At 40.6% G+C, this 72,089-nt stretch overlaps 2 long non-coding RNA genes across 2 annotated transcripts; both read right to left on the bottom strand.

Annotated features, from left to right (window-relative positions):
• Positions 1-4,527: 4,527 nt before the first annotated feature.
• LOC108717553 lies at positions 4,528-8,619 on the bottom strand. Its single transcript, XR_001935857.2, has 3 exons — positions 8,408-8,619; positions 6,003-6,122; positions 4,528-5,796 (listed from the first exon to the last, which is right to left on the bottom strand). It is a non-coding gene; the product is annotated as an uncharacterized LOC108717553 (long non-coding RNA).
• A 25,984-nt stretch (positions 8,620-34,603) lies between these two features.
• LOC108717913 lies at positions 34,604-48,404 on the bottom strand. The gene is made up of 5 exons (XR_001935926.2): positions 48,208-48,404; positions 46,907-46,984; positions 39,517-39,629; positions 38,538-38,688; positions 34,604-34,892 (listed from the first exon to the last, which is right to left on the bottom strand). It is a non-coding gene; the product is annotated as an uncharacterized LOC108717913 (long non-coding RNA).
• Positions 48,405-72,089: the final 23,685 nt, after the last annotated feature.

The raw sequence follows: 72,089 nt of genomic DNA, 5'->3' as shown, positions 1-72,089 counted from the left end.
GGAAGTCACCAGTTTTCTGAACATAAGTCTGAAAATTAAAATACAATTTTCTCCAGGTTTTGCATTGTTGCATCTAGATAAAAATAGGCTTTCTTCAATTTCTAATATAGATTTTATGTCCCAAGAGAATAAAATATTGACAAATTTATTTTTGCAGCCTCCAGGAAGGCATTATTTAATTTTTGACTACAAAAGGAGACCCCCTCATTATCAGATATATTTTTTCTTATATGAACCAGCTTTGTTGGCAGGAAGCTTTATAAGTAAAAACAAAAAGAAATAATTCTAAGAGTCTTTTAGACTTATATGGTCTCCTTACTTTAGGATCTGTGACTCCAGCACTAGAAGTCAAATATCTCAGTTCCTTCAATTGTAATTAGATTGCAGGTTTGTATTTGACATTTCAGAGGACAATTTACACTTTCTTTCTTTCTTTCTTCCTTTCTTCCTTTCTTTCATTTTATGATTGTCTTTGTATCCACTGGTTTAGTTAGCTTTAGTTAGTTCTTGTTAATTTATTTTATATATTTCTTCATTGTAAGTTCTACATTTTGAATATTGTGTCATTGTACTAATTGCAGCACATTTTCTTTTTCTGCATTCTACTTGTTGCCATATTATCTTTATGGTTTATTGTGAAAATAAAATAAAATATTTTAAACTCAAAACTTTCATAACCTGTCAAATTTTATAAAATGGACATGGTAATTGCGGGTGTGGACATAAAATGGTCATGGTCAAAAAAATTCTCACGCTACATGCAGCAGATCTTTTAGTCCCTCTTTGCATTTTTCAAATGTTGGGAGGTATGGTACACTGCGACCTACATCATTTTATGACACAATGTGGTCCCCCAGCAGCTTCAAGGCACAGTCTGGCAGCTAAACATTTCATTGGTCCCCAGAATTTCATTTAACAGGAGCCCCAGTATTTCAGCGCACAGATTAGAACCATCAAGTCTTTACAGACACAGTGTGGCCCCAACATTTCATACTTCACCAACATTTTGTTTACCCCCAAGTTCCGGCCCTGAGTTAAATGATAAATCAAATGTAGGAAAGGCCCTGAAAGCATGAGGTAAGCAAAGAATTACGTGTCCTCTGTTTCCTCTTAGTCTGTTAATAATGTATTAATCTGTTAATAATGCAATTAATAATGTATACTGTTTGCATCATTTCTCCAGGGCTCCTTCTGTTACCTATAACTGCTGAAATAACCCTTCTGTGTGCAGCTACATAGAATATACTATTGTACCATGCTTCATGCAGCTTTGGGTTATGCTTATAATTGCTAAAGCTTTGTACATTCCGTATGATGAATTACAAAACAGATGTAGGGCTCACAGTGGGCAAAGTAGAATTTTCAACACACAATTCGCCATGTTTTATTTACCAACATTGCAGTTTTACCCACAATTCCATGCAAATCTAGGACAACAGCAATTGCATTTGATTCACTTTTTGATTTGTAAAGAGTTGATAATGTATCACAAACAAGGGCCTTAAACCTTAAGCGATAAGTAATCATCAGCAATCCCAAATATTAATTATGGACAATATTTGTAGAAAATTTTGCAGCAGAGCTAAACAAAAAAACCTAACCCATAAAACACGGTACCATTCAGAGGAGAAGGTTTTCACTTATAAAGATTATTACAAAAGCTATAAAGGACATATACCCTTAAAGGAGAACTAAAGCATAACTAAAGAAGTAGGCTAGAAATGTTGTACATTATGTTTTGGGATTCTGTACCAGCCTAAGGCAACCACAGCCATTTAACAGTGAAGATCTGTGTCTCTGAAGTTTCTCCAGTAGTTCCCCATCTTCTTTTCTGCTGATTCACTGCACATGCTCTGTGCTGCTGTCACTTACTGAGCTTAGGGACACACTCACAATATAAGGCTGATTAGTAATGAATACATTAAATACCTTAAAACCTTAAAATCATGTGACTTTAGGTCAAATTGTTTTTCTGTGTGTTTCCCCCCTACCCATCTTGGTGTTATTTTACATATGTAAATTAGGGTTCAGATTTGAATTTGACTGTATTCAAAAAAAAAAAAAAGTGGATTTCGTGCATCCCTAACCAGTAGTGCAAGCCAAAATTGTTACCATAAAATGTAAACAAAAACATTAAAGAAATGTTGCCACCAATATGGATTTATGCAGCTTAGCTATGATCAAATACAACGTACAGTTGTTTACAGAGAAAAATCAGGTTTTCACAACTTCGGGACACAGTTTTGTGGCACTGGACCAAAATATAGCACTGGGTGCAGCTTGACATTATAGTAACAATATTACAATTATGTAAATGAAAATCCTCCTTACCACTTGTATCCTTTATAAGTTGTTTTTGTTTCTAAATCTTTATGTTCAACATATACACACATACCTCCCAACTGTCCCGTTTTCTGTGGGTTTTCCCGATTTTGACAGCTCAGCCTGCAGTCCCGGATTTTTATTAAAAAGTCCAGAGTTTCTCTTTGATCTCCTGCACTGACACCAGAAAAATATACAAAGTTTCTGAAACTTAAATAAAGAAGAACTTTTTGGCAGAGAGGCAAAAGCACCTGCACTTAGATACATTTGTAACAATTTAAGATAGGCAAATATAACTATTTAAGATAAGTAGGTCTCTTCGGACGATTGTGACTCACATCTTAAAGGTCAATTTCACCTTTATTAGTAAAATTGTTATAACACATAAAACATGACTCAGAGAAATGTGTTCAAACTTTCATAACCTGTCAAATCTTGCAAAACTGACATGGTAATTGGGTGTGGCCATAAAATTATGTGGTGCCGTTTGTCCCAAATACATTCTGTATACAAAACTATCCCTAATACACATAATTAGGGGCACATTTACTATTGGTCAAATATTGAGGGTTAATTAACCCTCGATATTCGACCCTCAAAGTAAAATCCTTCGAATATTAGACAGTATTAATTATACAATGTCCCTAATTAGTGATTGGCGCACCTGTGCCGCAAAATTTGTGAAACGGTGAAAAATTTGCGAAACACAATGGGCGTCAAAGTAATTTTGATGCGTGTCAATTTTGAAGCGAGCTATATTTTTATACATGCAGCTATTTGGTCCAAATTCATTAAAGTCAATGGGCGTCTGAATAATTTTGACACGGAACAATTTTTATGCGTGCTACAATTTTGACGCGTGCAAATTTTTTTTTTTGATGCAGCAGATTTTTTGCCAGCGAATTCATTTGCTTGCTGCAAAATGTGGTAATTCGCCGCGAATTCGTGTCTGGGCAAATTTATTTACCCAGTAGGGCAAGATGGTATGTGGGATTTTTGCTGCTACTGTGGGAGAATGTGTATAGTAAGGGAAGATGGTCTTCGGGATTGTTGCTGTAACTGTGGTTTAGTAAGGCAAAATGGTCTCTGGGATTGTTGCTGTTACTTTGGGATAGTGTGTATAGTAGGGCAAGATGATCTCTGGGATTGTTGCTGTTACTGTGGCATAGTGTTTAGTAAGGCAAGATGATCAAGATCAATAGTAGAGCACAATGGTCTCAGGGATTGTTGCTGTAACTGTGGGTTAGTGTGTATTTTAAGGCAAGATGGTCTCCGGGATTGTTGCTGTAACCAGGCCTGGACTGGGAGTCTAAATAGGCCCTGTCATTCCAAGTACACAGAGGCCCAAACAGCCCTCTACCAGCCCAAACAGCCCCCTACATGGTAACTTTCTATTGAACCATACAGCAGCCCCTCTGGCATTTGCCAGAACCCACAGATTGCCAGTCCGGGCCTGGCTGTAACTGTGGGATAGCGTGTATAAGAAGGTAAGATGGTCTCAGGAATATGTATTTTAACTGTGTTATAATGTGTTTTGTAAGGGTAGATGGAATAATGAAAGGAACTGTATGTATGGGATACTGTGTATAGGAAGGCAATTTGACTGTTTGTTGTAACAACTGTATCTGTGGGATATTGTCTGACTGGACTTCCCCCGGGGCCCTGTGGGTTCTGATGGTGTCCCAGTTCTCGGGATTTTACTTTAAAGGGTAATTCACCTGTAAATTACTTTTTAGTTGTAGTAGACAGTGATATTCTGTTGAAATTGTTGCAATTGGTCTTCAAGTTTGAAATCACTCAACATATTATTTTGCCATTACTCTACTAGCCCCAATGAAAACCCAGATTTACTTGTTCAATGTAGTTCTATATATACTGCTTCATGCATTACAATAGAATAAACCCATACCAATGGTTTATAAATATTGATGATAGACAAGTCACTTCATGCCAACATACATTCTACAGTTCTGTAAATATATATATTATAAATGGTCTCTTTTACGCGGAATTTGCTATCAATGTTGCGAACCTTTATGATTCCTTCGGATAGTCTATTTACCCTTATTTGCTAGAAAGCCTCCTAATACATACACTGCATACATCTTAACAGATCAGTGTGTGGTTAAATGGTTAAATTAACCTCTCGCGGAGGTTTAACCCAGAATGGGTTGGCACATCAATTAAGATCATACTATTTCTTAGTGTCTTTTTTATTGACATACACAAACACACAGACTGAAATAATATATGAAACAGCTGATTAGATTTTTGCTGAAACATGGTCTTGAAACATGAAATGAAAATGCTGGAAAAAAAACAGTTAAAAATAATACAGTGACCCCTCCATCGTATCCAAAATGGCCTGTGATTCTGCTTCGGCAGAGTGACAAATGGTTGCTTCTAATGGGCCTATTCATATTAACAGCAGAATAATGGAATTAATAAAATGGAAGACTGCTCAGCATTAAAAAGAGCATTTCTATGGCTTCCTATTAAGTCCAAGGGGTGGTCATGTTTAAGCCACTTTTAGTATGCTATAGAATGGGCAATGCTAAGCAACTTTTCAATTTGTTTTAATTATTTTTTTTTTTTTTATAGATTTATAGTTATTTGCCTTTTTCTTCTGACTCTTTGCAGCTTTCAAATGGGCGTCGCTGACACCCCTTTAAAAAAAACAAATGTTCTGTAAGGCTACAAATGTATTGTTGTTTCTACTTGGTATTCCTCGTCTTTCTTTCTCAGCCCCTCTCCTATTCATATTTCAATGTCTTATTCAAATCAATGCATGGTTGCTAGGGGAATTTGCATCCTAGCAACCAGATTGCTTAAAATGCCAATTGAAGAGATGTCGATTAAAAAGCCAAATAATGCAAAACTCCAAATAATAAAAAATGAAAACCAATTGCAAATTGTCTCAGAACATTGCTCTCTACTAAAAGTTATTTCAAATGTGAACCACCCCTTTAAGGGATATTCTAAAACCCTCTGTTTATCTCCTTATACTTTCTTTGCTGTTGGAAAAAAATAATTAGGCTTTTCCCATTCTCTGTGCTATGAAATTGGATAACTTTTGCAGGACATACACACAGTGGTCTTATTATGGGTGTGTGTGTTTTTGTTGTCCATGTGCTGTTTAATGTATTAAGAAAAATCTCTAAATGTATAGAATAAACATGCCATGCTGTGGCTTGTTTGCTGTAGATGTTGGGGTACAAGAATTCCGACAAGCATTTAAATACATGCGCATAATCCCACGAACATAATCCCACGAACATTAGTCTGCAGGTCTAAAAATCCATCATGTATATACATTTGTATTTGTGTAATTGTAAAAGGATATATGTATAGTGTAAAAAAGTTTTGTTTTCAGTTATTTCGTTTTTTGTTCAGCAGCTCTCAGGTTTGGTATTTCAGCAGCTGTTACTAGGATCTGATTTTCCCTAGCAACCAGGCACCGGTTTGGATGAGAGACTGGAATATGAATAGGAGAGGGATGAAATAGTAAATTATGTAATACATAGCAACAATAACAATTGAAAAATAAAGATGGAAGTAGGTAGAAGAGGAAGGGAAATAACTCAAAAACTAGATAGAATAAATAATAAAGACCTATTGCAAGGTTGCTAGGAATAGGACATTCTATAACACACTAAAAGAACCACCCCTTTAATAATTACCGTAGGTTCTTTTTTTTTCAGATGGGGAAATCTTTCTGGGTGCCACATCATTCTGATGTCAAGAATAAGGGCAGGACTCCACGGACGATTCCGCCACACTGCACAAAAACACAGGCGTCACTTTGGATGTGACGGAAATAAGGTAATTAATGCTATTGTCGGATTGTGTCGCATTGTTGTCCTGCCCTAAGAGGAGTTGGGTCAATCCCCATCCTGCTGACATCTCTCTCTTGCCCTAGACCCACCTTGGGAAGGAGGTGAGTATCAAGCCCTGCAGTTAAGTTAAAACCCATCTCTTACTAACCATGTCCCGTTTCTCAAATATTCATTATAATTCCTGTATACACTTTGCGGTTTCATATATATATATATATATATATATATATATATATATATATATATATATATATATATATATATATATATATATATATATATATATATATATATATATATATATATATATATATATAAAAATATATATATATATAAAAATATATATATAAATATATATATATTGTAAGATATGTGTGCAAAAAGGGCACAATATTGTGTGTATTTCACCAGCATTAGGCTGGTGAAATGAAAACTCCACGGAAAAGTCTGTGTGCCTGCAGCAAGTAATGCTGTTTAATTCTGTTCTGGCTTAGGAAAAACTGGATTGTGGGTCCCTGGAGTGAATGGAAGAGAGCAGGGTGGGCTTCCAGTCCTTGTTCCATTAGGTGTTTTGCAGCTGCTTAAGATAGAGGTAGTTAGCTAATTAAGTTGTAGTTAAAAGGAGGTGTGAGAGTATGCATTAAGAGCTTCTGCCTAGAGACCTCCTTGAGTGGAGGAGGGTGAGGGGCCATGTGAGAACCTCCTTGAGTGGAGAGAAGGATTTTTTGAATAGCTGGGATAGAGTGGGATTCCCCCTGTGTTGGAGAGAACATGGTTGCCACCTGACCGGTAAGAATGATGGCTGATCCCAATGTTATTAATATGGAAGAAAGATAAATATATAAGAAGGCCGGTATTTTTTTCCAGAAAAGGTGGCAACCCTAGCTCCCAAGCTCCAAAAAGACTAGAGAGGAAGAGAGAAAACCCTCCCAGGAGACTGATATATATATATATATATATATATATATCAGGGCCGGGCTGGGAGTTAAAACCAGCCCTGGCAAAAAAATCTAAGCAGCCCACGTGTGAGCAGAATATACAGGTATAAATGGCAACAAATGTTATACATAAAACACTATATTCAATAAAATGCACAAGGTTTGCTCAGAAAAAAGTAACCCATGGCATCCAAGCCCAAGTTCGAATGCAGTTATGGGATCTTGTAAAGCTCTGTGGCAGATACGTTTTTTCTATAAGTGGAATTTCTCTGAATATAACAAGGTCACCATAAAGCATAAGTTCACTAAAAACCAAGAGAGTTTGAAACCACATAAAAGCATTGTGAGTATTGGTATGATAATTACCTGCTGCATTCTTTGAACCATTAAAGGGGTGGTTCACCTTTAAGTTAACTGTTAGTATGTTATAGACCGGCTAATTCTAAGCAACTTTTCAATTGACCTTCATTTTTTCTTTTGTATAGCTTTTGAATTATTTCCCTTCTTCTGACTGTTTTACAGCTTTTAAATGGGGGTCACTGACCCCATCTAAAAACAAATGCTCTGTAAGGCTACAAATGTATTGTTATTGCTACTTTTTATTACTCATCTTTCTATTCAGGCCTCTTCTATTCATATTCCAGTCTCTTATTCAAATCAGTGTGTGGTTGCTAGGGTAATTTGGACCATAGCAACCAGATTACTGAAACCAGAGAGCTGTTGAATAAAAAGCTAAATAACACAAAAAACACAAAATAAAAAATTAAAACCAATTACAACTGGTCTCAGAATATCACTTTCTACATCATGCTAACAGTTAATTTAAAGATGAACAACCCTTTAAGCCTCTACCATCACCCTGCATAGGTGGTTATATAAATAGTAGACATTATTGTAAACATTCTTTAAAACGTGGCCTATCAAGTGCATCAGGCACTCAGACGCTGCTATAACATGATTACAGACAAAGTCGAAAGAACTAAAAATTTCCATCGATAAAAAAGGAGACTGTGAAATGTGTGTCAGATATGAGAACTTAAAAACAGTACCTGTAATGGTAAGTATACATTATTGGTCCTATGAAGACTCTCAACAACAGGAACTTAAATAAACTGGCATAAACATAGGAAACATCTTGCCTAATAATGTAGTTTGTGAGAGAGAACACAAGAGTTGTGTTTTGTGCTCCCCTGAATCCTATGCCTGCCCCGCCCCTCTTCTCGGCAGGTTCAGTCTGGTAGAGTTTTGATACATTGTTTAAGAAGAACGGCAGCTGCTGCACTTAGCTCTTCTGAACCTCCGTGATTATACCTGCCAGTCTTGAAACAAGTGCTGCTTCCACCAAATGCGGGCAGCCTTCTGCTACTGCTTCCTGCTCTATGCTCCATGATGAACACATGCGCTGTCAGCCTCCAGACCCTCGCAGGTAGCTGCTTTCCTTTTTTATTGGTTAGTGAGGCTAGGGGCGGGCTGAAATGTATCGGCACCTTCAGCAGCCTATTTGCACAGCAGAAAGGTCCCAGCAGCCCATTTACTTTAGGAAGAGCGTGGCCCTTCGGGCAATTGCCCGATCTCACAGATGGCCAGTCCGGGCCTGATATATATATATATATATATAAAAGATGTGGCCGAATACCGAACCAAATCCTAATTTGCATATTCAAATTAGGGGTGCCCACATGATGGCAGCATTATCAGTTTCACTTCACAGCACTGGCAATAGCCTTTCTCTATATCTTTATGGATATCTAATACACAAGAATCATGAACTCTAATCTGCAGTTTTATGTCTTATTGTGATCATGTGACAGCTAGTATCCATATATTATCCAACTGGGCTGTACCTTTTATGTGAATGGTTAGCAGTGTAGACAATCCTCTGGACAATTTGTGGTATGACAGAACGTAATAGTTCTCGAATGATTGTCGCCTACTATCCGGCCAATTCTTCTACCGTCCTTGTATTGTCCGATGTTTAAAACCCACGGTCACTGTGTGGATCACATGCAAGATACTGTATCGCTTTATTTCTGGGAAAGCAGTCCCAGACGGAGAATTTTGTGTTTGATATTCTTCTGAGTGGATCTCATACACTGGTAAAGTGCATACACTTCTGACTGTTGAGGTATTTGGTATTATACTCTCTTATGGCATTAAAGACACGACCCAGCTATACTATATGAAATTGTAGAAGAAGATTCTAGTTTTCTTGGGACTACTCCAACTCTCTCTTGCTCCCTACTGGGTGATGAAGCTTTGGTTCAGATGTATCCTGATGGCATCAGACACAGGCAGACAAGAGAGTAAATAAGTGGAAAACACTAGGCAAAAAGATCATTATGAAATGTGCTGTAAATCAATGTCAGGTAGTGATTGCTCTGCCTGGAGGAGAGCTGTGTACGTTCAGATGGATCCTTTTGGGCAGTTAAACAAGTGCACAGAAAGAAAAGAAATGTCAGCTGATGTGGTATGTAGAAGTCAGCCTAACGCACCCCATGGAGAATAGCGCTCCCGATCCTCGGCTAGGGGGGGCTTGTTGATAACACCGTTGTTCGTTCATCAATCAGGCATTGCCCGCACATCCAGAGGCTCTGTGTATTGTAGAGATGACAGGATGAGCTTGGAGAACATGGCTCTATTGGTTTCCTCAACATAGGCCTTCAGAATGGTGTATTGCCTAGAACCAGACCCAGTTACTGGTGATCTTTCTGATCTTATCTTTGGTCTTGACCTGTCAAACTCTTCAGAGTTCTATTACAGGGACAGGAGGTGGTTCTAGCAATGTCCATTGTGGCAAATCCATTACGGAAAAGGACCTTGGAGTCCTTGTACATGATAAACTTGGCTGTAGCAAGCAATGCCAGTCCGCAGCATCAAGGGCAAATAAGGGATTAAAAGGGACATAGAGTCACGGGAGGAGGGGGTCATTCTACTACTGCATAGAGCACTTGTAAGGCCCCTTCTAGAATATGTGTACAGTTTTGGTCTCCATCGCTCAATCAGGACATTATTGTATTAGAGATGGTACAGAGAAGGGCAACTAAGCTGGTAAAAGGTATGGAAAATCTTAGCTATGAGGAAAGACTGGCCAAATGTTCATGCTGGAGAAGGGGCGCTTAAGGGGTGATATGATAACTATGTATAAATATATAAGGGGATCATATAATAATCTCTCTAATGCTTTATTTACAAGCAGGTCTTTCCAGCTGAGACAAGGTCACCCATTCCGATTAGAAGAAAAGAGGTTCCGCCTAAATATTCGGAAGGGTTTTTTTTACAGTGAGAGCTGTGAAGATGTGGCATTCTTTCCCTGAATCAGTTGTACAGGCTGATACATTAGATAGCTTTAAGAAGGGGTTGGATAGCTTTTTAGCAAGAGAAAGAATACATGGTTATGGAAGATAGCTCATCGTACAAGTTGATCCAGGGACTAGTCCGATTGCCATTTTGGAGTCAGGAAGGAATTTTTTCCCCTCTGAGGCAAATTGGAGAGGCTTCAGATGGGTTTTTTGCCTTCCTCTGGATCAACTGGCAGTTAGGCAGATTAATAAAAGAAAAAAAAAGGTTGAACTTGATGGACGTGTGTCTTTTTTCAACCTTACTTGCTATGTTACTATGTAATGTCATGTTGCTCCTGGTTGAGCTACTTTTTTCAGTCATGCTTCCACCTCACCCCACTTTCCTATGAGACCCTGGTATGCCTCTAGCTTTGCTCTGAACAGTGTCCTGAAGGAACTGTTGCTATTTCTACAAACACACTGGGGATCTTGGCACTAGAGAAATTGGGAGCAATGATTAACCAGGTGACTTTTCCATTTCAGTATACTCCACACAAGTTTGTCATTCATCCAGAAAGTAACTTATCATTATTAAAAATGATCATAATGCTTATACCGATGCTACAAAAGCCCAAAGCAAACCACAGATGGTAGAGAAAATGGTAGAGACAGCAGGAGAGAATGAAATAGAACTGGCAGCAGAGATGGCAGCTGAATTCCTGAATGAGAATCTGCCAGAGTCCATCTTTGGCTCTCCCAAGGCTAGCAATGGCATCAGTCCTTTGTGTCATGAATGTAATACTGAAAGGAAAGAATGACCCACAAAGTTGCACCACCCCATTTAGCATTCCATAATTCCCAAGAACAAAAGATAAAACTTAAACTTTATTGGTGTATGTTAAAATAAGCCAAGGTGAGAACAAAAATTTGTGGAAAGGCCACCTAGGCCCGGGCCTAGGGTGGCAGGATTTTAGGGGGGCGGCATGCTGCCCAACCACACCCACATTGATTCAATATCACTGGGGATGCGCTGGAGATACAATCATTTTTTTAAATTTCCGTGCACCAAACCCCATTGCTCCAGTCCAGATGATAAAAATTTGCATGAATAAATGGTAGGGACAGGGGCAACGAACGGCAGTGGGCCTAGGGGCGCCCACTATGTAAATCCAGCCCTGGTAGGAGCACATTATTAGCTTAATCTTGCAGTATAACGCGGATGCTTATAAATTAATCATAATCGATATTGATTGGATTATATGAGAAGCATCCTCACCGGCATTAACTACAATAACCATGTACGTTAGTATAATGCAGACATAGCATATTATGATCACCCACACTTCCCCCAGGGGTTTGTGCACTAATGAGTGTGAGAATATTCAAACGTGAGAGTTACAGCCCCTGTCTGTTTAAACTAAGGTGTCTGTGTTTCTTCCCCTCGCATATGGGTCAGTAATATTGTAATGCCAATACCCAATCAACCCAGAGCCACCCGTGATATAACCCATGTATCTGTTGAAGTGTGAGAGTTGCATCCCCTTTTTAGTTTTAACTAAGTCGTTGGCGTTTCTTTCCATCCCATATAGGTCAAAAATGCTATATTGGTCTTAATGAGGACAGGGAGTTGTCCTTGTTCTTTTGATACTAATCGCACACAATAATCTCCTTTGTGAATGAAAAGAGACAATAGAGACTTTTTTCGGGAATTATTTCTCTCAAAGATTTCCTTTTTAGGGTTAAATGACCTCAGCCTGTGGTGAAATGAGTATATGTTGTTTTTTGTCTGATGTTTTTAGTTAAGTTTTTAATCTTTTCTTTATGTCACTATTTTTACAGATCCTATGGGACAATATTGATGGAAATTATTCTTTGAAATTAATTTCTTCATGTACAGATGGTAACTTTCGCAAATATGGCATGAAGATTTCACAATATGAGTATTATGGGCACTGTCACTTTAAATATATCACATTTGTATATATGTTTGATGTAGATATTTATGATTATTAATGTATTTTTGCATTTACTAAGATGTTCATGAATAGGGCCATCGTATGAATTATGGGGTAGGATTCGATATGATATGACACATGATTTAGAGCACGTAGTCACTTTAATATATACATATGATTGGCCAATGAATTATAACATATGATTAACTGTACACTATTTTCATTTAAAACTCCACTTATGGATATGGTCATCAGATGTGTTATGGGATAAGAAATGACAGGATATGTCACATGACTTTAAGTGCATGTTTTTTAATGTTGGTCACATGATTTTTTAATATGATATTAATTGAACACTGCCCGCACTTTAATATTGCACTATAGCACTTTCAAGCCATATGAACTATGTTTTTATAAAGTATATTGAATGATTTTGTCCTGGTCTGTTAACCCTCTGGATCGCTGTATTATGGTATCTGTTTGGGATGATGTAAACAATAGCGTTACATGTAGCAGTAGTTGCTTAGCAACGAGGTAAACAGATACGCAGGCTTCCTGTTTGAATATGCGCAGTATCAATGAGAATATAGCGCCACGTCACCAAGTCAGATGATTCATCGGCGGAAGTGACGTAGGCGGAAGTGGCGTCACATACCCGGAAGTATAGGAAGCGCGCGAACGAAGCGTCCAGTTAGTGATTGAATAGGGTATTTATACCTCTACCAAACTCGGTAAGCATCAGAATCCCCTTGACAAAGGCCTTGGTGCTGAAACGTTGGGGCCATTCTCATTTTTCTGGTAGGTGTATCCGCTCCTTGCTGATATCTTGCTTGCTATGTACAACTAATGGGTGGTTGATATTCTATGCTATTTTTAACATTGTATAAATTATGCCATGTGTTGTATGGCGTTGTTCATGTAAAATGCTTTTCTTTGCATAAAAGTAAAAACTATTTTTTCGAACCACTCTCTCTCTAAATTGTATTTGTTTTGAGTGTGCAAACATGCAGATATAAATTATTGATATAGGTTACCTGCAGTAGGGGTAACATTTGTTTCTGTACCTCTTACTACTTTTTGAAAGTTCTGGTGTGCCCTCCATTCATTATTAACACAAAAATGCTATAGTACCATTACCCAAAACGCCCATAAACTACCCGCGAGTTCCCCCGTGTGACTTTGGTATCGGCTGATTAAGGTATAGTGTCTCCCTGCCTAATTGAGCTAAAAAAGAAATCAGCGCCTGACACACGCTTTGCTCACTCAGTGAGCTTTGTCACTGGAGGAAAGACAATAAAAATAATAATAAATATAATAATAATAATAATAAAAAATAATAATAATAAAAAAAAAAAATATTAAAACCAATTGCAGATTGTCTCAGAATATCATTCTCTACATCATACTAAAAGTTAATTTCAAGCTGAACAACTACCTTTAAGTAGACGTTACAAAGGACAACAAACAATGAACAAAAAAATATTGCACTACATCACCCTAAATATTCGTTGGCAGCAACTCACATGCATTAAAAACTATTATTCTAAATATATTTGAGAATGATTTTGCTTGCTATATGTGTGCTGCCTCAGCAGTTAAAGTTATCAGGGTTAGAAAATATATGTTTAATTGCTTATGTTTGTATACATACCCATTGTTATGCTGCCACCTGCTGACCAAGGCTGTATTGCAAGCTCTGTATTTCCTTGTTTGTAAACCCTCCTCCTATTCCTTCCTTATGTGTGATGTCAGTTCCTCCCATCATCCTCTTGTGTTCCTGCCTTCCATGAGTGAGGAGCTACAGCTCAGAGGTTAGGAAGGAAATATTCTTTTTGACCTGCAGCACTTATTCATCCACTGCTACATTGTTTATCCACCTCAAATAAAGCAGCTTTGTGGACTACAAGTGTCTGGTGAGTTCAGCTATCTGGCAAAGATTGTCCTCAGTGGTTGTTACAGCTCCATACAGGCCCAGCAGGGAGGTCTCACGGGGATTCAGCCATTATTACAGCAATTGGAGTCAGAATAGTCAAAAAGAATAAAATTCTATAACCTGATGTCACAATGTATGTTCCATCAAGTCTCCACTCACTGGCAAGTCATTTATATTCAGGCAAGTCATTTATATTCAATCTGCAGCCACGTTTAATGCAGTCTAACAACTCCCTGCAAGCACAAGATTAATGCAGTCTAACAACTCCCTGCAAGCACATGGTTATACAAGCACATGCTGTTCCCAGTGAATGTTCAGGACTGTTTTATGCAACTGGATTGTGTTATTGTGCTGCTCAAGCTGCTGTATACACTGCTCTCAGGGTCCTGCTATAACACTGCTGCAGTCTGCCCCACACCGCTGTAACTTTCTTAAAGAGACAGTAACCATTTTCAGCAAAAGTGCAAAATGTCTCAGCAAGGCTCTGTGCATTCATTTTCAGCTGAAGCTAAGCAAGTGCACCATGCACCAGAGCTCACAGACATCCAGGGAGGAAACCCCATATATACTGCAGAGCAAAGCGTCAGGCCCAAGCGCATAATAAAACCATCTCAAAAATCCAGAGAAAATTATGAGATTACAAGGGATGAGTTTTCAAGCAATTTATCAGAACTATGGGATAGAACTGTGCAATGCATGTCTGTTCTTTCACATTCTAACAATGACGCAGCCGATTTAAGAGACTGTATAAATCGCTTATCTGCTAACTATGAACGTTATCAGCGGCTGTCTGCTAAATATACTACCTTCTTAAAGGACACTAATATAGAGGAATCCTCAGCAGAGCTAACCAGATCTGAAGCCTTAGACCAAGAAAGAGTCCTTATGGTGCAAAGCACTAAGGATAAGTCAGAGCTCAAGATTACACACCTGCAAGAGACTAGGTCTCACAGATCCACATCATCACGGCTCACATCAAGATCTTCCAAGACCTCTCATTCTAGGAAATCCACACTAAGTGACAAGCTTATAGAAGCCCGTGCTAATGCATAAGCAGTTAAGGTGCAAATTTCCTATGCTAAAAGAGAGGTTAAACTTAAAGCAGAGATGCAAGCAGAAGCTGCACACCAGCAATCAGAGGCAGCAGCAGAAGTTGCAAAGCAGCAAGCAGAAGTTGCACGCCAGCAATCAGAGGCAGCAGCAGAAGTTGCAAAGCAGCAAGCAGAAGTTGCACGCCACCAAGCAGAAGCAGAAGCTGCACGCCAGCAAGCAGAAGCAGCAGCAGAAGTTGCAAGGAAGCAAGCAGAAGCTGCACAAAAAAGGGCAGAAATGGAAGCCGAATTAGAAATTCTTCAAATGGAAAAGGAAAAAGCAGCAGCTATTGCAAGGTTAAAGGTCTTTGAGCAAGCACTGGGAGAATGGCATGAACCAGACTGCCCTATCCCAGCAGAGTCTGAAGATCCTATTGAATGCACAAGTAAATATCTGATGCATCTAATGACAACCAATCAATCTTACAAAATCCAAGGATAACTCCTGCAACTCATAACACAGGTCAGTCTCTTTTACCTGTTACTACTAACACTGCTGTACCTTACAGTACCCAAACCATGGAGCTGCCACTGCTGACACAGCGACAGACCAACCACACAGACGTAGTCACTCAGCATGAGATGATATCCCCTACCATCTCTCAAGTGAATTCCAATGACAAACCTCAGTTTAAACTAGAGCCAGCAAGTGCCTTAGAGACCAAACCACTGCTGAATGCTTACGCCTCTTCATTTTATCCTGGTTCATCTCACCTTTATACACCGGGAAGCTTATACAACCCCCAGGTTCCACAAGTTACCCAGGCACCAAAGAGTGAGAGATCAGACCTGTCTGACTTTGCCAGGTATATGATACGTCGTGAGCTCATTAACGTTAGTCTCTCAAGGTTTGATGGCTGTCCTGAGAATTATAGAGCCTGGAGATCTACGTTTAAAGCTGCAATTGGTGACCTCATCGTGTTAAGAGACTAAGAGCTGTGCATGTTGACTACCCAGATGCAGGTCTTGCTGCTGCTTGGGGAAGACTTGAACAAACCTATGGTAGCTCTGAAGCCATAGAAAGTGCCTTGTTTAAGAGACTACAATCTTTCCCAAAAATAACCAACAAAGACAATCACAAGCTGCAAGAACTCAGTGACCTTCTGATGGAGCTGGAGTTAGCTGACAAAACTCTTTAGCTGACAAAACTTCTTCTGGGAAAACCGAGGATCCTAACCGTCAGTGTCCAATTCACAAGAAACCACATCCACTTAAGAAATGTCGTGGGTTCAGGGCAAAGTCTTTACAGGAGCGCAAGGAGCTTCTCCAAAAGTTTGGGGTCTGCTATAAGTGCTGTGCCTCCTCAGATCATTTTGCTAAGGACTGTAAGACTGTTATTAAGTGCACTTAGTGCAGCAGTGACAAGCATATTGCGGCAATGCATCCAACACCTCTTCCTGATAGTCCACAGTCTCCAACTCCCATCTCAAATCATGGCGGGGAGGAACAAGGATGTGTTCCTGCTTCAACAAAGATTTCAACTTCATGTACCGAAGTCTGCGGAGAAGGCTATAGTCCCAAATGCTGTGCCAAGGTATGCCTAGTCCAGGTATATCCTGAAGGTCGACCAGAGAAAGCAATAAAGACTTATGCTATGCTTGATGACCAAAGCAACAGATCTTTGGCAAGACCGCAGTTCTTTGAGATTTTCAACATCAAGGGAGATGCAGAACCCTATACCCTCAATACCTGTGCTGGTCATATAGAGACTCTCGGCAGGAGGGCTAATGGGTACATTATCTCCTCAATTACAGGTAACATTCATCTGCCTTTACCTACACTAATTGAATGTGGTGAGATACATAATAACAGGGAAGAGATTCCCACACCAGAAACTGCATGCCACCAACCCCACTTAAGGCACCTCACCAGTCAGATTCCTGCCATTGAAAAGGATGCTGAAATCCTGCTCTTGTTGGGAAGAGACATTCTTAGAGTCCATAAGGTACGGCAACAGTGCAATGGTCCTCATGATGCTCCCTATGCGCAAAGACTTGACCTAGGCTGGGTAATAGTGGGCGATGTTTGTCTAGACAAAATGCATAGGCCATCTGAAGTTGACTCCTTTAAAACTCATGTATTGCAAAGTGGACAAGCAACTCACTTCACACCATGCCCACATCATTTCGAGTTAAAGGAGAATCCGAGGTATATGATCCCAATATCCAGTGTCACTCCCATCTTCTGTGATGACAACTTTGGGGATACAGTGTTTCATACTACAAGTGATGATAACAAAATTGCACCTTCCATTGAGGACAAGGAGTTCATAAAAATTATGGACACTGAATTCTTTAAAGACAACTGTAACAGTTGGGTTGCACCCTTGCCATTCCGCTCTACAAGAACCAAACTTCCAAACAATCATGAGCAAGCCATGTCCAGATTTGCCTCACTGCGGAGAACCCTTAAAAGCAAGCCTGAAATGAAAGAACATTTTATTGCCTTTATGAAGAAAATATTTGACAATGATCATGCTGAACCAGCCCCACCACTACAAGAACACGATGAATGCTGGTACCTACCTTCCTTTGGCGTGTATCACCCACGCAAACCAAAACAAATCAGGGTGGTATTCGACTCCAGTGCCAAATATCAAGGTACTTCTCTCAATGATGTTCTTCTCACTGGTCCTAACCTAACTAACAACCTTGTAGGAGTACTTATGAGGTTCAGAAGGGAGCCAGTTGCAATCACAGCCGATATCCAGCAGATGTTCCATTGTTCTATCGTACGAGAGGACCACAGAAACTTTCTCAGATTCCTCTGGCACCGCAACAATGACATCAACAGCGAAGTAATGAAAGTGCATGTCTTCGGTAACAGTCCATCACCTGCTGTTGCTACATATGGTCTAAGAAGGACTGCTCGTGAAGGTAAATGTGAGTATGGTGCAGATGCTCAACACTTTGTGGAAAGAGACTTCTACGTGGATGACGGCCTTAAATCTTTACCAACAGACCAAGAGGCTATTGACCTACTCAGAAGGACACAATGTATGCTTTCTGAGGCTAACCTCAGACTCCACAAGATTGCTTCAAACAGTACAGCTGTAATGAAGCCTTCCATTCTGATGATCATGCCACAGAATTTAAAGACTTAAATTTGCGAACAGATGAGCCACCCATTCAGAGAAGATGGGACTTTTTGCATGACACATTTGGCTTCTAGGTTACCGTGGCAGATAAGCCATTTACCAGACGTGGTGTCTTATCAATAGTGAACAGCCTGTATGACCCACTGGGGTTTGTAGCACCCATCACCATACAAGGTAAATCCTTGCTAAGACAGCTATCAGAGACTGTTAATGACTGGGACACTCCCTTACCAACTGATAAGCAATCAAAATGGGAGTCATGGAAGCATTCTTTAAAGGCCCTGGAAGAGCTTCACATACCTAGGCGCTATACTTCAAATTCTCTTGCTGCCAACCAGGAGAGAGAGAGCCATGTTTTCTCAGATGCATCTACTGAGGCCATAGCGGTTGTGGTCTACCTCAAGGATCACTCAGAATCTACAACTTCTGCAGATATCTTCAGTATCTTGGATCCAGAGAGAGACTTTGAGATTCATCCTGAAGTTTCAACCCTTGTCACAAAAATTGTAAGGATGGTGCCACAAAGACTTTCAATTGGCCCATTACTTAACTTGTACTCATCTTACCCTTTGGGATTGAACTCTTATTGCATCAGTACTTAAAACAGAGACTCCCACGGATTTTAACAGGAGAACCTACTAAGGACATTGGGTTATTTTACAATGCCATGTTTATTGGATTGCATGCTTGTTTTTCTCTTTGTTTTTCAGATCACAGGAAAGATCTTCAAGCAAAACTGTTCAACGTTTATTTTTGCATTTTCATAACTGCCATTATGTTTATTATTATATAGTGGTATCTAAAAATACCAGACGGGGAGTGTGCTGCCTCAGCAGTTAATGTTATCAGGGGTAGAAAATATATGTTTAATTGCTTATGTTTATATGCATACCCATTGTTATGCTGCCACCTGCTGACCAAGGCTGTATTGCAAGCTCTGTATTTCCTCATTTGTAAACCCTCCTCCTATTCCTTCCTTATGTGTGATGTCAGTTCCTCCCATCATCCTCTTGTGTTCCTGCCTTCCATGAGTGAGGAGCTACAGCTCAGAGGTTAGGAAGGAAATATTCTTTTTGACCTGCAGCACTTATTCATCCACTGCTACATTGTTTATCCACCTCAAATAAAGCAGCTTTGTGGACTACAAGTGTCTGGTGAGTTCAGCTATCTGGCAAAGATTGTCCTCAGTGGTTGTTACAGCTCCATACAGGCCCAGCAGGGAGGTCTCATGGGGATTCAGCCATTATTACAGCAATTGGAGTCAGAATAATATGCATAGCAGTATATTCTAATACGGTACAATCAGTCATGATTAAAGGTGATTACAGTAATGATTTTTTCCATTAACGTATATGGAAGCAAAATTCCGTTCAACTGACTAACTGGAAGTTACTTGACAGAAGCTCTGCCCAATTCATTACACAGTAACCCCATATAAATGTCAGAGGGTCAGTAGGGATGCACGAATCCACTATTTTTGATTCGGCCGAATATTGCGCGAAAGATTCGGCTGAATACTGAACCAAATCAGAATCCTATTTTGCATATGAAAATTAGGGGTGGGAAGGGGAGAACACTTTTTACGTCCTTGTTTTGTGACAAAAAGTCATGCAATTTCCCTCCCCGACCCTAATTTGCATATTCAAATTAGGATTCGGATTTGGTTCAGCAGGGCAGAAGTATTCGGCCGAATCCGAATCTTGCTGAAAAAGCCTGAATCCCGAACCGAATCCTGGATTTGGTGCATCCCTACGTTAAATAAAATCTGAAGTTCTGTACCAGTCTCTATTTCAACACTGATGGGTATGGAATCTGTTATCCAGAAACTTCATTTTATCCAAATAATCCAAATTTTTTAAAAGTATTTCCTTTTTCTCTGTAATAATAAAACAGTAGCTTGTACTTGATCCCAACTAAGATGTCATTAATTCTTAATGGAAGTAAAACAGTCTTATTGCATTTAATTACAAATTACAGAGAGATCAGTTATCCAGAAAACCCCAGGTCCCAAGCATTCTGGATAACAGGTCCCATACCTGCATGTAGAAAACTTTAACCATTTCTCTGCCCTACACTGTGTGGTTTAAATTGGCCAGCAGTAAAGAAAATTACTGGCGAGTGATTATTCCCTCGTGGTTCAGTATGCTTGCATCCCATACCGTTGCAAGACTTCATTCCATTTTATAATGTGCAGTTTCAGATGTCCAACATATTGTGAGCACCGGTTTATCTGAAATGTAAAAACACTGTTAATCATTTTAAAGGGGAGGACAGCAAGGCAACCCGTAATGTTTATGTTTTTTGTGTCTATTTTTTTATATAAAGTCTTTGGGTCTTATTGTACAATGGTAACCTGGAAGACTTTTTTTCAACTATGATTTACTGTTTACATGCAGTTTAAGGAATAAATTTATATTGGGCTAGTTGTAATTGTAATAAGGAGATGCTCTTTTACAGTATCTCATATATGGAGTAGGTACAGTGGAATGCAGGGAGAAGAGAGCTCTGTCTGAACATAGTCAGAGGCTGTGCAATGGGACGGTGTCACCAACAGGGCAGTAATGAATGTTTGTAAAGTAAAAACATGGTTAGTATCAGGAGCAACAGTGGCTGTCAGCACCTCTCTATTTTATAGTCATACATGTAGAGCTGGTTATGGAAAGCATCTCTGCCGCTGCTCTTGTCCCTTGTTCCTTTTCAGTCGGCCGCTTAATGTAAAATAATATTGTGATTGGGGCAGCACCTTTAAAGATTAAAGTACAGGACAAGCTCAGGGTTTTATAGCTGCCATGAAAGACTACGGTATATGAGAAAAAAAAAAGAAAGAACTGCGCCAGGGAGCTTGCAGTCTAGAGATAATGATTATCGGTGGCTACAAATTATTGTGCTGCGACCTGGGAAAGTAGAAACCCTGTCAATGGATTTCATAGCAGCCTATTTTAAAATTTACCTTCGAAATAAAAGAATACAGGTATAGGATCTGTTATCCAGAATTCTCGGGACCTGGGCCTTTCCAGATAACGGATCTTTCTGTAATTTGGATCTTCATGTCTTACTAAAAAATGTTGTAAACATTAAATAAGCCCAATAGGATGGTTTTGCCTCCAATAAGGATTAATTATATCTTAGTTTGGATCAAGTACAAGCTACTGTTTTATTATTACAGAGAAAAAGGGGAATCATTTTTAAAAAGTGGATTATTCGATTATAATGGAGTCTATGGCAGACGGTCTTTCCTTAATTCAGAGCTTTCTGGATAATTGGTTTCCAGATAACAGATCCCATACCTGTAATAGCAACATTTCCTATTACAGTGCTGTCTATTGTATGTTATGGCTTACTTTTTTACTTAGTTCCTCTCCTATTCATATTCTAGTCATTAAGGCAACATGTGTTGCTAGGTTTAGTAACCCTAGCAACCAGAGACTGGGCCAGATTTTTAATAGCTGTTCCCCAACACAGCCACCTCTGCTGCACCCAATTCATCCCACTTGATATCCACTTCACCTTAACAGCAAACTGCCCCCCTGTACCTTATTCTACTAATACAAAGAAGGGTGCTACACTCAGAGATTTGACAACTGTATGAATTTCCAACCCAGTCCCAAATGCTGAATTGATTATTCAAAAAGCTTATGCTCTAGTGATAAAACAGCCAGCTACAGTTATTAGACTGGAAATCCCATGCTCGTTAAGCCTGCAGTTAGGTTATAATTGGTAGAAATGCACACTGTGCATTAAGAGCAAGATTTACTGCCTATAACAAAGTCCCAGTGGAGTCAAAACGAGTAAAGGTCCCCATAGACGCGACGATTCTTCTTGCCGAACGACCAATTTTAGGGAAGCCCGACCAATCCTTCAAAATTATCGTGCGGTTAGTGGGATTCGAATGATCGTACATCTTACGATTTTTCGGCCGACATCTGTCAGGAAATTGATCGCCCAAGTCAAAAAATCTTTGTCGGTCCCAGTGCAATCTATCTACTGTATGTTTGCAGGGCCAAGCAGGCAGCTCCCCTTTGTTTTCCTGGCAAATTGGTCTTTTTAGTTGAAAGTCTCACGATCAGGATCTGATCTTTTAAAAATCTCAACATCTATGGCCAGCTTTAGGCTCTAGTGGAACAGCAGCATCTAAGGATAAACAAAGCTACTTGTTCTTTTACAAAGAGATGTGAAAATTATTTTTCATAATCGCTGGAAAGGCAGCTCATTACAAGCAGCTTTTTATAGATTACCATGGGTATAAATATATAAACATCGCATGTTAATAAGGGGACTTTATTTAAAGGGCTACTAAACCTAAATATAATCTACAGTCTGGTCATTTCCCTATGGGACCATACTGTAAATTATATCCTTATAAACGGCGCGTTCTGGCGTCAGAACGTGCCGTTTATAAACTTAAAGAGACAGCACTTGTAGCTGCTGCTCTCATCTCTACCCTTGTTTCCCGCAGTTTGGCTTTCATGCGCCACATTTCGTTGCTTCGCCCGCACTTAACACACGCCACCTGTTTCACTGCCTCGTTCCTTCCTCCCAGGTCACCTGCAGCTGCCTCCTTGGACAGTGTCGCTTCCTCTCCACTCTCAATGCCCCTCCCGTCCACTATGGCAAGTCTTTCTCCCCCCTCCCATCCATCATCTCAAATCTCGCTCCCCCTCGCACCAACTATCGCATGTCTGGGAAGGGGATGTGACTTCCTGTGTGAGGAGAATAACTGACTTTACTGTTGTGAGGTAATTTTGAGTAAAACAGCAGAAAAAAAAGAGAGCAAACACAGAAAGGAATCAGGAGTTACGATTTCTAACTATGTTGCAGACAGAAAAAGTCTCGCTCCCCCTCCCATCAATCATCTCAAAACTCGCTCCGCCTCCCATCCACTATCGCAAGTCTCGCTCCCCCCCTCCCATCACTATATCAAGTTTCACTCCCTCTCCTTCCCTTGGCCCACCCCCATCTCTGATGCAGCAGAATGTCATCACATAGAGCAAGCTCCTGCAAAATCTAAAGAAAGCAAAAGTAATACAGGTACCAAAAGGGATGCAGGGAAAGAAAAAAATCAACAAGGAGGGACAACAGCAAAAAAAAGTAATGCATTTTGTAAAAAGCAAGGACAGGATGTAAAAATTGAACTTAGAAACTGTAGATTATAATAAATAATGTACCCTCGTGCTTTTATATGGTCACATAACTCCTCAGTGACTGATATCTTTATAAATAACAGTAGGGGGTACATTATCCACTATATACATTATATTTCTTTTGTGCCTCTGAAATGTCTCTTACATTGTTGTCATCTTTAGTGAGGATGTTTTTAATTGCGGTGTCCCATTTATAAGGTGGGTTGTAGTTTAGCACTGAGTCTAGGTTAAAGTTAAGTGTTTTTCTTCTAATGTAGGAACTATAGAATAACATAACTATTCATCTCATCTCTCATGAAAATGGGTATACAATTCCACTAACATCACTGCACTGCAGTCTATCCTTGCAAGTACAACCTAACCCTATGTACTATAAGCAACAACCCCTGGCAGAGCTGTGCCCCATGTTATTTTCTGGCAGAGTTTGTACATTCTTACCCGCTTTTTAGTGGCGAAGAAGAAGTGGGGTTCTGGTGCTTTAAGATCTGTGTAAGATACTTAGAATTGCCATTAGCCCAGATGGATTTAAAGGAGAAGTAGAGGTTAAAATTAAGTAAGTAAGTTTATCAGAAAGGCCTATATAAATACACCAGTAAACCCTCAAAGTAATGCTGACAGAGTCCTCTGTCAAAAGAAACACAGCATTTCATTCCTTCTATTTTGTACAAATGGGCTTCTTTTTTCAGCATAAACCTCCAGGGCAGGGCTTGAGCATGCTCCGTTTGCTCCTTTCCCTCCTCCCCACCCTGTTGTAGTCTGAGTTCAGAGCTATGAGCAGCAGCAAGAGACTCAGGCAGGAAGTGATATCACAGCAAACTAATATAACAGCTGCTATCCTAAACAAACAAAGGCAGTGTCTAGAGCTGTTTAATCAGGTACGGACTGGATTCTACAGAATAAATATAGTGTTATAGCTTGCACTATTGTGGCTAATCTATTGGCAATAAACTGCTTTGGCAGCTAAATACTATATCCTTTGCTAGAATAAACGTCAATAGAATCTAATTTTCCACTGGTCTGAGTGCCCAAGTATCAGCAGTAGGAGGCAAAACCAAAGGCTTGTATGGTGTTTTAATCAACTTTTACAGGGCACACCACACTATATATACTATATGGTTCAGTAGGGTTGTTCCAATATTGAGTACAGCTTGTAACCCCAGGACAACAAAGAAGTGAATGTTTTAACAAAGTGCAAAATATACTACAGTTCTAGTAACCTATAGCAAACAAGGAGCAGGCAGCATTTATTGGCCTGCTGCCCAAAAGCAAACTCTTGCTCGGTTACTAGGCCTGTGTCTGTTGTTAAATGACTCCCCTCTGCCTGGGTAACTACTGTTCAAAAGAATCTACCTGCAGATGGCTGTTTAAACCTTAGCAAGTGCATGGCTTGTATTGGTCTTCTGCACACTCAGGGTAAGGCCACACGAGGAGATTCAGGGAGATTTTGTCGCCTGGTGACTAATCCCCACGTCTTTTGCGCGACTATCTCCCCAAACTGCCTCTGCGTTTTTCCCCATGGGCTACAACGCAAAGTCGCCTGCGCTAATGCACACGGGGTGATGCATTTTCTATAGTCGCCCGAAGTTGCCTCAGTGAGGGCAATGGTTGCAATTGCACAATTACACAAAGTCAATCTTCTGCTTCTGAAAAATATTAGATGCTATTTTCCGCATCAGAAAGGGTTCTCTCAAGGATTGAGTTGAGCTTTTTCAACCTAACTTACCAAGAAGCGTGATACTTCCTGGACTATTAACCAGTCATGTATAAGTTCATTGATCTGTTGACAGTTTTGAACCTTCTAAGTGGCCATGCCAAGTGTTTTGAGTCAGTTCCTGTCATGATCTCTCAACACACTTTCATATTGTTTGCTGTTTCATGCAGCCTTCTTTACTCATTATACATATAACTGGAAGATTGAGTACTTGTACAACATTGTAACATTGATCTGTCATCAATTTGGGATCACTGATAACTCTTAGCCATTGCCCTGTCTCCAGGATGAAGCAGGACATCTATTGGATGGTTTCTAGGTAGGGGTGCTCTGCCGTGTTATATTCAAAACATGTATAGAGGGTAGCTATGCAAGAAATAGGGGCCTAAATTAGGAATAGTGGCTGCATCATCAGCCACAACATTTGCAATAAAATTCCCTCACTTCAAAATTAAAAGTGCCTTTTGCATATATGATATACCCAGGACTGGCCTCTCAAGCATTCTGCCTTCATAGCACATAAAATCAGGCCTGGATTTGTGGAAAGGCCACATAGGCCCAGGCCTAGGGGGGCAGGATTTTAGGGGGGTGGCATGCTTCCCAATCACACCCACATTGGTTCAAAAACACTGGGGATGTGCTGGAGATACAACCATCTTTTTACATTTCCCATGCACCAATCCCCATTGCTCCTGTCCCACTGGAGGGGACAGGGCAAACAAACGGCAGTGGGCCTAGGGGCGCCCACTATGTAAATCCGGTGCTGCATAAAATAGCAAACAACCTCATGTGAATCTTTATTTTAGTCTCTTTTAATTACCCAGATTTACAATTAATCCACACCTTCTGCTACAAATGATACATTTTATCACCTGTTACATGATATAATTGAAAACATAGAATAACTCTATCAGTGAAAGTAACCTCAGTTACCTCAGAAGAGATAATGAAACCCTTGTGCATTGTGAATGTGTATGAAAATATTTTAAGTACGTACATATTTTTCAGTCATGAGTTTTAATACAAACAAAAAGATCAGTTCATTCTATTTGGGGATATAAAAAAAAATATGGAGGTCCAAAGATGAAAAGGCCTTGATGTGAATGAATTCCACCTTGTAAGTTTGGTTTGCAGTTTGCCAACGGTTCAATATTTATTTACACTGGTGTTCCACTTGGAGTAATGATCACCCTGCCCATTGTTACACTATGCTGGTGATTTTCCTTGAGTAATAAGCAGACAAGGGCTCACTGATGAGTAACAGTAATGTTATTGCTGCAGACAATAGAGCTGTGTCCTATGGCCTTAATTCAGTTTTAAGTCATTATTATTATCATTATTAATGCTTAGACCAGGGTGTATATTGCTGTTAGAAATGGCTTCTGTTTATGATTCAAATAAAGGTCAGGAATTTGAAAGAATCTAGTCAGGAGTCGCAGTATAAACTTATGCATGATTTAGAGCAGGGATCAACAAACTGTTTTACCCAAGAGCCATGTTTAAAATAAAAAAGGTTAGAGAGCAACACAAGCATGCAAAAAGTCCCTGGTGGTGCCAAATATGGACTGTAATTGGCTATTGGTAGCCTGATGTGTATTGGCAGCCTACAGGAGGCTCTGTTTGGCAATACACATGGATTTTATACAACTAAAGCTTATCTCCAAGCCTGAAATTGAAAAATATGTACCTGCTTCGAGAGCAACAGCTAAGGGGTTGGTGAGCAATATGCTGCTCATGAGCCACTGGTTGGGGATCACTGATTTACAGCATATGAAATTTTGAAGGCAAGTTATCAGAGGATTCTCCCCCAATCAGACAGAACATGGCAAATTGTGACCAAAGCATATAAAAACCTCATTATTAGAGTCCTGTGATTCCAACAGGTTCAAGCAATGACCATGATGGTTTTGTGCCTTAAGCATAAGACAAGAGACAGGGCTGGAACTAGAGGTAGGTAGAAAAGGCATAAGGCACAATGGTGGCTTTGACAATCGAATAGGCTACTACGACCTTCAGCTCGAACGATTCGAACTAAAAATCGTTCGACTATTCGATAGTCGAAGTACTGTCTCTTTAAAAAAAAACTTTAACTACATACTTCAGTAGTTTAAACCTACCGAGGTTCAATGTTAGCCTATGGGGACCTTCCCCAGCACTTTTCTAAGTTTTTTTTGATTGCATAAAAATCGTTCGATCGATTATAATCCTTCGAATCGTTCGATTCGAAGGTTTTTAAAGTTCGATCAAATGATTTTTATTAGATCGATCGAAGTATTTGTGCTAAAATCCTTCAAATTCAATATTCAAGGATTTTACTTTGAGGGTATTACCCTCGAAATTCGACCCTTGATAAATCGGCCACTTAATGTTGTGCTTTTTAATGTTTAGTTCTCAGTGGCAAGACTAGAATTAAGTGGGCTCCATAGCGAATCATTTAAGGACCCTCTTTGGGAATAAGACCTCAATTTGGGAAACCTCAATTTCACATTCCACTATTTTACACTGTTTTTGGGCACATAAATATATAATGCATAATGTACCTGATTTTACATTCTCCCAGAATTTACACCATTTCTTTCTGATCTCCTGAATAAGTAAAATGGGGGTTCTGCTGTATGTATTGCAAAGACCAAACTGGGCCCCCGATACTTCCTGGGCCTCCAATCTGTTGAAGATCTGCTTGTAGTTAGGTCCCTGATGTCCTGGAGTATATGATTTCATTAGCCAAGACTTTGTATTTATTGATCCACATTTTTTTATTGACCTTTATTGCTGTGTTTATCTGTGTTGTCTATTCCCCATAGTTTGGTAGCATTTTTATTAAAGGATATTCCATAAGGATTACATAATACATGTGAATGTCATCTAAATATGGTTACATTATGAAAGAGAACAAAATTATAACGTTAACCGGAATGCCTTTACAAGAAAGATAATTTGCCCAGGGGCAAACGCCCCAGCTCTCTATTATCTTATAAAGTATTTCTAGGGGAATATTTATCGACTTTCACTCTTTGATTAATATGTTCATTAGAATGAGTCAGTATCAACTCCAGTATCAATAATAATCTTAGACTATACCCCTGCAGAGTTTACTTTGGTTGGAATAAGGAAGGGCTTCCATAGTTAAAAACATGTCTATGGGTTTCTGATAAATTCTTTATTTAAGGGGTGGCATCTGCTAAATAGTGGACACTTACTGCCTGATCAAGGTGGATCTATAAGTTGCACATGAGTGAGTTCCAGCAGGGCAGCATTTGCATCCCTCCAGACAGAATCAGGAGGCCTATTTATTAATGGTCAGATTTCATTAGTTTTAGAGATTTTTGAAACAACGACTAAAAACCATAAGGGTTATTTACTAAAACTTGAGTTTAACTATTTTTTTTTATTAAAACAAAGTTAGCCAAACTCCCTTTCGCAAATTGAACTGATTTATCAATAATCTTTCTCAAAAAAGTAGGAACGAATATATGTATATCAGGCATGAATTTGTATCGTATAATTAATGCTCTGAAAACTCAATTTTATCGAATTGTTGCTGCAAAAACACAACTTTATTGGATTATCTGACAAAACCCAGACTTTATTGGATTCTCCAGCGCAGACCATGATGTCAAGAAACGACTTCAGGGACAACTACCATTGACTACAAGACCTCGACAGGTTTGAGATGAAGTATTTTCAGATCCGGATTTTTAGCAGCTTTGGGATATAACAAATCTCTAAAAATTTGAGTTTTCCCCTTAAAAACCTTGACCAGATAAATTAAAGGTTTAATAAATGGACCCCTAAAACTACAAATGTCATGACATTTATTAAAAGATCTGAATAAAAAAAAGTACAAACAGAAAATAATCCTCTAAAAAATATGAATACCTCTAAAAATTTGAGTTTTTCAGACATTTCCTAGCCAAAAAAATCAAGACACAGCTATTCATCTGTGGCTGTAGGGTCATATAAGGCAGTGAATGCAAAAGACGTCTGTTTGAATGCTGACCATTGTATGGCTGATTATGTTGGGATTCTCTGGAAGCACCAAAAGATACAGAATATTGCTCTGTCTGAAGCTGTAGATTATGCCAAAGAGAACTTTTTTTTTTCAATAGGATCAAGATACAAGATTCTGTTAAGAATTATGAATAGGTGCTTTTAAATGACTCAAACGTTTGACAAAAATAATAACTGTGATAAAGGATCACGATGGACAGCCGTGAACTGCATGAGAATCTATTTTAAGGTTGTGATTCATGAATTTCAAATCCCTGCATTAAGCAATATGCAGTACACATAGATGCAGAGTTATGGAAATATTTGTCACAATGTGTTTACTAAACCCATTATCTTAAGAAACACACCATAAAAAGGCAGAAAACAGAATTATAAGGGGTTTCTGGATAACACTTCCCAAACCTGGATATACAGTGAATAAAGTACCCCCTATTGTAAAATATAAGGATATTATCAGTCACGAGCAGTTCTATGACCATTTATTTATTACAATATACAAGTTTTAAAATCATGTGACAAAAATGACTCACCGTTTATAACTAATGACATCACTTGTCACCGTTTATAAGGATATAATTTACAAAATATTCATGGTTTTTGTGTATTGTATAGGAATAATTACAGACACATGCAGATATGTTAAGAGGATGTTCGGTGCAATTAGCTTATTGAATGCTCATACCTACAATAAAAAATAGACTATCGTTCCCTTTAAATTAAAACTTCCAGCAGCAAAAAGGAGCAAAGCAAACCAGTCCACAGCATTACAAATGTGTTATACTGTATAACACATGGTGGAGTTCTCCCACCATGTGCCTCACCAGCTATTTGTACTCTTCAAATTTGAGATTCGCCTTACTGCCAATCACAAAAACAATGTGTCAAGACAAACTTTGACCGTGTTCATAAATGACTCTTGGAGGATGTGTACCTAAGGTGTTTTGAATATAAGTTGGGTTTTTTTCAAGATGTTGCATATGTAACTTCAGTTCAAACTCAGCATCTGTATGTGATACAGTTCAATGCATCCTACAGTGTTCAAGTGGGTCAACGTGCTGAAAATTGAAATGGAAATCACATTTGTATACACTTGATTCCACCTTCTTGGTTCTTCATAGTTTAGTTCCTAGGCCACAAACTCCATGAATGAACTGCTTCTTCTTCTCAATAAACCTGAGACTAAAGCAAATATGTGTAGAAGGGAGGGGTTGTTTATACAGAGCTCACTGCAGCTACTTACCTTTATTACAGGAAGGAGGTTGTAAAAGGATAAAAAAGCAAAACAAGGATAAGTGATTGATAATAAAAAAAAGTAAATAAAATAAAGTTTGTTTTTGCATATAGAAGTATACGGAATGTTTAATCCCTATGCATCCTATTTTTGTCCTACTTGACCCTGGTAATTCCCATCTCTGCTACATGACAGTCACTACAATTGTTATATTTCGAACTGACAGCATCCATACTGGTTAGTCGTTTATTCCCCCTATAAGTTCCTTTCCCATCCCCTCTTCTTTTATTTTTATGTTTGGGTTTTTTTGTTTATCGCCTTATTTTCTACAATGTTGAAAAAGAGATTGTCCATTGTTTTTGTTTGAACAAACACAGTCTTTAATCGCTACACAGGAATATGTGGTTAATTTGAATTATAGTATGCTCAAGCAGGCTGGGGAATGTCCAGCGTCCGCCGCTCCTGTATAAAGCATTCTGTCCTTTTTTTAAAAAAAATAAATTAAAAAAAAAAAAAATTATTTTAAACATATGCAACACTTCTGTCGACTTTTAATATGGTGTGGACTACTGAAGTCTAAAACAATTTCCAATTGGTCTTTATTTTATTCTTTGTGGTAAGATAGTAAAATGAGGTTGAAAAAAGACTCTTTGTCTAAGTGAAACCTGCCTCACTAGTAGTTAATTTAGAAGAAGTTAATTCAGCCTGGCTTATAGCAGAAAAAATTGCCTTCTGACACCCAAGATGGCAATTGGACCAGTCCCTGGATTAACTTTGTACTTAGAGTTCATTTAAACTTATTGAATTATTTAGATTTTTTTATTCTAAAAATAGGAATTTAAACTGTAATCTGGTTGCTAGGGGTTAATTACCATAGCAACCAAAAAGCAGTGTTTTAAATCAAGTAACAGAGTGAACAGTATATAAAAACAAGCAATACAAAAAAACAATAAAATTGAAGGTCATCTGTGTTTTGGTTGCTGGATTAGTGACCCACATAAGAAGATAGCAGCTGGAAGCAGGAAATTCCAAAGTCGTGCAAAACAAAGAAAGAAAAACAATTGAAATGTTGCTTAGAATAAGTAAAGCTATACCATGATGTTAATGTAAAGGTGAAGTTCCCCTTTAAACACAATATTATAAAGCATTTAGCATCCTAGATGAAAAAAATTCTTAGCAGCAGGGGTAAAATGTAGGGTTTTCCTGAATGTTATAATTAACTTTTAGGGTTTCCTGAAAGGTGCACACATAGTCATAGGCAGAAACTGGAAGACTGTATGTGTTGCTTCATAACTAATAAATGAGTGATGTCACAATGGTGGGTAATATGTCCATTGTGACATTACAACATGGATAATTTAGAGGGAAGCCACTTTTAATAAATCATTCATTTTATACAAAGACAGTAGTCTAATTATCACACATGATCATACAAGTAACATGACTATTTTACCATCATAAACGTTTGTTTTTCCTCGATAAGAAGATTACATTAAAAATACAAATAAAAGACATCAGCTATTAAGCATAAAAACCTTTACAAGGGGACTGTTTACAGCGCTAGGGGGCCCAGGAATATTAGGCTTCATGAGTTAAATGATTCCCTAGAGTAGAAAATGCCCATAACCACAGACTGTCAGAGATCCAGGCAATTTATTGAGTCATTCTGAGCTAGCAATCTACCCCAGTAAGCGTGTCATTTGGTAGTCAAAACAATAGACCCATTGATGCCGATAACATATACATATGGTAAATTGACCAAATATGTTATTATCTCCCAGATGGCAACAGGCAGCATGAAAACAACAGGACAACAAATATGAGGTCTGACTTTCATTCTAGGCTATTGGACTGTAGCGTCCCAGTATAATCAATGACTGTGCTCATTGAATGAAAATACAAAGCCGCAATACAATATTTGTGCACATGCCAAGAACGTTTGTACTGACTGCATGTAGCTGTACTGTGCATGAATTCACAGCAGCTGTGTGACAGACGGAGGCACGCCAGATAATATATGGACAGACACACAGATATCATGGCAGTGCATTGAGAGTATAAGTGTATAGTCCTTGCTAAAATACACAGCCTGGGAGCCAATGTGATGCCCCAAACAGCGTCTAACCTGCTGTGATGTGGCCAGAGAACGGACCCCCATGCCCCCTGCCATGTGTCCTTCACCTGCCCAGTTACACACATGCACATCATGAATTACCCGTAACTTTCCCGGCAGCAGCCCATCTTCAGTGTAGAGCAAGTGCAAGGTGCAGTCAGTCGCAGAAGGAGTAGTGATGGGCGCAATGAGATTCACAGGGAGGCTGGCCAGGGGGTATCAGACAGGGTTTTGCACAAATCCAGAGCTACTGAGCCGGGGCAGGCACTGAGCAGTTACTCCCATGCCCAGGGCTAGTACCCATATGCCTGTCCCAGTGCTGATGGGCCAAAGCCAAAAGTGTGGAACACACAGGAGGTGCAAAGTGACTGGCAGGCAGCACAAAGTTATTGCTGGGTACATGCATATCCCAAAAGCTGCCAGCATGTGACCAATACACTGTGCCAGGCTCTAATAATAGCAAAATCCACAGTAATGATTATGCAATTTCCCCAAAAAAACAAGAAGGGATCAAGTCTCTCCCAAGTAAAGATCAGGCTGTCAGTTGCCTGTGTGTCTATGCCAAAAGGAAGGAGAGCAGAATCCCGTGCACAGAATGCCAGACACTCTCACTTCGCTATCTCAGATAGAGAGAGAGGCAGGGAGTAACAGGCAGTGCAATTACTTCCAGGATCGATCCATCTTCACTCCCACTCCCTGGCACGTTCGGAAGTCACACATTCACGGTATCCCTTAGAATGGGAGAAGGCTCCCTCTGCTGGTAACAGCGCCACAGTGCAGCCAACTTTCCTTTGGTGGAAAAGCAATAACAGGGAGAACGTTGTAGGATGGATAGCGCAGGGAATGCTGGGTAGCAGCAACTATATATATTAAAAATGCAGAGTATAAAGGAAGAGAAAGTTAACCCTTAAAATTGCACCACCCCATCGTAAGGCCCGATAACTCAAGGAACATGGTTAAAACGTAACTTTTACTAATGTATTAAATAAAATCGTGAGTCCAGGAAAACATTAATACATTAGTAAAAGTTACGTTTTAACCTTGTTCCTTGGGTTATCAGGCCTTACGATGGAGTGGTGCAATTTTAAGGGTTAACTTTCTCTTCCTTTATACACTTATCTCTTTAACCCTGCACACCATCTACTGTTTTTTCTCAATTGATGGGTGGTGCTCCCTTGTTTTGTTTGTGATTATATTAAAAATGCAGCACTGCTTTGCTTTTCTGACTTTTTGGATAATATCAAGTGTAGTAACTACATTCACATTCTCCTTGTTATGTCGAGTAATGTATTTCAAAAAAGACATTGCAGCACAAAGATTATTATACTGTTTTTTTGTTTTTTTTTTATATAATAAAGTATTCTTTTTTAAATCTGTTTTGGGGGTGTTGTCTCTTCACCTCTTTAATACCGGCCACATATTGAATCCACAGCCTGTATGGCTAATTGCAATTCATTTAGATGCATGCTGCAGACTGAACTGATTTTTGTGCAGCCATGCAGCATGCATCTAAATGAATAAATAATTAGCCATGCAGGATGTGGATTTAATATGCGGCTGCCGGCTGGTATTAAAGGGGTATTTCCTTTTTCTCTGTAATAATAACACAGTACCTTGTATGTGATCCCAACTAAGATTTAATTAACCCACTTAGTTGGGATCACATACAAGGTACTGTTTTATTATTACAGAGAAAAAGGAAATCAGGTTTTAACATTTGATTTGATTAAAAGGGAGTCTATGGAAGATGGCAATCCCGTAATTCTGAGTTTTTGGAGCCAGAAGATTTATTGGGTTTAATGAATGATTATATTATTTTTTTTAACAGACTTAAGGTATGGAGATCCAAATTACAGAAAATCCACTTATCCAGATAACCCTAGGTATTGAGAGCTTTGAATAACGGGTCCTATTATAAGTATCTGCTTCTACAGTCTGCCCATGGATTGTAATCGCATAGGCATAGATATTAGAATATAGATATAATCATTCTGACAGTAGTTTTCTATATTGGACCAGAATATCCAACTGTTTTTTTCTTTATGTTAAAGTTGTACATAAATCTTATCCCTCGTACCTCTTACCAGCAGTTGTTCATTAGCATGTACACGCTTTCGGAAGACTTCTTGGTTTTGAAGAGCCTCCGTCCAGCTGAGATTTTATCCACAGCCACGGAGTTGAAAAAATGTTCAGATTGTATCTTGCCCTTGCTGAACACTTCCCACACGAACACTCCTAAAGGATAGAGAAAAGAAAGGTATGATTAGACCTGGGCTAAACACTGACCCACACTTCACTTTATATTCTTGAAACCATGATATGATGAAACAACGATACACCAATATTTTACTATTACTGTACCCATTTCATGAGCTAAAGGGGGCCCTGGCCAGAGGATGGATCTTCAAGTGAGGCCTGTATTAATAAAGTATGACAACCGCTGCTTTATACAGTAATTTATGGTGGAGTTTGAAATTGTCTCTTTATGATGGTTTCTGAACCTGAAATTAGTTGCACTTACCTGGCCAACCTAAAATTTTAAACCATAACGACCAATGATTCCCACCAGGAGTTGCAAGCAGCCTATTGGAGAAATGGAGAAAACTACGTTTGGCTCACGTGAGGGGAAAAAAGTTTATAGGTTCTGAAGGAATTAAAAAGGCAGAATATGGACAGGTGATGGTCACAATTACATCACTAGTTGCTATGGGTTACAGGGTTTGGGCAAATTATCAGATTTTATAAATGATTAGCATCTTGGCCTCCTCCACAAAGTCCGCCTCAGACATCATCCCTTCCCAAACCATCTTTACTGCCATTCTGTGAACCTTCATAAATTCTTATGGATCAAGGTAATAGAAACAGTTTTTGGGGAGTAAGATGGCACAGGAAGGAAGGTTCACAAAGGAATCTCTCCCATGCCGTCTGTACTTTCCTGTGTCCCCGTGGTTCTGTTGTCTGACCAATGAGTCTCTGAATGGCACAATTAGAAGGGAAATAAAGTTTTATAAATCAAAAACAACTGGAGCAGCAGCAGTGATTGAATCCATGGCTGAAGAATTCATGGATCAAAAAGATATGGCAGCACATTAACTGCACTGACCCAATAGACCACACATACAAAGCAAAGCTCTGTGTACGTAATAAGCTATGTATGTACTGCATCTACATCTAAGTGGAAATAAATGCCATATGAACATTACTCTTATAAACCCTACTAACAGGGTACACTTCCCATTTAAGAGCAGGAAACAGAGTTGACTTCCCACCTATTGCTGTGGCAGTTGGTTCAGTCCGTTGGTTGCCATCGTGGTGAGTGGTAAGTGTAAACTCCCTCTGGGAGATATTCTTTGTCAAATAATGCTTATTTTAATGGAAAAAGAGGGGGAATAGTTGGGTGACATCCCAGACTAACAGATATTGAGCCTCTCACTGATTTTAGAAAAATTTAGAAAATTTCCCCCTAAAATGGGCTTCGGATTCACCTTTAATCCTAGTGCTGGTTGGGAGACACAGACTCAGGATTTGGCAGCTATACAGGGCTGACAGCAAATTTACATGTTTTCTAAAGTAACTCCATAAGAAGGTAGCATTTAGGGACCCCTGTACCTCATGATAAAATACTTATTTTTATGCCCAGTATTGACAAGCTCCTTAGAATTTTGCACATCAGCCCCTTGGGTATCTGCCCTGCTCTTATGTACCAACCTTAACATGTAACTGAATTTAATGGAATAAATAGCAATGCTTCTTCCTTTTAAACAATAACATTTATTTATAAGTCTCATGGTTTAAGAGCAGAGATGAGAGGTCACTTTACCCCAAGGGATTTGTCGACAGTTGGTTTGGTCCGTTGGTTGGAGTGGTACATGTGAGAGATTTTTTGACAAATAACCCTTATTTTAATAAAAAGGGGGGAAATAGTTGGGTTATGCCCACCCAGACTAGCGGATTTTGTTCCTCTTACTGATTTTAGAGAATTTTCACCAAAAATGGGATTTGGAGATGCCTTTAATCTTGATGCAGGGATGAGAGGTGACTTTACCCATAGGGATTTGACAGTTGGTTTGGTCTGTTGGTTGGTTGGTTGGAGTGGTAAATGTGAGAGATTTTTTGACCAATAACCCTTATTTTAGTAAAATAAGGGGGGAATAGATGGGGGACAGGCAAGAGGATGGTGATCCTCTTACCTATTTTAGAGAATTTTCCTCTAAAATTGTCTTTGGAGATGCCTTTAATCTTAGTGCTGATTGGGACACAGACCCAGGATTTGACAGCTATACAGGGGCTGTCAGGAAATATTAACTTTTTCCCACTTGGAGCCCAGATAACATATGGGGACACCTGTGCCTCACTATAAATACTTTATTTGTATGCCCAGTATTAACAGGCTGCTTAGAGTTTTGCCCCTCTGCCCCTGGGTATCTAACCTGTTCTGATATACCAACCTTAACATGAATTTAATGGAATACACAGCAATGTTTTTTTCCTTTCATGTCTCATGTCCTTTCCCCTCAAATGTCTCGGCTGTGGGGGGCAACAGGGTACATGGTAGGGGCAGTATTGATTACAATAATATTTAATTGCTATTCCTTAAATGCTTCCTATAGCAGGGGGTAGGCAAAGATGAACACTGGACAATCTGCACCTGGCCAGTGATCTTATGTACAATGTATTAAGTGCCAGTACCCGCTGGGAGTTACACAAAGCTCACATTTAGATCTCTGCTTTCCTCTATATTTTATAGGAAATATTAAGTGTTAAATGCATCATCCTTGAAGCTAATTTGTCAATTTATTCTCTTCCCTATACAGATTGCTACAGTGGACGGATTGTTACTTTTTTACCAGCGATATTGCATTGTTTTTTTCCTGGCATCTCCTTAGTTCAGATTTTAACATTATTTTCTGAACATATATAAGGAGAGCCAGTATTTAAGGAGGGAGACTCTCTGGGGTACCCCGGCCTTGTGCCGGCCCCTCTATTTTAGCCAAAAGCCAGAACACCTGAGGCGTTTGGGGTTTTTGTTTTTTTTATTTTTTTTTATATCATCTGACAACTGAAGACCTTCTTTTAAGAGGCATTCTTGCAAATCCAATTGATATGATTTCTTTTACAGCAAACCTGCCCTAAATTCAGGAGAGGGAGGGCAATTTGTAAGGTCCCACATCTCTTTCCCAGGCGTGTACTCGTCTTCTTCAAAAAGTAAAAAGGCACCTACCCAGGGTAGTTTTCTGCAGGTCAGACTGGCAATCTAACTGGCAGAATTAAAACAGAAAGGGACATGGGAATTCAAAAGAGTTTAAAAATGGACTGATTTCTTGATATGTTGCATGGTCACTCCCAGACTTGGAGTGATAGCTGGTTAGTTGCTAGGGCTTAATTACCCTAACAACCACACAGCAGTTTGGAAATAACATTAGGAGATGAATAGTAGGTGGTCTGAAAAGAAATAATGACACCAGTAACAAGAATACATGAAAATTATAGCACCACTTTGTACCAAAATCTTGCCTAAAATAAGTGTCCATTTGGGGGGGGGGGGGACAAATACTATTGTTAGAAACAAACTAGTGCCTAAATCCCCAATTTTTTTTGGGTTATATGGCTCCATTAAAAAGATAATATTTAAAAACTGTTCTTTTGGTGTCGTTTTATTTATTTATTGTGGTAAAGTTTCTGAAATATTTATTGCACAAAAGCATTTTATCTCATTTACACTTGATGCACATTATTTAACATAATCCTTGGTCCTTAAGGCAACCTTTATTATAATTACACATTTTATGTCTCTGCATTTGACTCGCCTCCACTCGCAATAACATATTCTAATATTTTCTATTTCCCAAAAATGTCTTTCCCTAAAAATGTCTTACTAACCTGTAGAATTCTGTACGTAAAACACATGATTGGCTCCGCAATTATCTCTGGAAACTGCCTTCTGCTTCTGTACTTCTAGCGTTTAGGCCGGATTGCCCACAAATCCACGGTTTAGTTAGGGGACAATGTTCCACAGCGATGTTCCTTAGCCCTAAAGTGATGTAAAACAATAGTTTTTCAATTACTATTGCGACTCCTATTATCGCTCATTCTTTCTTAATTTGTAAACATACCCTGTAACAGTTTTAACAGCCACTTTTCCAATATTAAACTCACTACTCCAATATTATGCAAGTAGAAAAACTACTTTGCCTGTTTTATTAACTCCATTTGCTATGTCTTATGTTATGGTGCAGGGGCACTAATCAGAACAGAGCTGGTTATGGGAAGCAGGCACATTGGGTACATGCAGGGAGAAGTGGATTCTATGGGAACATTGAGATGATTACTTCATTAATATGACTAAAGTGCATGAAGGGATCTATTGTCCTGTCACAAGCCAGCCCTGATCATGACATTATAAGCAATACAATTCTAACTGCCTCTTATTGACATAATTTCCCCCTCTTTAATGTGTGTACGGTATCACTCCTGGTGGTAGGAGTTCCATATTGCTCATTATACTTTTAAAATAGCAACTCTTATCATTTTAACCCCAAAGTAATTCAATAAGGGGCTCATACTCTGGCATACATTGCCAATTTCAGTAATGTATAACATTTAAACATTCATTTCTGACATTAACAATGGCAGCTGTGAAATTATTGGTTGCTCTAACTAGTCCAGTTTAAACCAATGGGGATAAGAAGTGTGATATGATCATAATATTAGCACTTTGCCTATATCAGCTTCCCTTTCCTACCTGCTCAGGTGTGTAGCTATAAGTTTACACAGAGGTGCTTGTCTTCAGCTTGTCATTTACAAGCAGCTACACACACTTGTATTCTTTATCTCCACTAAAGCAGTGACTTATACCGACCTTTCTTTTCTTGTACAGGAGTTTCAAGATGGGCGCCAAAGTGTGTGGCATGTCATGTCAGCACCGGCATACTGAGGTAAGGCAGATGGAAATATAAAGCTGTTCTTTTTTACCTTATGAAATAAAATGAACTGTCAATGCAAAGAGAATTGCCTCAGCTTACAATACATTTTTTTTACATTTCTCTGATGTTCTTCACAAATATCATGTTTCATTGTACAATATTCATTATAGTTTGGGAGAATATCAAGTGCTTGATAATTTTTTCTACATTTTTTCCATTCTCTATAGACTGTTGACATCAGTCAGTCTTTTGAATTTTTGGGGCCCTCGGTAAGTATGGGTAAGTATCTTTTAGATATGAAGCAGGAGCTGCTACTTACTATGCAGAAAGAAATGCGGATAGCAGCAGGGGCGGAAAAGCTGTTCTGTGTCACCAAGGACAGGAAGACTAGAGCCCGGGTGAAGGAGCTGAGGAACAGCAGCGAGAAAAAGGTGAAAGACCTTTACACCTCTCTCCACAAGCTGAATGAGGAGATAGCACAGTGGAGGGAAGAAGAGAATGCTCCAGGTGAGATATAACAGTCTCTGGCCTCTTTCCTATTGCCATAATGTGGAACATGTGTGTCATCATAACATCACATCCTTATATCTCTCAAATTTGCTATATTTTCAGAAGCAGTTAAGGAGACAACTGAGAATACTGGAGACAACTGTGTAGCATTCCCAACAGTGGTCACTGAGCCTGAGGTTCTTTTACAACCCACCAGTGACTCCTCCCAAGTGAGTACATTACACTGATGCCATTCATTTCTTGGGCTGAACACAAGCATTGCCCTTTTCATCACTTCATTCATTATGAGTACATGCAAGGATAAGTGGATTCTATGGGAATATTGATCCCTGAGATGACTGTAATTCTGTATTAGGATTCCTTGTGGTATGGGTGCAGGGGCACTGAGAAGAACAGTGCTAGAATTGTGATTAATGTGCCAATAAGTGTTATAGGGTTACCACAGTAATACCACTAATTAAGATGAAAAAATGTGCATTGAGTTTAAAGTTATTTCATTTGGCTTTTACAGGCTGCGTTCAGAAAAGGCACCTACCAACAGAACAATCAATTGTGTATTCAAGTAAGAATACTCCAATTACAACAGTGCCTTCTCCTCTATCTCTTATAATTCTACCACTATTACCTTCTGTATATGCAACTGCAGTTTCAGCAACAATGCCTCTCTTTCTATCAACCATAAGATCCACATTAGCAGTGCCCCCCTTATACTAATCAAAGTTACCTCCGCTTTCTACCAAAATATGGCATCATAACCAGGAAAACCCTTAAGCCACTCTGTAGATCCTGCATTCCTTTTCACTCCATCCCTCAGACTGTAGAAGCCGGGTCTGCAGGCTGCATGGGGACCAATAGAATGAAGAGGAATGCAGTATCCACCTAGTAGCTTAATGGGGCTCCTATGTATGCAGCCATATTGTTTTCTATTTCCCTTGACTGCATTTCCTCCAGTGGTGCCTTCTCTTTCTCCATAAATATGTTTTTATACACAGGTGCACCTTTAAGCCACTCGGTAGATCCTGCATTCCTTTTCACTCCATCCCTCAGACTGCAGAAGCCGGGTCTGTAGGCTGCCTGAGGGCCGATGGAATGAAGCGGAATGCAGTATTCACCTAGTAGCTTAATGGGGTACCTGTGTATGCAGCCATATTGCTTTCTGTTTCCCTACTTTTTACTGCATTTCCTCCAACGGTGCTTTCTCCTCCAAAATGTACTTTTTTTACACAGGTGCACCTTTAAGCCGCTCTGTGGATCCAGCATTCCTTTTCATTCCATCCCTAAGACTGTAGAAGCTGGGCCTGCAGGTTGCCTGGGATCCAATGGAATGGAGAGGAATGCAGCATTCCCTTTGCAGCTTAAAGGTGCTTGTGTGTATGTTACCATATTCCCTTCTATTTCCCTCACCCTGGTTCCCTTGAATTCATTTTGGAGCATTGATCCTGGGAGCAAATCCGATCGCCATTAAGGGGTCAGAAAGGAATTTTTCCCTCTAGTGAAGCCCAAAGTTTCACAAGAGGTTTTTTGCCTTCCTCAGGATCAAAAAGCGCAGTGTATTCGATTTATCATTAATAAAACTGTGTCTTGCACAGATTTAACATCAAGTCACTGTGTGTCTTTATTCTGGTTCCCTATCTGGGTACAGGGGCGGGCGGGTTCCATGTGTGGGTAAAGGGGCGGGTGGACTCCCTGGGTGGGTAAAGGAGCGGGTGGGCTGCATGTGTTGGTAAAGGGGCAGGCTCCCTGTATGGGTAAAGGGGAGGGCGAGCTCCCTGTGTTCGTAAAGAGGCAGGCAGGGACTCCCTGTGTGGGTAAAGGGGTGGGCTCCCTGTGTGGGTAAAGAAGAGGGCGGGTGGGTTCCCTGTGTGGGTAAAGGGGAGGAGGGCGGGACTGATTGCTACAAGTCTGTAGGATATAACAAGCCCCAGGGCAAACTGTGCCAAGTGAATAAAGTAAGCAAGAGTTGTATCTGATAAACTGAGTCTATTAATTAGAGGGAAATCAATGTTAGTAGAGCCACTGTAAAGGGACTGCATTATGCTGTATAGCCTCCCTCTGTCTCCTGCAGAAACTATTGGAAAACCTAATAAGCCCTCCAGCTATCAACGGATCTCCACTGTCCTGAACAAATGATTTATCTCTATATCTCAGCAACACATTGCAACTAATATGGGAGGCTATGGTAAAGAGAGTGCCAGAGCTCCCACAGTGAGAGCTGTGAAGATGTGGAATTCTCTCCCTGCTATAACTAATGCAGCCAGTGAGGGAAGCTTAAACTTTTCCATGCAGTACCATGGACAGCACTCTGTGGCTGCTGCTCCTATTGATGGACACACTGGTTGGTGGCACCAAGCTGTCAGAGCAACGATCCAGTTCTATACACCTACAGATAAAATTTTTATGAAATTATTCCTATTTAGATATCGTTTCATTTTGGGGAGACACAAACAACACAGCCCACACTGTCCCCACAGCTACTCTGAACTACAGCCCCCAAAAGGCACACTTATCTTGTCACCATCTTTCTAATCACAGAGACGTGAAGTGCAAAAAAGTCACCCCTTTGTCATTCTCCATAGAGTGTTCTGTGCAGGGGGCTCATTGAAATATTTTCCTCGGAACTTCGCAATCAAAGTCTAGCAGGGGGAGTCCCTAGAGAACCAACAACAAAAACAAAAGTGATGAGTGAGGTTATAGGTTTGGCGCAAACAAAATTTGGCCGAGTGAGATTAAAGGTTGAGGCGTAAGACAGAGAGCTGCATGACTACCTGCCTATAAACTCTTTTTGGTGTGCTACCATGATTAATGTGGATATGGTCTAGTGATAGCGTGGCTTTGGTTTAAGGTATGTGTGGTTTAAAGTGGGTGCGGTTTAAACAGGGAGTGGTTTCTATTATCGGCCATCCACCATGAAGGCCAGAATAATTCCGGCCCTCTGTACCACAGCAGTTGGACAACACTGATCTAAAATGCATTTATCACACAAATTGGATGGTAATATGCTGAAAATGTTGCAATGTTCTGATTTCCGGGGGAAGTATGCTGCTGCAGAGTCTGTTGCCTCAATAGGTTCACCACACATTATTCATCAGAAGAGCTAGCAAAATGAGAGAATTAAATGTAGGGTTATTAAATAGAGTTGCTCTTGATCCATATATTGCAGTAGCGCCAGTGACACAGAGAGCAAAGGAAGTAGAGAGAAAGGAAGTGGGAGTTAATAAGAGAGCAAGAGCATTTAATCTTTCTGCTGTATCCATAGCCTGCATTTTCAGGTACAAGTAGTGTAAGAAACATGCTGGGTACACAAGTTGTAACATATAAATACAAATACACAGACACTCATTTAATAGGTTTTGATTACCTTGCTGCACATCACTATGGAGCGATGTTTATATTGTGCTTGCACTATGTTTAGCTGCCTGGGGATCAGTTAGGATATGACTATTAGGCCAAAAGTCTTCCCATAATTCTAAGGTACTTGGCCCGGACTGGCAATGTGTAGGTTCTGGAAAATGCCAGCAGAAGGGGCTGCTGTAAGATAGACAATGGCTATTAATTGGGCCTGTGGGGGAGTTGTAACTTGGGATAGACCTGCTAGATATAGTTCTGCCATGTCACGCTGGCTGGGGTGTGCTGAGCATGATTAACATATAACAGGTCCTGTACAGGCATGTCAGCTCCCCTGTATTTGTCAGGAGTCTCCCAATTTAAGTCCCTTTTCCCCATTCTCCTGCATTAACTGGTCCATCTCTCACTCTCAGTAATTTACCCCCCAAAACCAAAATTACCCACTCCATTGCTAGGCATTCAATTGTTACCCAAAGATCTCCAATATCACCCGAAACAGTGGATCAGGGATCATGGCAGGGGATAAGAGGCACGCAAAACTGATAAACCCCATACTCCAAAATGTATACAAGGAAGCACTAGACAAGGGCACTCTCCCACCTTCACAATACGAAGCAGTCATCATATTATTAGCAAAATCAGGACCCTCACCTTAGTGAATCTTAATGCCCAATTTCTTTACTAACTGCAGATGTAAAAATACTGGCAAAGGTGTTTGCAGAAAGACTGGCTAAGGTTATAACAAAGCAGGTAGGAGAACACCAGAGAGGCTTCATATCAGGGAAAGCAAAAGCCCTCAACCTGAGGAGTCTTTTCCTATATATTTCCATATCTCACACCAATACGGGTAATAGAGCAGTGGCGGCCTTGGACATTGCCAAGGCATTCAACACAGTTAAATGGCCATACGTGTGGGAAGTAATGGCCAGGAATGGCATAGGTCCAAGGTTCACGGCCTTAGGAAAGCTTCTATATAATAAGCCGTCAACATCCCTCAGGGTAAATGATGAGACAACTGACCCCTTTAACCTAGCCAGGAGAAGGGGGCCCCCCTGTTGCCCCTCCTCTTTGCCCTAGCTATTGAGCCCTTTGCACAGGCAGCAAGGCAACAACCCCAGATAGCAGGAAGGGAGATGGCAGAGAAGACAGAGAAAATCCAATTATACGCGGATGATACGCTGGTATATATGTGTGACAGGGGCACCTCACTAAGGGCCCTGGTGGAACTAACCCGATACTTTGGTGATATTTCAGGATTGCAGGTGGGCCCTAGCAAGTCAGTCCTCTTTCTCTTAGATCCACTTGCACCACACGAGGATCTTAGTAGCTACAGCTAGTGGACAAATTTACCTATCTGGGGATACAAGTTATTCTTCCATTGAGAAAATATGTTAAACTAAATGTGGACCCGTTACTGACATGGGCAAAAGCCAAAACAGAACTGTGGGCTACTCTCCCCCTAGGCCCAATGGGCCGGATCCAACTTACAAAAATGATCATTACCCCTAAAGTCCAATATTTACTGTGTCATTCAACGGTGTGGATTGATTAAAAAACCTTTTTGTAGCACTCAATAAGACAGTAAAATAATTTATATGGGGAAAGAGCCGAGGTAGACTCTCGCTGGAAACATTCCAACTGCCCCAGGGAGCAGGAGGCCGAGCCTTCCCTGATATAATGGTGTATTTCTTACCTGCCCAACTTACTCATTGTAGACAAATAGTCTTGGGACAGGCCGAGCCTGGCATCATTAACCTTTGAAAGGCAATATTATGAGCTTGTACAACCTGGACATCATCCCTTTTTGTTTATCCCCTGTTATAAACAGAGATATTTGTGAGGCTTCAACCACAATGTTCCTTTTACGCAACATCCTAATAGTATGTATGCCAACCACTGGGAGTTAGTCAGCCCCTTAATGTTGTGTAGAGTAGTGAAGGGCAATCTGGCTCCTGGGTCCTTGATAAATACTCTGTGGTCATGTAAAAACCTAGAGAGCTACAGGTCTAAAATCCTGACAACGCTCTCAGCACAACTAGGTTGCCTTTTTGACTGCAGAACCAACACGACAATCCTCGCAGAAACCCAGCAAATGGTTTATGATGACTGGCCTAAATTGCGTAACTACTGCATAGATGCAAACTAAACTTTCTACCTTCCAGCTTGTACTATATCACCCAGCTCACCGGCACATACTGTAATATGCACTCGGCAAAGCCAACTGCACAAGCCCTAGTGGATGGAGGGACATCTCAGTTAAAGAGCTTCCTTCATTCCTCTCGGCCTGTTTCAGGCCCAGCTGACAGAGTTCCCCCTTAGTATGTGCCCGCTACAGTTAGTAGACAAATTTACCAATCTGGGGATACAAGTTACTCTTCCATTGAACAAATATGTTGAAATAAATATGGACCCGGTACTGAAATGGGCAAAAGCCAAAACAGAACTCCCTAGACCCAATGGGCCGGATCCAATTTACAAAAATTATCATTACACCTAAAGTCCAATCTGTACTGTGGCATTCACTGGTGTGGATTAGTAAACACCTTTTTGTAGCACTCAATAAGACACTAAAACAATTTATATGGGGAAAGAGCCAAAGTAGACTCTCGCTGGAAACACTCCAACTGCCCCAAGGAGCAGGAGGCCAAGCCTTCCCTGATATGATGGTGTATTTCTTATCTACCCAACTTACTCAATGTAGACATATAGTCTTGGGCTGGGCTGAGCCTGGCATCATTAACCTTTGGAAGGCAATAACATTTTTTAGCTCCCAGCTTAGAGGACTGCTAGCCAGCAACATAAAGGGACAGGAGACTATACTAAACCCTCTCTTAGTGCTGAAGAGGAAAGTCTGGACCACAGCTCACCGGCTAACAAAACACCAAGCTTAAACCCCCGAAACACCACTACTCAACAACTGTGAATTTTTTACATTTGAAAAATATGAGGCTGCACCAATCCTGGGTTGAGAGGGACTTGGGTGTAATAGGCAGCCTATGGGAGGGAAACTGCCCAGTGGCCGTCGCTACTCTACACAACACTAAGGGGCTGACAAACTCCCAGTGGTTGGCATACAGCACTATTAGGATGTTGCGTTAAAGGAACCAAGTTAAAAACATTGTGGTTGAAGCCTCACAAATATCTCTGGTTGTAACAGGGGATAAACAAAAGGGGATTATGTCCAGGCTGTACAAGCTCATAATAACGCAGCAGTGCGGTAAAAATGAGACAATCGGCCTTACTATACACAATATCCCACAGTTACAGTTACTACCCTGAAGAACATATTGCCTTACTATACACACTATACCACAGTTACAGCCTCTACCCTGTAGAACATTGTGCCATATACACACTGGTGGGTAGGAGTGTGTGTGGTTGTGTCAGTGAGATGGTAGGTACGTGAGGGGGCGGTAGGGTGAGATTGCATGAGTTTGCGAAACAAAAAAGAACATTCTGTGATTTACTTACCTTGTGTCTCCTACATGCAGTAAAAACATCAATCTCTAGACGTTGTCTCAGCCCCCAACACACACCCAATAGATTGCCCTGGAGAAGGAAATAAGAAAATGAGAAGAAATAACACATTTCATACACAATAAAAGGAATGCCTATTGGAAAACATGGGAACACTAAAGTAACTGAAGCGGAAGCAGATCTGTTTCCTCTATAACGTCGAAATCCACATCCCGCTGATTTTATTTTCTTTAAATTGACTAGTTCGCTCCTCCCAATCAGCGGAGGGCGGGGGGAAGATGGAGTGCGTTAATTTAAGTTTTGTCATTTGCTATTATTATTATCCATATATCATCATCATTAGAGAGAAGATATTACTGGTAGTCTAGTTTCCGTCCATTTTTTCGAGGAAGCAAATCCATTCCATAGGCTGTGACTGTACTGCGTCACATCTCACGTCTCATACATGTTTTGCAGACAAATCCACTGATGTCTAAATACTTTCAGGATGAAGCATGTCTGGAAATGGCAATGATCTTATTTTATTTAACTGGAACATCTTTGAAATATATTGCTCCTTTATCTATACTATTACTTTTTAATAGTTGGGGGAGGGTCAGGTTGAACATGGACAGGGTTTTGACATTATGGAGCATAACTATGTGCACACGTGGTTTTTATTCACTGGGGCTTCATTCAGTGTCGGACTGGGACATCAGGGGCCGACCAAAAACCTTAGACCAGGGGCACACCATAAAACCCTTAGACCAGGGGACCACTCTCAGTACTAATATTCTTCATCTCCTCAATGAACCTCTATTCTCCTAGTCTGTTTTCTTTATACTATAATCTATTATTCCAGCTATTCAGCCTCTTTGTTCTCATAGAAATATAGGGAATGGACATGAAATAGGCCAAAAGTTTAGCAGCATGATGACCCACTGACACCTGGGCCCACCGGGAGTTTTCCTGGTTTTCCGGTGGACCAGTCCTACACTGGCTTCATTTTACTTGACCAGGAAGCCACAATGACCGGTGAGCTTAAAACAGTAATGTGGTGTGTTTTACCTGCAGCCACAAGAGGTTGTCAGTTGAAAAAACTAGGTAAAAACCCATTAGTGGTCAGCCCCCAATAACAAAAAAAACATTGCTAGCCAGTGTCCCCCAATAAGTAAAAAAACATTGGTGGACAGGGCCCCAGTAAAAGTAAAAAAAATAATCAAAAAAAACACTGGTGCTTAGAGCCTCCCTTACGAGTTAAAAAAACAAACATTGGTGACCAGGAGTTTTAAAAAATGGTGTTCGATGGAACTTACCTTCTGTCTTTTTCCTCCTTGGCAATTTCTTCATTCTCCTCAGTGGCTTCAGCTCCCTTTGGCGGCTACCCGTGCCCCTCCTAAAACTTGAAATTCGCCACCGGGATGTCTGTAAATAAATCAAAACAGAACCAAAATGAAAACTATTAAAATAAAAGCAGATAAACATACACATAAGTAAAGTAGAAAACTAATTTACAATAATATATCCCCATTCAATGAGGCAGGTATAGTACTAATATGTTTGTTCTTGCACTGTAGTAATACTGAAAAGTCAAGCACCATCCTGAGAAACGACCAAGGAAGATTGTCTGGGATTAAATAGTGAGGTGTTAGCATATATTCTGTAAATATTCTGCAAAGGAATGATAACCAAACCACATAAAACCCCAAAGTATTTAAGTACTAATCGGCTCCCTTTCACTGATCTGTTCTGGACTGTGCTGCACCTCAATTCATTCCATAAACTGCAGGAAAAAGAGTGTACACTAGATGGCGCTAGAGCAAAGGTTCAATAAAATCACATCATTCAGGAGTAAAGGGAAATGGACACCAGATGGCACTCAAGTGACAGTTAAAGGAGAAGTCAACCTATAAGGGGGAAATCCCTCCCCCCCTCCCCTGTGTAGGCCCTCCTCCCCCCGGCCTACCTGCTCCCTGGGGAAATGCTCCTAACTCGTAACTCACCCCTCGGCACAGGTCCTCTGCTTCGGAGTTCACTCTGAGTTCTCTTCTTCCTGCTTTGCCCGGGGTTTTTTGGCGCATGCGCAGTAAGAGGCATTTACTGGTAAGTATCTTCTGCGCATGTGCCGAAAGATCGATAACTTCGGGACTTTTGGGCGCATGCGCAGTAGCTCCGTACCGGCAAATGCCTCCAAATTCGCATGCGCACGAAAGTCACAAAGTTTCCAATCTTTTTTCCTGGAAACGTTGTGACTTTCGGCACAGAAGATCCTTACCGGCAAATGCCTTGTACTGCGCATGCGCCAAAAAAAACGCTGGTCAAAGCAGTAAGAAGAGTGCCCGTGAACTCCGCAGCAGAGGACCGATCTTCTGCGTCACCAAGTTTCCTCCAACTGCGCATGCACCAGAAAGACACAAAGTTTCCAATCTTTTTTCCCGGAAACTTTGTGACTTTCGGCGCATGCGCAGAAGATCCTTACCGGTAAATACCTCATACTGCGCATGCGCCAAAAAAGACGCCGGTCAAGAAGAGCACTCGGGAGAAGATGGTGCCAGTGAACTCTTTAGCAGAGGACCTGCGCCGAGCGGTGAGTAACAAGTTAGGGGCATTTGCCCGTGGGGGGCAGGTAGGCCGGGGGGAGGAGGGCCTACACAGGGGAGGGGGCGAGGGTTTTTTCCCTGTATAGGTTGACTTCTCCTTTAAGAAAAGAATGGGACTAGAGCTTTTGAAAGGATAAATTAGACAGAGAAAACATTAATGAGCAATAGCGAGCAACTACAAAATATAGAAGGGTGAAATAATTCTGTAATTCAGTCAGTTAACATTCAATACTTCAATCACATGTGAAAAGCACCAAAGAAATCTTTAGGTGTAATTCTAGACCCTGAATTGAAGGACAATCACATTGGGTATCAATCCACTAAGTAGTGTAATATCATATTAAGATGTGGGTGAAAAGGGCCGGAGCAGTGGGAAGGGATTAGAGGCATTGCTCAATGGAGCTTATTAGTCACAGCGGTCGGCACAAGATTGGCCAGCATCGTCAACCATGGCATTAGAGGAGACTTCTTTAGTAACTCCATCCCCTTGTGTCATTTTAGGGGTAAGGGAGGTGGGTTAAATCCAGTGATCAGCATCAAACCTCTGCCTTACATAATATCACTACTTTAGAAGAGGCACATTACACAAGATCTGTCCCATAATACATCCTATACATCACTTAATTATTGCTCTCGACTTGACCCATTTCAGTTACAACACTGTATATGAAGTCACTAGTAAAAATTTGCAACTGAACCCAAAGAAAGCAGCGTGAGTGGAACCATACCTCCCAACTGTCCTGTTTTAAGTGAGACATTACCTCTTTTGACAGCTCAACCTACAGGTACAGGTTTGTACTGGAAAGTCACGATTTTCTCTGCACCGAACAGCTAAAAAAAGATACAAGTTTATAACTTAATTGGCTTTTGTAAGAGAGCCCAGAACAGCCAGGAGGTGCAGATAAAATACTTTGTAACAATTTTGAGAAAAGCAATTAAGTAATTGTAACAATTTAGATAAGGAAGAAATGTTAGACACAGTTTAAAGGCAATTCACCATTCATTAGCAAAACTGTAATAACTGGAAAAAAAAAACAACACAGAAATATGTTTAAGCTTTCATAACCTGCCAGATTTTTGTAAAATGAACATGGTAATTAGGGGGTGGCCAAAAATTTGCCATGCTTGGCACGCCACATTTTTTGTTCCTCTTTTTATTCCCAAAATGTTGGGAGGTATGTAGAACTATAGCAAAATCCCACAGTAGGGGACAGAAAAGCACAGTAAAAAAGTGGATATGGCGAAGAACATGCCCCTACTCCTGAGAACATCTTGCCTTACTACACACACACTATCCCATAGTTATATCTACTACCAATAAGGTCATCTTACCTTACTATACACCCTATCCACAGTTACAATCTCTGTTCATAAGACCATCTTGTCGTACAATGCACATTATGCCACAATTACAGCCACTATCCCTGAGACCATCTTGACTACACAAAATATCCCATGGTTACAGTCCTTATTCCTTAGACCATCTTGCCTTACTAAACTCACTATCCCACAGTTCATCATTCCACTGACATGATCTTGCCTCACTATACACACTATCTCACTGTTAAAGTCTCTACCCTGCAGAACATTGTGCCATACAGGCCCAGATTTGTGACAAAGGCCTAGGGTGGCAGAATTTTAGTGGGGCGGCATGCTGCCCAACCACACCCGCATTGGTCCCTAAGCACTGGGGATTCGCAGGAGATACAACAGTTTTTGTGCCCCAATCCCCAGTTTTTAAAATTCCCTGTCCACCAATCCCCAGAACTCTGAAACCCAAGGCTAAAAATTTGCGCATGTGCAAAAAGGAAGATGAAGGAATAGGGGTGATGAACGGCAGCAGGCCTAGGGGTGCCAGCTATGTAAATCCGGCCCTGGTGCCATATACACATTATCCCATAGTTAAAAATTCTATTCCAAATAATATCTTGCCTTACTAGTCACACTATCCAATAGCTACAGTCCTTTCCCCTGAGAACCTCTTGCCTTACTATTAGAGATGCACTGAATCCAGGATTCGGTTCGGGATTCGGCCTTTTTCAGCAGGATTCGGCCGAATCTTTTTGGCTGGCCGAACCGAATTTGCATATGCAAATTAAGGATGTGGAGGGAAATCACGTTACTTTTTGTCACAAAACAAGGAAGTACAATTTTTTTTACCCTTCCCACCCCTAATTTGCATATGCAAATTAGGGTTCAGATTCGGTATTCGGCCGAATCTTTCACAAAGGATTCGGGGGTTCGGCCGAATCCAAAATAGTGGATTTGGTGCATCCCTACTTACTATACACACTATTCCCCAATTACAGCTCATTCCCCTCATCTTTTTTTTCATTATAGCTTTATGGAGTATTCAAGGAAAGAAAAGTTGGAAGAGAAAGAATGAGAGAGCAAACAGAAAATGGAATCATGGGCGGAGAGTGAAGAAAGGATGACGGTGAATGAGGGAAAAGGAGGATGGGGCATTTTTGTCAAGTCAAAGAATTGATTTAACCCTTCAGTACCCAGCAGATGTATTTGGACTCCAGACTAATGTCTCACCCCTCTCTGTACACTACTTCTGTGCACCTCTGAAGATGGAATCTTCCCCAGTAGAGGAGTAAAGTACTTCCCCAGTCTGACCCGCACCAAACTCAAACCCACAGCAGTCGCCCAAATTTCCACCCAAACCCCCCCAACATGTGGATTTTAGGTCAACCAGCACATCACTACAGGGGAAGAGTCAAATATGTTTTGGTATAACATGGAGGCAGCCGTGTGTTTTAGGTGTAGGTCATTTGGTGCAGTATAACTTGATGGCAAATGAAGAAAAGAACCCTTTATACACACATTACCATTAGAAGAAAGGAGGTTCTGCCTAAATATTCGGAAGTGGTTTTTTACAGTGAGAGCTGTGAAGATGTGGAATTCTCTCCCTGAATCAGTGGTTCAGGCTGATACATTAGATAGCTTTAAGAAGGGGTTGGATGCTGTCTAGCATGTGAGGGAATACAGGGTTATGGAAGAAACAACATAGTACAAGTTGATCCAGGGAATGTTTTTGGAGTCAGGAAGGCATTTTTTCACAAATTGGAAAGGCTTCAAATGGGGTGTTTTGCCTTCCATCAACTAGCAGTTAGGCAGATTAAAATAGAGTTAAAAGTTTGAACTTGATGGACGTGTGTCTTTTTTCAACTTAACTTACTATGTTACACTGATTATATATACAATAATGCATGTGGGACTGCAGGAAAGCTGCAATTGCCCCATTAGCTGTGTTGTATCACCTGCAATTTCTTAAGAAATCAGTGGTTCTATGATCCGGAAGTCATCTAAACTGACATGTTCTTAGATGTAACACTCACTGCTGAGTTCTAAACTGTCTCTGAAAGCAATTTCAGCACAAAACAAACATGAAGAACACAGAACAGGCACACGGAATTGCATCCTCCACGAGGGGGTGATCCCGAGTCTATTATGTCAAATGGCTGCAAACACCTTTGGAAGAGTTTGTATGTGCTGGGAATCAGCAGAAAAGAAGATGGAAAGCTACTGGAGCATATTTTGGGAGACAGATATTTAAAACTGACAACCAATTTAGTACTTTTATTGCCAGACAGGTTTTGAACTCTTTTCCTTTAGGGGTGTTACCTGGGAAGGTCTGAGTTTACCCAGGAAAATCATTTTTTTTCAGGACAATGTTAGCTTTCAAACTCTACTAGAATGTTGGTGTCATTCCACTTCTGTAATAAGATATAGGCTTCTAAGTGCGATATGAAGAAGATCGGCAAGCACTCTGAAAACCTCTCTTACGCTAACAAAACAAAGAGAGTTACAGTCAGTGACTCAAGAAGTATGCAAAAACAATATCCCCTACAGCTGGGGATTAACCTTTCACTTACTTATAAATAAAGATGGTAAGCAACACACTCTGCAATCCCCGAAATGCTTTCCCACTGGCAATAAAGCCAGTGGGAAAGCATTACAGGTAGATTTGCATAAACTCTATTTTGAGTATAATCTTGTCTATTCCTAGAAAGTTTATCTTTCTTCTTGAGTATCTTGGAAAGGTTTAGGTGTGACACTGCGCGGTAACTGGAGGGTTTTTTGTGTGATGCTGTGCTGTGACTGGGGGTTAGCTGTGACGCTGTACTGTGACTGAGGGGTTAGGTGTGATGCTGTGCTGACACAGTGGTTTCCGTATGACGCTGTGCTGTGAGTGGGGATTACATGAAGGCTTTCAATAAGTTTGATTTCAAATATATATATATATATATATATATATAATGATTCAGAAAGTACACGCACTCCAAAATCCAATGTTGGGTGCTTGGTCAAAGGCCTTGATAAAGCCCCCAACGAGGGCCAAAAGGTTGGATACAGGAGTGATTACTCAATAAAATTGATTGGAAAATAATTGGAGTGCTGGTCCATTATATAATGACCCCAATCTAGGGTAACCCAACTTTCCCTGGGCTGGCACATCATACCCCACCCAAAATTTGGTGCAAGCTTAAATTAGTGTTCATAACAGATGTATGGGAGACGGACAAGGTCATACCACTGCAGCAATTGCACACTGCCAGAGAACTCCCCCTCACGCAGTGGCTGGTACATCACAGACTCACAACAACCCTAATGGATTTTCTCCGACACCCTGATCAGTCGGTGGTCAACTCCTAGTTACTGACACCCTGCTGGAAAGTAACTTTAGAAGGAAAATGTCGGTCCTGTATAAGCAACTGTGCAAGCCAGTATATGTAGACCGTGAAATACGGGCAGTGTCGGACTGGGACACCAGGGGCCCACCAAAAAACCCTAGACCAGGGGCCCACCAAAAGTTTTAGACCAGGGGCCCACTCTCAGTACTATTTTCTTCCTCTCCTCACTCAACCTCTATTCTCCTAGTCTCTTTTCTTTACATACTATAATCTATTATTCCATCTATTTAGCCTCTTTGTTCTCATAGAAATAGGGAATGGCCATGAAATAGGCCAAACATTTAGCAGCTGTCACCTGGGCCCACGGGGACTTTTCCTGGTATCCCGGTGGGCCAGTCCGACACTGAATACGGGCCAGGGTAGCGTGGGAGGAGGATGTAGGTACGATCTCAGATGAGTAATGGAAATGGGTATTGAGTACTCCCAAGATAGTGGCGCATTTATACAGACACAGTCTACTACAGCTGTACCCAATACACAGAACTTTCTACATACTACAAAGATTACATGTCAAGAAAATATTGCCTTCCCCTTATGTCCAACGTGTAAGACAGAGTCAGCCACCTTTATACATAAGCTGTGGGGTTGCCAGAAAGTGGTGCTATCCACAATTTTACCGGGATGGGGTAAAGGGGATGTTAGGAACTGCCTATTAACAATTGACTTGAATGAAACCCCAAAGTTACAGAAACAATGCCGGAGACCATATTGCCTTGCTATACACACTCCCTGAGTAACCGCAACAATTCAGACCATCTTGCCTTACTGTACATACTATCCCACAGTAACAGCTACAAACCCAGAGACACTCTTGCCTTACTAAACACTATCTCACAGTAACAGCAACAATCCCGGGGGCCATCTTGCTTTACTAAACAACTATCCCCCAGTAACAATCCTGGAGACCATCTTGCCTTGCTATACATACTCCCACAGTAACAGCAACAATCCAGTAGACCGTTTTACCTTGCTATACACACTATCCTACTGTTACAACAACAATCCTTTTGATCCTCTTGCCCTACTATTCACACTATCCCATAGTTACAGCAACGATTCTGGAGACAATCTTTCCTTGCTATTCACACTATCCCATATTTACAGCAATAATATTCATACTCACACACAGACACAGGCAGAATTAGCATTTCACCCACATAAAAGCAGCACCATTTTCTCTCTCACACACAGCATCATGTGATCAGTATGGGACTCATACAAAGTAAAATGTATGGAGCTGGTGCCAGGCAGAAACAGCTGCAGTGTTTTCTGGAGAGAGAGCGGCCTTATAATACACACCATCCCACAGCAACAATCCTGGAGACAATCTTGCCTTGCTATACACATTATCCCACAGTTATAGCAACAATCCTCAAGTCAATCTTGCCTTGCTATACACACTATCCCACAGCAATAATATCCATACTCACACACAGACACAGGCAGTATTAGCATTTCACCCACATGGAAGCAGCACAATTTTGTCAATCTGTCACTCACACAGCATCATGTGATCAGGGTGGGACTCTAAAAAGATACAAAGTAAAATGTATGGAGCTGGTGCTAGGCAGAAACAGCTGCAGTGTTTACTGGAGAGAGAGAGAGAAAGAGAGAGAGGGGCAAAGAATCATCACTTACTGGTGCCTTAACTTCCATTATAGGGCACTTATCCTGTTTGTTGGAAAAAAAACACAGGGGGTCACGTGCCCCCCTTTATGGATGCCTTCTGTATGTCAGAGGTTCTAGAACTTAGTGACAGGAAGGCTCCCACCACATGAAGGAGGGTCCGGTGCTTTAAAGGAAAATTCAACCCTTAAAGGGGAACTATCGCGAAATTAAAAATTGGTAAAAACAATCATTACATGAAGTTATTCAAATGTCTAAATATAATGTATTAAAAAATGTTTACAGTTTTTAAAATATTGCAGTCTTTCTAGTGAATCCATGCCAGCTGCTTCTCTCCTACCTGCCTCTGGCTAGCTCTGGCGTCGGAGTCGAGTTTTTCTGCATAACAACTCTGTTCTCTATCTCATTGGCAGTCAGAGCTGTCAATCAGAAACTGTATAAAGCTAGGAAAGAAAGGTAGACTGTAACACGGTCCTTCTCTCCCGTGAGATTCATCCCCCTCCATCCCCCCTGCAGTCAGCCAACATCGTAGTTTTTACAAGTTTTACTCAGTAACATGAAGACTTTTGCTCTCCGTCTGAAACTCCCCCTCCCTCCCAGAAACGAGGCAGTAGGAAATAAAGGTGGACTTGCTAAACGTGTGTAAATCCCAGCCGCACATTAGTCTGTATGCCAGCACTGAGACGCACAAATGTTACATAAGCACAAAATGAAACCGGAGCAGCAGCACATTCACTACTCGCGTCTCAGTGCTGGCATACAGACTAATGTGCGGCTGGGATTTACACACGTTTAGCAAGTCCACCTTTATTTCCTACTGCCTCGTTTCTGGGAGGGAGGGGGAGTTTCAGACGGAGAGCAAAAGTCTTCATGTTACTGAGTAAAACTTGTAAAAACTACGATGTTGGCTGACTGCAGGGGGGGTGGAGGGGGATGAGGATGAGTCAGGGGAGAGAAGGCTGCTGCAGGGGGGCTGGCTGAAGGTGGGTGAGGTTGGCTACAGGTGGGTGAGACTGGTTGCAGGGTGAGACTGGTTGCAGGGGGCGGCTGCAGGAGGTGGCTGGCTGCAGGGGGGCTGGCTACAGAGGGGGACTGACTACAGTAGGGGTGATGGCTACAGAAGGGGGGGACTGCTCCCAGCTTGTTCCCCTGCCGCTAGGAAATAAGCAAAGTGGGGTATTGAGAGGCCCCTGGGACGCAATCGCTCAGGGGCTCCAAGGTAGCAGCAGGCACGTGATTTCTACGTGTCCTGCTGCTGCCTGTGCTACCTATACCTGCAGCACCACCCAGTCCCTGGATCTTCACTGAAGACTACTACTACTCTTCGTGGGACCCCCTCCTGCAACCCCAATAGATTGTCATGTGTTTTCCAGGTTAGTGTTACACATACACACACACACAAACACACACTTATTACACACACATACATTTTTGGGGATCGGGGGGGTTACATACTCACACACTTGTACCCGCACACACACGAACATAACACGTAATTTTGAGAATTGTACACACGCATACGCACACTATTTTGTTGTTTTTTTTTCTTATTGTATAATTTTTTTTTGCCTGAAAAAAATGTTTTATTGCCCTTGTGAATAGCGTACAGTACTGCACAATACCTTTTGTATGTTATTTTGCTGATTATTTCGCAATTTTAGTGAGTTTGTGCATATTTAGCAATTTTTTAGCATGTTAAGCTGTTTTATTGCATTTTCAGCTCTGCATAGGTGTTGTTCGCTTGTTTCTTTCCGTAAAACATATTTGCCCATGCTAAAATAGTCAAAGTGATTATGACTGCTGATTACACTAGGCGGGAAAAAAAAAGCATTGATTTTTGTGGTTTTATTGGATTTTATTGATTTCGTGATTTTATCGCATTTACCACTGTTCTTTGTTACTTAATTTTGCTCATGTAAATTTTGTCTGCTATATATCCATTTGGGGGTCTCTGTGCGCCACATGGTTTGGTAAATCTATGCATATTGGGCATCAATGTGTTCCATAGACCCCATGCGTTCATATTTTGGATGCTTTAGGACTGAACTACATGGTGCAACTTCTTCAGATCCGACACGCTGAGAGGAAGCGCATACGACAAGATGGATGCACCGAATATAATGTACAGTAAGTAATAGAAATATCGCACCTACAAACTGCATGCATTCAATTACTGTCGAATGAAGACGCAACGTGCGGCATTTGCATCCAACAGTCATGTCAGATGCATGCAGTTTGTAGGTGCAATATTTTTATTACTTACATTATATTCGGCGCACCGGTCTTGTTGCATGCGCTTCCTCTTAGAGTGTCGGATCTGAAGAAGTTGCACCATGTAGTTGAGCCCCTATGCTGATATGTTACGAAATGTGGGGTAAATAATGGGGTAAAATGCAAGCTTTGTGATGATTTAAAGAAATTTAATAAAGGGCATTATGTTTAGCATAATTTTGCAGTTTGGTAGTTTGTAGTGGCAATAAATATTTACCCGTTTTAGATTAGTTGGAATATTTACTTTCAGAAAAAATATGGTTTTCTAGGGTAATGCACGTGCCGGGTGCTTATAGTGTAACAGTCAGTGTCATGTGAAAATTTATATGTACTATTTGAATTTGGGGGTCTCTGTATGCCACATGGTTTGGTAAATCTATGCATTAAGGCATCAAACTATTCAGTAGACCCTATGGGGCAAATTCACTAAGATTCGTAGTTGCGCCAGGCGTAACTTCGCCACACTTCGCCAGGCGTAGTTTCGCCAGCGCTTCGCAAATTCACTAAAATCCGAAGTTGCGCTCAGGGGTAGCATAAGGTTGCGAAGTTGCGCTAGCGTTGATTCGCTAAGTAAAGCGAAGTTACACTAGCGAAGTCTAATTTGCATACGGCGCGAAATTCAAATTTCAATGGAGGAATACGTATCAGCACTACAAATGGCTAGAAAACCTTCAAATCATCAAATAAAATTTTTATTTTGCCCTACACATGTGCCCACTGTCTAGGTAAGTTGCCATGAGTCAGGAAATGTAGGGGGGAAGGAGGGGAGCCCCAAAAATTTTTTCGATCTTTTTCAGCCTATCACCTTTTTTTTTTTACTTTTTCTGAAACAATCCCTATCTACTCTATTGCGCTTCGCCAGGTCTGAGGTGGCGAAGGAAGTCTAGCGTAAAAGGTGGCGTTCAGTACACTGCGCGCGTTAGTGAATTTGCGTAGTTACGTCGCTAGCGAAACTTCGCCAGGCGTAAGGGTGCGAAGTAACACTAGCGAAACTACGCCAGCGTTCGTTAGTGAATTTGCGCAGTAACGAAAATGACAAACGCTAGCGAAGTAACGCTAGCGTTCGGCGCTTCGGCGCTTAGTGAATTTTATGTGTTCATATTTAGGATGCTTTATGCTGGTAAGTTACAAATGTGGGGTGTATATAATGAGGTAAAATGCAAACTTTGTGATGATTTTCAGAAATTATATAAAAAAACTAAGTTTAGGGTAGTGTTGCTGCTTTGCCATACAAAGATATATTTACCCATTTTAGATTTGGCAGAATGTGTGTTTTCTAAAAATATGATGTTTTCTTTTGATGACTTACTTATTTGCCACTTTTGGCCAAACATTAATCAGGCAGTGTATTCAAATTTGTTACCACTACGCTAATTCACTAAAATTTGAAGTTGCATCCTGGGCGCCAAACGCTGGCGACTTTTCGCTATCGATACTTTTTCAGTGCGACCATTTCATAGCGAATATTTGTTAGCGTTCGGTTGTGCCTAGTGAAGATTCACTAGTAATCTTAAGTTTAGGTCAGTTTCAATATGGGAGGCGCTTAAAAGTTGCATACATGTCTTTTTTTAGAGATGTTGGTATAAATGCTTGAAGTTGCAACTTTTTATTATGGCATGGGTGAGTGTGAGAGAGATAGGAGTGGCTGGGGTGAGTGTAAGTGAGATATTAGTGGCTGGGGTGAGTGTGCGAGAGATAGGAGTGGCTGGGGTGAGTGTGAGAGAGATAGGAGTGGCTGGGGTGAGTGTGAGTGAGATATTAGTGGCTGGGGTGAGTGTGCGAGAGATAGGAGTGGCTGGGGTGAGTGTGAGTGAGATATTAGTGGCTGGGGTGAGTGTGCGAGAGATAGGAGTGGCAGGGTGAGTGTGAGAGATAGGAGTGGCAGGGGTGAGTGTGAGAGTAGAAGGTAAGCATGACAGGGGTGAGTGTGAGAGATAGGAGTAACCATCCCGGCTCCAGCAGGAGGAGTACATTCAGAAAGCTTTAGTGACAGTAAGAGGCACGGGCCTCATGCAAAGGGGAGATCCCTAGGAGCCCATAGGCTGGCATAGTAAGGCGGGAAAACCAAGCTTCCAGAAACTGAGCGCAGAGCCTTAGGCAGCATTGAAGGAACACAGGCAGTACTAATGGGTTGTCTCCTCTTCCCACAAGTAGCACTCTAGACTCTTGCTAGGGTTGCACATCTCCAGGGCAGTGAGTCCATTCAGGAAGGCCCTCCTAGTCCAGCAGCACCTGTTCCCTGATTGCTTCTTGGGCCAATTTGTACAGAGCGTATCTGCTACTAAACCTGAACCTTATAGCCCTAATTCAACCTGAATGGCTGCTCCATGGCTCTGTTTCTGAAGCAAACACCCCAGGGCAACAGTACATTTATTAACATGTCATATTTTGATATTACTGTTCCTCTAAAACACATTGACAACACAAAAAAAAATGGGAACACACAAAGACACAGATTTATACACAAAAAATTACTGGGAGACTAAAACATACACAAACGCACTGTCACACAAATACATTTATAGACAGGGTGATTTCAAACAAAGGTGCTAATTTGTACCAGTTCAATTACCCATATTTTGCACCTTTTAGTAAGTAGCCTGTTCAAAGTGAATTGCTGGCTGGTTGTTATTGACCTACAGAGACATATGAAACATGTGAGGTGCAATGTGCAAAAAGTAGGTGCATAATACCCTTTTTTTTTTTTATATCTGTACAATATTTACCAAGCTCTGTCCTTCCTTTGATCTGGGAGAATGCAAAAATCTCATTCTGCCAATAATATCAGCATTTTCACACTATAAAAGTATAACAGCCTTGCTATTCTCAGAATGAGATTCCAGAGAATGCAGTTGGTGTGTGGATGCTTTGAATTCAGCATGAAGAGGGTGGGACTTCGCTAGTTGCTACGTGACATCACAGTGGGGGTATAGCCACTCCCATTCAGCAATTGCTTGAACTGGCTCTCAGAGAAAGCATTCTAACTCACTGTAATATTATTGAATGCCTTTCAAAAAGTAAGCATTTCTGTTAAATGAATATATTTAAGAATATTATTATTTTCATCCTATCCATCCGCTGGGAAAATTAGATTTTCACGATAGTTCCCCTTTAACTACAAAAACCCCTAGCATACATAAACCAAACCCCCTCCAGGGAAATGCCCCTAACTTTTTACTTACCCCTTGGTGCAGATTCAGGGATCGCAGTTCATGGCAGCCATCTTCCGGGTCTTTGGTAATCTGAGAATGAGACCGGCGGAGCGGCACATGTGCAGTTGGAACAATTTCCGAAGCACAGGAAGAAGACAGGAATACCTGGAAGAGGGCTGCCGTGAACTGCAATCCCTGAATCTGTACCGAGGGGTAAGTAAAAAGTTAGGGGCATTTCCCCAGGTAAGTAAAAAGGAGGGGTTGTGTGAGTGTTTGTATGCATGTGCTATGGGGTTCATTTGGTGGGGTCGAACCCCCCCTCACAGCTCCTAGAGATGTTTTGTGTGCTTTCCAAGATTACACCCTTAAAGAAGAAATGTTATATAAAGCTAACTATGTTACAACATGATGCATGAGGGAAGTAAAATTAAGCTATTCCAAGATGTATCCTAGGAAACCCTGGCTAAAAGAAAAGTTTTAAAATCGTTCACTGACATTTTAAGAGAAACTGGCTTCAATTCTCCCCTGTCCTGATAACAGTGTTAAATTAAGGAGAGAGGTATGCACTACTGTCAGGCACACTGGGGGAGAGGGGCGAGTTTGGGCATCAGAAGAAGGGCCCTTCAGTTCCCATGGAGGCAGAGGCAGGTCAAGCTGGCCGGCAGCACTAGGCAACCCAAGTGGCCAGCTCCCAGCCCCACCTGCAGCGAACACAAGAGTGTGTACTAATAACCCACCTGCTGCATATGCTGGTGACCTGGCATTCAAATACCCAGCAAGCAGTGGTGGTACAAGGCCCCAAACATGGGTAGGCAGCAGATAAGGTACGTGCCTAGCGCCCCCCTGGATTCTGCTCCTAGGCACGTCTTTTCTGCTTAACCCTAGTTGAGCCATTCCTGGTGGGTCCAGGACTTTCTATCCCAATGCTGCCTTTCCCCTCACCATATGACAAATGGCAGACAAATGGCAGCAACATTGTCTGTGTTCTCCTTAAGATACAGAAGAGTTTTTTGGGGTTTGATGTCTCCACTTACCTGCCTGGGATCCAACAATCTCCCTGGGGATAGAATCCTACACATGAGGGAGACATGGCACACTACTGCCAGATACAAGAAAATGGTATGTACAGTACTCCTAGAACAAGAGAAGAAAATACACAAGTAATATTTACATTCCTGACCCCTCTTTTATGTATAGTTTTCATTATACCTATACATCCCTATACACTATTCAGCTTGTATACAAGAAATTCCATTGCAAGAAAAACAAAGCTAATATTGTGTTCCTTCAAGAACCCCATTTAAGAGAAAATTCTGTACTGTCACATACAACTTGTGATTCTATTTGGGCAATGATAGTATAAAGAAAACCTACAGAGTGTCAATAATGATCCATAAAATACTTCCTCTCACTGTATCCCTTTCAATGGCAGGCAATTTGGGGCTTTTGGTACTATTAATGAGTTTTTAAACATTTTGTGCACTTTCACTTTGGGCGCATTTGATGGGGCTTTTAGTTTTACTAGGAAAACTATAAATCATTTCCGCATTCAAAATAAACTTTTTGTGTAATTCCCCTTCTGTAACAAGATATAGGCTTCTAACAGTCTGAAAAAAATCATATTTCCAAAAACTTAAAGACATACATCACAAAAAATAAATTTATGTTCACAATTACAGCTGATTTGTAAAGTCCCATGTCTCCTTAATGTGACAATACATGATGTTCTATGTTCTATGTAAATTTATGACAGGTCAAAAACCTCCAGCAGTAACAAAAACATTTTACATTGATCCACAGCATGGAGAGTAAAGGAAGAGCAGGTCATTTTCATTTCATTCCACCGACCCCATAGAAGCAATCCCCAATACTAATCACAAGAAATAGATCAATAAAGAGCAATATTTTTTAATTGTTTAGTGTCAGTTACCATGAATACTGGGCCGAATGAAATCCATTATAATGTGAGGATTGCATAAGACAGTGCCTCATTTGCAAATGCAATCATACACCCATGGACAGAAAGTCTAACATCAGCCCAACTATATGGAACAAGGGGACACATTTATTATCAAGTGTAAGACAGTTGACTGGAAATGACTGAAGCCAGTTCTATATAAAGGAAGAGCTGAACTGGTTGTTATACTGCAAAGGTGGGTCAAAGGTGCTCACCGAGGGAAAGAATAAAGAGGTGCAGCAGAGCAGGGATCAAGAACAGATCACTGTCATCAGAACAGCAAGAATGGATTTAATTCTGTGGGCCACTGACTCACTGTAGCTAGGAGCTGTGTTATGCGCCTCTCATAGAGACATTCTCACGGTGCAGGTCAGGGCCAGCAAGTGAACCGTAATGTTTCATGTGTTCTGTACCCTGAGGACTGATCTGTTACAGATCAAAACAATCTGTCTTTCGGAGAGATGCTTGAATAAGATGTTCTTAACTTTTCCATCACTGCCTGAAGTTTTGTACCAACCCCTAGGTAACTGTCTGCAAACACTCATCTGCTTACTGTGTAGCGCCGGCCATAAGCATGGCACTGTACATGCACATCAAAAATTGATTGCTTTCACAAAATCATCAACTGTATCAGTACCTGTTAAATACATTTCTTGTTCCAGCACTGTGTCATTGGGCTCCTTCAAACAGCCAGTATATTATTTCCCTCCTGTATGTGTTGAATATGACCTTTCTTAGTGCACTAGCAACTTTTTGTTTATGGATCCGCGCACACACATATTTCTGCAGTGGGGAAAGTGCCCCTTCCGGTAACAAAAAGTTGCTGTTGCTATGGGACCATGCCGGGTCAAAGGAGAACAAGCACCACTACTGCAGAGTGAGTAAACTCCGGGTGTTCAGTGTATCTATTACATTACATTGGACTGTTTTATTGCACAACATAATACACTGTAGTACAACCCGTTTTACAACAGTCAGCTGTAAACACTTAAGGTCGACTCAATTAAGGATACTTTACATCTGTTGAATCAAAAAAGCAGAACAGGTTCCAAGGTTAAACCATGTCATTTGAAAATGACTTTGTGCGTTCTAACTGTGATGTTTTGGTGAATCACATAAAGTCAATGAGTCAGCCTATTGTAGGAGGTAACCGTGTCCCTATAGGCCTCTAGCTGCAAAGCCAGTGCTCAGAGAGAACAAAAGGGAAGAGCAAAGCCGAGAGATCTGTGCCAAAACGAGCTCCTGAGGAATGAGAACATAAGCAGAGGGCTTGTTTGCAAATCCATCCTTCTCTCAGCAGGTAGCTGGAGCATATACATTTTAGGGGCCGTTTCAAACAGAATGCCAGGGCTAGACGGAATGGGAATCAGAGATGGTTAGAGTTGTGTTTCCAGTTGTTTTCCAATTAAGAAGACGCGTGCCTCTCATTCCAAATAGAGGCCACTTAGGAACTCATTAACCTACATGATAAGGCTCTGAGAGCTGCTGAAGGAGAGATACAGAATCTGATACTTGAGAACTGATTTCTGGAAATGAAAAATTGCATAGAAGAAGAAGAAAAAAAGAATAGGCATTGAAACAATAGTTTTTCAACTGCATGAAAGAAGCTCAGTGTCCACCAAGTCCTAATACAACAATTGGCTGGTCCCAGACCAGAGAAAAGTGTTCAGTGTTCTAGAACTAATTAACTTCCATTATATACCCTGCAGCCATGGTACTAATGTGATGCCTGTACACAATCACAGATCACAGTGACACAAGAACAGCTATGTTGGTAGTCTTTTATTGGCAGCCAAGGACAAAAACAGCAGGAACTATTCAAGGCATTGTGCCCAAAACAGACCCTTGATGAATTACATTAAACTATCTCTTAACAAATACTTTGCAGATGATTCTGATGCAAGTATATAGGAAGTGGTTTTGGGGGCTATGCCACAAAGTATCAATGTGCCCCCTAACATAGAAAACATAAAAATGCAGATCAGTGCATAAAACTGAATATGCGCAAGTAACTGCTTGTGATGGAAGTACTGGTTCTGAGCTGTATCTACATGGGCTCCACCCTTTGACTGGAACACCAAGTACCTGACTAGCACTGCTTTCACACAGTGTCAAAACTTGGAATTTCAAATAATGTATCTGGTCTTACAAAGAGATGAGGGAAACAGATTCCAGCCTAGTATGATTGATATAATTAGTGTTGGTCCTTGCAAGGTAGATATAATACCAGTGCTTGTATAATCCCCCTGCATATTTGATGTCTACTTATCTAAAAAACAGTAGTCTCAACTAAGGTAGTAGGCAGGGGGTTGTTCATACAGATCTCAGGGTCTCTAGTTAACTGATCCAATAATTCACAGTTATTGATTTATAATAAAAATAACAAGGAAATAAACACATTTAATTAACAGATTGGGCAGAATGTATTTTATTCTATTTATTTTTCTCATGCTGAAAATGTTGCATAAAAGTGCAGACTGATCCTTCAAAATGCTGCCAGTGGTCATGACGGGGACTTGGCTGACCAAACAGACAAATTTCCATAGTATGTTTTGCCACTCGTATACAACTCATATGTCTCATGTATTATTCCACTTCTCTCTGGATACTCAGCGTTACCTTGTTTTTAAGTGCATTCAGTAACTGTGATGGGTATATCAGTGTCATGTGGGCCTCTTTATCAAATTTGGGTTTGGAAGCTGGAGTTCCCTTTTAATGAAGCTCAGGGATTCTGCTCAGCAGGGACAACAATAAGAAATGTATCAGCTTAATGTATCAATTTAGAATAGTTTACAGGGTCAGCGACCACCCCCCCTTCCCAGAGCTGCTTTAGAAGGTGAAACATGGCACTTTTATATTAGAAAAACAGTCACACATAGAAAATAGAAAGCAATTGGAAAAAGTCTTTATTTCGGATGAAACCAACTAGGTGTTTGAAGGTAAACATCCCCGTTAATATAACGAGTCGGAGAAAAATGACTAAACGAAATGTGTATCAGAATGGTAGCTATTCTCCATTATTTATTTTATCTCTTATTTTTAAAGCGCACTTTGCAGATTTTATACATCATTCACATCAGTCCCTGCACCAGTGGAGCTTACAGTCTCATCCACACACACAGTAACATAGATTTTATCAGGTGCCGAGTAACTGCCTGTTCTTGAAGTGTGGGAGAAAACCAAAGAACTAAACTAAAAGTTTGTCTTAGGTTTGGGTTTGGTTTAGGTTTGTAGCCGTTGTGGGGCTTGCTCAGGCTGGTACTGGCAAACTGAAGGCAGACAGGAGAAAGCAAAGCTAAATCATTTTAAAGTAGTATTCTCACTGTACTTTATTATCAGCAGTGCAACTTTCAAATAAAAAGTTCAGCAAAATATTCACGTGCCCAAAGGTTCTGGGTTAATTTGATGAAGGACCCTCATTCCTTGGGGTCTATATGGATTTTTCCACCCAGACATGGTATTTGCTACCTTTCTGTCCGATCCCCTCTGCTGCAGCTCTCCAGAGAGTCACCTTCTCTCTCACCAGTCCATACACAGACTTTCACAGCACCTGCCTCCAAACAGGTTGCCAGAGTAGACACATTTGGAAAAAACACTGTGACAACATGTGTCAAACTTTTGCTTTTCTTCCTTTGTGATGATGTTCTACCATGCCGATTTCATTTATTATGTTTCTGTCCTTCCTCTTCCCTTTATTATAGACATCTCCATGTTGTTCCTAACTCTTTTCTTGTTTATGCAGGTCTTTATGTTTCACCTACCTCTGGTATTTATTATATTGGTTCCATGTTGAACCTTCCTTATTATTTTAGGCTTCATTAGGAACGCTGGTCTCTTGGAATTTGGTGCTTCCTTAGTCTCCATGCTGCAATTTCTGCTTGTCTTTACTAGATTGGTTTCTATGTTTTAACTTTTACTTATGTTTGTTATGCAGGTCTAAACATTGTAAATTCCACTAACCTTTGTTAAACTCATTTTCATAATGTAGATTTTACCTTGTCTTGATGATGCTGTTTTACCATTTCTGTAGGTTAAACAAGCTTATTTGAATTGGGTCAAATACAAGGGTGGAATTAGAAGCGATGTCAACCCTACCAGATAAGATTTAGAGCAGGGCCGGAACTAGGGGTAGGCAGAGTAGGCATGTGCCTAGGGCGCAAAGCTGGGGGGGCACCAGGCACACGCCTTCACTGCTTCTCCTACCCCCTAGTCCTGCATGTGAGCTTCTCCGGTTCTTAGGCGTATGCGTGCATTTGGTTTTTTGCGAATTGCGCACATTTGGTTTTTCGCACATTTGTTTTTTTTGCGCATGCGCGCCTGAGGGCGTTATGCCTGGCCAGGCTGCCTAGCCGGGTTGGCCCGGCTCTGATTTAGAGAAATGGTTTTATACCCGTGATGATGGTCCAGCACAAAAATAGTGGGCACATGGATTCAGAGTTTAGAAATATGGAAGGAGCTTCTTTGTTATGGACCTTGAATGTGAGCATTTTGAATTTGATTTGAGATAAAACTGGAGCCTGTGAAGGGACCTGCATAGCTGGTAATGAATGGTAACAATGACGGAATAGTCCAGTGGCAGTGTTTAAAACAGACTGAAATTATGAAAGATGGTATACACTGGAATGTCTGCAAGGCTCACTGTGGTTCTTGACAGCGAGAACAGTGAGGTTGTGGAATGCACTGCCAGGTGATGTTGTGATGGCTGATTCTGTTAATGCTTTTAAGATGGGCTTGGATTATATTTGGACAGACATAATATCAAAGGCTATTGTGATACTAAACTCTATAGTTAGTATAGATATGGGTATATATAATTGGTAGGGAGGGGTGTGTGTATGGATGCTGGGTTTTTTTTTGGAGGAGTTGAACTTGATGGACTTTGTCTTTTCTTAACCCGATTTAACTATGTAACTATGTTGCAGTAGTCATGTTTGGAAATAAGGTAAAGTCACAGATACAGTACTAGCAAAAGGATTTTGAAAAGTATCACTATGAGCCATAAAAAAAGACAGGAGTCAACAATAATAGCCACCCTCTTACTTACCTCTAGTAGGTGTCCCTCTTGCGCATGTGCAGGGTAACATTTACATATATTACTGTACAATTTGCACTAGGGTCTCCTGGGAAAGGTAAGTAATAACCTTGATTTCAAGCTCCACCAATGTGAACGATGTATAATCTCTGTAAACAACTGCTGTGCATTAAAAATAACAGCTAATAAATATTAATCACAGTTCTGCATTTATTTTTTTTCCTAGGGCTGATGCATTTTTTTCGTAAAACAATGTACTGGGTTAAAAATTATTCAATTTATCTAAATTTTAAAGAACAATGAAACACCAGTTCACTGGCAGGGGTGTGATATGTTCAACGCCTTCCCCAGTGTATTAGTGTTCTTCATAAATTTAGGAATCAATCCGAATCTGTAAAATTTTAAAAGGCTGAAGTCTATGATAGTTTGTTATATAACTATAGGAAAGGAGAGCAGCAAAAAAGAATCACCAACACATCATAAAACAAAGTTATTGCTGACGTAGTGACCGCATAATATGGAGTGTCTTTAGATGTAAAGCTCCTAAGAGAGTTGAGCAACAATACATTAGCTGCCCACCAAGGACAACTAAGGACAAGTTGATTTATCAAACTTCTGTAATTTATATTTTTCTCGTTTTCAAGATATTAGTAGTTTTTATAATGTAATATCTATGATGACATTGACAACAGCGTCACCTGCTGTTAAATTTGGCCGACAATAGTATATTAACTTCAATGTTGTTCTGCTTAGCAGTGCTAATATCTCTCAATTTTCCATGCCGCTGTAATCCAGAATAAACAGTCAAAGATATGCTTGCATTTTTCTCCAGAAGCAGAATGGTCAAAAAAAATTGCAGATTATACCTGGCATATGTTATGGAAAGGGTTATTACACCAGGGCAAATCAGATCAATTTTTAGCAAATGACAATATTTGCTAATTAACTACATAGGAATAACAAATTAGGCAAGAATAATGAATTCTGCATTTCGACAAAACTTTGGGAAGCAGTGTCCCGCCAGTTTTTAGTGTTCATCATAAAATATAAAAAGTGGTTAGCAACAGGCATCCATTAAAACTGTCAAATACGTATCACCAATATAACAAATGTGTTCCCCCTTTAATAGATCAAACGACATTGCAGCTAGAGAGTTTTATATTTACTCACTTGGTCTTGTTAAGTTTGCTCTGAATGGTAAAATCTGTAAAATAAAAAAGCAATATTAAAATACATTTAAACCTAAAGAACTCTGGCAACAGTTTGAATATAAGCCTTTAATTTTCCTATTTGTTAGAAACATAAACATGCTTTGTGGTGATTTTTTTGATTACCGCCGAATTTGTTGCTGCTGCACTCTGGTTGCATAAAAAACAGGTGTACTGCAAACAGTACCTTCTATAGGCTGTCAGTCCATATAGAGGCTACTTAATAGTCAATCACTTACAGTTCATATATTTCAATGATAAAAAGGTCTTTCCAACACCATTCGTTTTCTACAAGTCGTAGAAGACACATCATGCAGAATTCTCATCCGACACTTGTGTCATGTTGGATGGAAAATTTTATATATAGTTTATGCATCCAATTTTTTTCAGTCCCATTATATTTTAACCCACGTGACAACATCTGACTTGTTTGTTGATCCAACACCATCCTACAAAATCGCTCCTGGAGTTCGGGCCTTACTGAATAACAGATCCTATACTTTTGCTTACACAAGTGTTCTGTCCCCACATGAAGGTGAATGAAGGTATAACTAACAGTAGCTGTGTGACTTCCTACCTTCGTATCCAAGCAGTGGGGCAGACCGGACCGGCAGACGCTCAGGTTGGATGGATGCAAACGTAGACATCAGCCTGGGTTTATTTGATCCAGACTGCTGGTCAAAAACTGATGCCTTCACAAGCCCAAAATGTCTGAATGTCCAGTCACACAGTAATGAGGCACTGAAAATGGCTGCCGGAAGTGAGAAGGACTGATCTGGCAGAAAACCACGCCCCCGAGAGAAAAAACTTTACTAACAAGAACAGAGGCGTGCAGCATGCAAATTCTGGCCAGCAGATGGCAACAGTACAACAATGCACAGAAAATAACATAGATAAAGAAGGATTGATAATAACATATGCAATTAACTATGAGGAGAACAGCACACTCCCCGTCTGAAATTTCCTTTGGAGATTTCACTATGACGAATGTCCATGAAATATAACACAAACCTGCAACAAAAACATGTTAGAATGCAATAAACATAACAATATAGTTGGCTTTCTTGGCTTGTAATGGAGAAGATGTCTATAGTTCAACTTCAGTCCTGTTCATCCTGCAGGAACGTTCTCGATTGGTAATATCAAAATGAGTTCGTTAATTGGCCTTGCGAACGTTTTAAGCTCGCCCTTCCTGAAGATCTTCAACTCCACTTTTCGGACTTTGCCATCCTTGCTAGGGAAAACCTTTGTAATTAGTCCCATAGGCCAGGCAATCCTTTCGGTTTGTTGCTCCTTCATCAATACAAGGTCTCCTTCTTTCAAGTTTGGTTTTTGGTGTTGCCATTTTCTTCTTCCTTGAAGAATATTGAGATACTCCTTTCGCCATCTGCTCCAGAAGTAATCCGCCAGGTATTGTACACGTTTCCAGTGTTTTTGGTAGATATTCGCGTGAGTAAATTCTCCACTAGGCATTAGTATATTCTCAGTTTTTTGGGTAAGTAGAGTAGCTGGAGTCAGTATGGCTGGTGTTTCAGGATCCATAGACACTGGCACAAGGGGTCTTGAATTGATAATAGCCGAAACTTCGGCAAGAAGGGTGACAAGAGTCTCATGCGTGAGTCTTGAAGAGTTTACATCCATCAACATAGAATTTAAGATGTTGCGTGAGATCCCGATCATTCTCTCCCAGGAACCCCCCATATGGGAACTATGAGGAGGATTGAAGATCCAGGTCCAACCTTTCTCCACCAACTGATCTTGAATGGGCTTAGTGTCGATGTTCAGTTCTCTACAGGCTCCAATGAAGTTACTTCCTTGGTCTGACCTCAACTGTTTTACTGGTTCTCTGATTGCGAAGAACCGTCTTAAGGCATTAATGAGACTGAATGTGTCCATGGATTCTATCACCTCTATGTGAACGGCTCGCACACTCATGCAAGTAAATAGCACAGCCCAACGTTTACTGTTTGCGTGACCGCCACGGGTTCTGCGTGCGGACACCATCCATGGCCCAAAGACGTCCAGGCCAGTATAGGTGAAGGGCGGTTCTGAACATAGTATATCCGCAGGCAAATCAGCCATTTGTTGGTGTAGCAGTTTCCCTCTTGCTTTGCGACAGTGCACACAGTCATGCAGTATTCGGGCTACAAGTTTTTTCATACCTATAATCCAAAGACCTGCAGACCTTAACTTGCCTTCGGTGATTTGTCTGCCCTGGTGTTCAGCCTTTTTGTGGTAATGTCGGATCAGCAACACGGTGATATGATGTTTGCTGGGAATAATTAGAGGATTTTGTTCTGCAACTCCTAGATGGGCTTGATTCAAATGACCACCAACTCTGAGCAGGCCAAAACTGTCTATAAATGGATTTAGGTTGGCAAGAGGACTTTTTATAGGAATCTGCTGTCTGTTGTACAAGCACTTCCATTCTACGTTAAATTCTCCCTGCTGGACGTGACGTATTATGAGAGACTCGCTATGAGAAATGTCCTCAGCAGAGAAGGGTTTATGGCAGACATGCCAACCATGACAATCTTTATCTTCCTGAGTATTGTGATAACATCTAGCGATGTGCACTAACCTTGCAATAGTTCTGATGAGTCTCATCCAACTGGAGAAACGTTCAAAGCGATGACAATGGAGGCTGGAGGT

The sequence above is a fragment of the Xenopus laevis genome, chromosome 5S, assembly GCF_017654675.1.
Source record: "Xenopus laevis strain J_2021 chromosome 5S, Xenopus_laevis_v10.1, whole genome shotgun sequence".
Classification (NCBI taxonomy): Eukaryota; Metazoa; Chordata; class Amphibia; order Anura; family Pipidae; genus Xenopus; species Xenopus laevis.
This window is presented reverse-complemented; position numbering and strand designations above follow the sequence as displayed.